General features: G+C 40.5%; 2 protein-coding genes across 5 annotated transcripts; one reads left to right on the plus strand and one right to left on the minus strand.

The window, feature by feature from the left end:
* Nucleotides 1-800: 800 nt before the first annotated feature.
* xirp2a (xin actin binding repeat containing 2a) lies at nt 801-56,224 on the minus strand. 2 transcript variants are annotated; one of them, XM_058612334.1, is made up of 12 exons: nt 56,094-56,224; nt 51,002-51,074; nt 50,134-50,549; nt 33,385-33,496; nt 21,043-21,194; nt 15,708-15,845; nt 13,964-14,050; nt 12,714-12,780; nt 12,247-12,350; nt 2,480-11,714; nt 1,020-1,153; nt 801-940 (listed from the first exon to the last, which is right to left on the minus strand). In XM_058612334.1, the coding sequence occupies exons 3-11, from the start codon at nt 50,344-50,346 to the stop codon at nt 1,059-1,061; spliced, it is 10,203 nt and encodes a 3,400-aa protein (XP_058468317.1). In that variant the 5' UTR covers nt 50,347-50,549; nt 51,002-51,074; nt 56,094-56,224; the 3' UTR covers nt 801-940; nt 1,020-1,058. The 2 variants fall into 2 exon arrangements, with proteins under 2 accessions (XP_058468317.1, XP_058468318.1); XM_058612335.1 differs by lacking the exons at nt 33,385-33,496; nt 50,134-50,549; nt 51,002-51,074; nt 56,094-56,224 and adding an exon at nt 26,300-26,525.
* A 5,580-nt stretch (nt 56,225-61,804) lies between these two features.
* Nucleotides 61,805-68,384, plus strand: LOC131449032 (cysteine/serine-rich nuclear protein 3-like). Of its 3 annotated transcripts, XR_009234249.1 has the most exons (6): nt 61,806-62,220; nt 63,628-63,797; nt 64,764-65,020; nt 65,381-65,692; nt 66,425-67,574; nt 67,615-68,384. XR_009234249.1 is itself a non-coding variant. In XM_058621986.1 (5 exons), exons 2-5 carry the CDS (start codon nt 63,650-63,652, stop codon nt 67,478-67,480), a joined length of 1,758 nt encoding a protein of 585 aa, XP_058477969.1. In that variant the 5' UTR covers nt 61,805-62,220; nt 63,628-63,649; the 3' UTR covers nt 67,481-68,384. The 3 variants fall into 3 exon arrangements, 2 of the variants coding, with proteins under 2 accessions (XP_058477969.1, XP_058477957.1); XM_058621986.1 differs by having other exon boundaries at nt 61,805-62,220; nt 65,381-65,677; nt 66,425-68,384; XM_058621974.1 differs by having other exon boundaries at nt 66,425-68,384.
* Nucleotides 68,385-71,364: the final 2,980 nt, after the last annotated feature.

The following is a 71,364-nucleotide window of genomic DNA, read 5'->3' on the forward strand; positions in this document are numbered from 1 at the left end:
CTCTTGAAAAAGGACTTCCTCGTTAATCTGTGTCTGACGAATGTTATTATTATTATTGTTGTTGTTGTTGTTGCAGTTTGCGTTGTGTTCTGCCGTCACCTTCTCATCCATTAACGTCTCCTTTGCACCCTCCGCATTGTTCGCCCCTCTGTCCATCTCCTCCTGTTTTTCCCCCTCACCTGCCGCACTCTCCGTCTGCCCCGCGTTTCCATTTACTGCCTTTCCTATACTTTCCTCCAGCACTGCTCCACCATCACCTTGTTCTCGCTCTGCCTCTCCAGGCCGCACTTCAGAGTCCATTTCGGAAGCCACTTGTGCTGTGGCCTCAGGGCCGCTGTTTAATTCTTTAGTTTCTTGAGTGTGAGCAACACTCACCGGCTCCTCAGTGACTGCCACAAGGGAGACAGGGATCTCCTCAGACTTTCCCCCATTCTCTGTTAAATAGACACTCTCCTGCACCTTGTCATTTTCCTGGGGTCCATTTTGTACTTTAGCTCCAGGAATAGCAGTCTCTTTCAACGAAGCCTTTGCAGGATCATTTCCCTCAACCGAGCCCTCCTTAGGGGGCCACAACGGCTTCACCAACTTCAATTCATCCTCTATAGTGAATTCTTTCTTTGGCTGATCTGTTTGTGGAGGCCACACTACAGAAATCTTACTTGCGGGCTTTTTGTTTTCCTCCAGTGTTTTGCTTACATCGTAATCCTGAGTGACTAATGGGCTGTGAACGGCGGAATATCTGGAATCCATGACTTTCTTCTCAGGTGATGGCGATTTGACATTTGTCTTGTTGTTGGAGTTCTGCTGGTTCTTATCACTCCAGAGTTCTTTGTGTGGTTTCTGTCCAAATCCTTCGTCGTAATTTCCTTTGGACTTGAACAGTTGTTTGTAATGTGGTTTGCAGTACATCCGTCCATGGAGAGAGGCATAGTTGCCAAGGCTATCAGGAAAAGAGACAAGAAGGTTAAAATAGTGTAAAATGAAACAACAACGCTGTGGGCTCTGTGAGATAGCCTCACCTCAGTTTGCCTCTGCAGTGTTCACAACGAAAGCAGCTTCTATGGAAGGTTTGTTTGTCTGCGATCAGGGACTCCATGGGGTAGACCCTCTTCCGACACACCCTGCACAGTTCGGACTCTGGAATTCGAGTTTTCTGCACAAGAAAGAGGAGGCAACAGTTTATTTAACAACAATTTTCTGTTTTCAAAAGGGAGTTTCGCCCAAAGCAACCAGGCAATTTTGGTGTAAATGAGTGCATAAAACAGATAAGAGAGATGAGGAATTGGTCTGTTTTACACTGAATTAGTTTCAGTTAATTGCTAATGTAAATCAGAGCAGTGGGTATCCGTGCTGTTTTTAATTTGTGTCCTTTTAACAACAAACACTGTCTTTCAGTGTTTATTTGCCATTATAAATGTGGACATAAGGACTTTTCATTTGCATATTTCTTTTAACATTAAAATGTTCTTTTGAGTTTGAATCAAAACCAGAAAATAACTAAGTACATTAATAACAAACATAGCCATATGGAAGTCATGTGACTAATTAGCTGTGGCAGCAAAATCATCACTGAGTGTTTTAGAGCTATGCTTTTTCAACTTCTCCCAGTTAAACATCTTTTTTTTTTGTCACTGCAAAATAAAACGTGTATTTTTTTTGCCACATGCAAATTAATGTAGATTAGTGCAAATGTTGATTACAGTTCCACATGCAGTAGGTTGATAAAGTTAGCAAAGTTTATAATGAATTATAATAAACTTGAGTTGAAATTTACATTTCCTATTTTCCCTGTAACTGCTATTATAGCATGAGGAATTTATAGTAAATAGCTATGATAATACTACTATTATTACTACTACTACTAATAATAATAATAATCAGTATTAAAGGGAAGTACAGCAATAAAAAAACTGAAATAAACCAAATAACATGTTGTGTATAGTGATTACTGTCAGAATTAGAAATTGACTTGAATGTTTAACTTGTCTTTACAACACATTTGTCAGACAACTGTGCAAATTTCTAAAAATGTTATTTATCTGCATGAACTTCATGTCAAACTCCAACCACCGAAACGAAACGCATCAAAACTCCTGTTTTCTTCTCACTGCAAGCAGCTCTGTGCTGTGTCACAGTCAAAACAGCATCCATCACACAGCAGGAGGAATATTAATTCAATATGTTCGCATCGCTGCCAGCCTCACACATCATAGGCAGGAGTAAACAGGACAAACAGTGTAACCTGTGAATATTAAAAGGTGTCAAACTGCTGCTGCCTTAACTGTGAGCTGCTTCGAGCATTAAGGGTGAGACATTGCAAACAAAACACATCAAAGGAAATCACGAGACATAAATAACAGTGTCAGAGCAACAGTGTTAATGCTTCTTTTCTTTCCACAAAATGCTTTTTTCAAACCGAGCATGTTAAACACACCGTCACGCTTGTTTAGCATCCCTCATGCCGCACAGCTCAGTTTACCCGACATGACGGTCTCCTGGTGGTGGGTCACGATCTGCGAGGTCCTTTGCTCCGTGACACTGAATCCCAGGTTCTGGAAAACTCCTTGGCCCTCAGCCCATGACTCCTGGAAGCTTCTGAGCAGCTCCTCGCTGGAGGCCTCGGGGAGCATGTCCACTGTTGGAACCTTGCCTCTCACCACGTCAGCGTAGGACGGAGGGTTGCCACGGGTCACGGAGCTCCCAGAATGCATCTCACTCCTTACCTCCCTCATTATATTTCCGGTGTCGTCAATGCTGCAGAATTGCTCGGTGACTGATGTGGTTTCGGACTGATCCACTGGCCTGCAATAAACCGACTCTGGTTCTCTTCTTTCTATTTGTTCTCTCAGCTCTCGTGCTGCCTGTGAGCTGTGCTCTCCTGTCTCAAACACATCCTTTATCGCTTTGACATTAAACGTAGGGATTTCGTCAGTTTTTGGAGTATGTGGTTCCGCCTCTGCGTCCTCTGTATCGCTCCCAAGCCTTTCTGAAATGACAATAGGTTCCTTCCTGGAAAACAATTTTGGTTTTGGAGACTCAAATCTGTTCACCAGTTTAGTTAGGTCAATTTTTGGAAGATCCTCCTTCATGAGATCTATAATCACAGCTTCGGCGCCCTCCTCAGCATCAGCTCCCAGACGTTCGGGAATATCAATGGGATCCTTCCGAATGTAACTCTTGATCACCTCAGCTTTTTGAGCATCTTCAAAGAAAGACTTCTTGTCCCTGACTGTTGTCATGGAGTCCACCATCTCGGCTACATCTGCCAACTCCTCATCTATGGGCGTTCCCCGGTCACTAAATGGGGATGATTGCTCTCTTTCTGCTGCAAAGTACTCTGGTAGTGCTGCAGGAGGTGGTGGGGTGACGCCGTGAGAGAGCTTTGAGGTCGTGTCCCGGAGTTTTATCAGCTTTTCTGAGCGGCTCAGGGTTGGAGAGGGTGTGGCCCTGCTGAAGGTAGAGGTGGGCGTGTATGACTTACGAGGAGGAGGCGGCGGCGTCCCGACAGATTTGTATGGCGGAGGGGAAGGTGTCACTCTGAGTGGTGAGTCCACCCTCCTGGATTCTATACTAATGAAAGTGGGTGATGGCGTGCGGATGGTTGCTAAAGGAGAGGCCACTCTGTGATCAGACTTCTCACTCAGGTCCTGATGGACTCTGCTCCCACGAAGTGACATTTTCTCTCCGACCACTTTCTGTTCAGTTTTAGACACACTAGCACTAGTCTTTGACAACTTTGCGGTGAATACACTCTTGTCTGGTTTTGGAAGCACAGGCTGTGGTGCTGGGGGTTGCTCCTCTTCCTGCTTTTCAACAGATTTCAAGTTGTCCTCCAAAAATCGGAACTTGGTTTGAACAATATTCTTCACATACACCAACATCTCCTTCAACTTTTTCTTACTTTGCTGTTTGGCAATTTCCCTTAGATTATTTTTCTCATCCAAGCCTATCACCCATTCAGCGAGTTCACTTATAATCATCGTGACAGTTTTGGTGTCTATTATGCTTGGTGCACCCTGGAGCTCCTCTATTTGAATGAGCAGCTTCTGCATAACATTACATTTCTCTGAATCTGTGATTTCTTTAGCACACGCTTCTTCTGTATGGGCCATTTTCCCTACGCCTTTCCCTGACACAAATTTAGGCTCGCCTTTTGAATTTCCAACCTTTATCTGGATTTTATTCGTCTCCGCTGCTTGTTGCTTCATCTGCCGTGTGTGCATCTGAACAGCCTCTTGCTTCTGCAGGCTCTGCTGTGCCCTGTTTTCCATCACGACCACCTCCTCGTGCCTTTGAACGTGCTCTGCCTTCATGCTCTGCTGACTGTGGGAGACAGATAATTGGCCTTGTCCTTGATGAGTTGCTGCAGACGTTATCTTTGTCACCTTAGGCATTAACACAGTAACAGATGGTGACAGCGTCACTTCAGTCTCATTTCTGTGCACCTGCTTTGCCTTTTTCGCATGAACCTCCACTCCGGCTTCCTTCACGGGCGAGGTCACCTGACTCTTCTTTTCCTTCACTTTCATTTCTGTTTCCATCTCAACTCTAGCTGACGTGTGATGCTTGCTTTCCTGGGTCACTTTTGTCTCACTCTTCTGTGATATGCAACATGTTTCTTGCTGTAAATGCACGTCACTTTTCATTGCATCCTTTTGTACCACAGTGTCACTTTTCTCTTCTTTCTTATCTGTCGGTATTTTAAAGGTTTTCACCTTGAAACCTGGAGTTACTTTTGGAATTTTAGTAGGTAGAGAGGGGCTCTTTTTTCCCTCCTGTGTCACGGGTACATTAATATTCTTTACATCTTTAGCTTTCACTGTGACAGAAGCCTGGCTTTGAAGATTTTCCTGGACAGCACTTGTGGCAGTGCTGAGCTCCTTTACTGAAGAAGTGACCACGTTTGAATGTGACTCTACTTCAGCCTTTGAGACCACGCGATGAGACTGAGAAAGAGAAACAGTCTGATGTTTGGATGCCGTTTGATTCTTTTTTACAGAATCAGCTGAGGCAAGTGTGTTTTCTGAGAGATGCTCTTTTGAAACCTGCTTTTTTTCCACGGACACGTTTGAAGATCCAGGGCCTGATTTCTTATTTACCACAGAGATCAAGGGCTTGCTCATGGGAATCTGGGAAGGGGTTTTCTTTGCAGGTGTGAGTTGTGCCAATGTTTCTTTTTTTGAAATTGTCTTAGCTTCCTCCATCTTTTCTGTTGTCTCTTGCATAACCATTGTTTTCTCAGTACTCTGTGCTGACATAGGCTCAGCACTGGCAGTAGAGGAGGGTATATTAGGGGGTGGAGAGGTGGGAGTTGTGACTATACTCCTCTCCAGGTCCTCTTTCTCCTTCTGTAGGCGATACTTTTCCTCTGCAAGCATGAGAGGGGTTTTAAATTTGCGGGCAAATGTTCGAGCCTTCGGAGCTGGAGCAGGCTCAGGAGGAGGAGGCAGTTTGATCGGTGGGACAAAGACTTTCTCTTTTTGCACTGGTTTTACAACTGGGATGTTTGTGATTTTTGTCGCTGACACTGCTGTTGATTCAGACTGAATTTGTTTGCTTGTTTCAATCCTTTGGATGGTTTCCTTTTTCACTTCTTGTGATTTTGCTTCTTCTTTACAGACGGCTGACACTGTTTTTTCTTGATCAGGAGGCAACTGAGTTGGTGGTGTTGGTGGTGGTGGTGGCGTTGGTTGGTTTTTCTGCCATTTGGGCCTTACTTTTATGGGTTGCTTCTGCGTTTCAGGTTGTGTGGGCACTTTGAATAAATGCTTGCTGATGGGTTTGCCCACTTTTACAGAGGGAGGCGGAGGCATCGCATAAAGCTCTTGCTGCGAGGGGGGCGGAGGGAGAATATCCTGGCCACCTACTGAGGGTGGGGGTGGAGGAGGAGGAGGAGGGAGGAAAAGTTCAGACTCTGACTTTATGCTCTCCATGGGAGGTGGAGGTGGTGGCGGTGGGAGATCACTGTCCTGCATGGTAAAAGGTCGGGACGAGGGTAATGTTGGATTCTCCGACACTGGCGATGGTGGTGGAGGGAGGGAAAACTCTGACTCTGACCGTGGAGGTGGGGAAGAAGGGGGAGGTGGGAAATGAATTTCTGGTCTTCCTTTTTTGATCATCCCCTTCCCTCTCACTTCAAGGTCAGACTGATCATCCTTCTTCTTTTTAATGTTTGTTTTTTCTGCGAGAGCCTTATTCTCCGTCTGCTTTTGAGATGTTGAGACTTGTTCTGACACCTTTACATTTTGCTTATGCGTAACGCTTTTCTCCGTCACTGTCGTCTGCACCTGCTTGATTGTCTTTGTTTCGCACATCTTCTTTGAAATCTTCGTCTGCGATGTGTTTTTCGTCTCCTTTATCATTTTCACATCAGCTGCTTGAGTCTCTGTTTGATCATTATCAGTCATTTGTTTAGTCTTTATCATAACAGGCTTAGGAGCTTGTATGTTCTGAGGGGGCAAAGCTTTTTGTTTCTGTTCTTTTATGTTCTTCTGCTGAGAGGCCCCTGTGGTATTATCTGTTTTGGCTACAGTAACTGAGTGGCTCTCTTGGGTTATTACCTGTGTTTTTACTGATTTGCTTTCGTTGTGCCTCTGCGCGTGCCTCTGTGACTCACTGCTCTGAGAGAGGTTTTTCACAGCGGGGGCTGGATTGACTCCTGCACTATCACACGTTGCTTCATGCACACATTCATGCTCCCCTTGCTTTGCAGTTAATGGATTTTTCACGGGCACTTTTGTTTTCTTGTGGGAATACATACGTTTTGGATTTGAATATTGTTTTCGTTGCATCAAACACTTTATTGCCCCTTGCACATCTCCTTTTACTACCTCCTCTTTTTCTACCTGCATTGTCTCCTGTCCTTCATAAAGAGACTTTATAGATGTTTTTACATCTCCCTCGATGCTTCCCCTGCGCTGCATTTTTGAAGACATTGTCGGCTCAAGCAAAAGCTGGATCGTGCCTTTGACATCACCTTGTTCGCTTACTTGATGCTGGTAAACCTTTTTATCATTTGAGGCTTCATGTAAACTTTGCATGGCAGTGTAGATGTCTCCTTTCACAATCTCCTCTTTCTCCAGTTCTTTTACAGCTTGCTGCGCTTCCTCCAGGGATCTCAGGGTCCCTTTGATGTCACCTGGCACTAAATCTTCAACTGTAACTGTTTTAGTGGTTGAAGATTTCTCAAGCGACTCGAGAGCACTTCTGATGTCTCCCCTGACGATTTCCGGCTTTTCCATGTCTTTGGCTTGATGCTGGGCCTCCTCCAGAGACCTTAGAGTTGTCGGTAAGTCTCCCTTCACCACCTCCTCTTTCTCTATAACCACCTTCTGATTGATAGCTTGGGACAGGGAATCTAAGGCTGCACTGAGGTCACCTTTAACGATATCTTTTTCCTCCAGGTTTTTGTAGGTGACAGTAGGCTCTGTCATGAAGACTTTAACAGTGCTGTTTACGTCTCCAGGAACTATGTCATCCTTAGCTACAGTGCGACCAACCTGCTGCTGTTTCTTCCGCAGCAGGATTTTAGTCTCTTCAATGTCACCTCCTATGATATGCTCCTTTTCCACTTGTTCCTGGGATTCATTATACTCACTCTGAAGCTGTGTCAGGTAATCCATAGCTCCCGACTCAATGCATGTGGTGTAAAAACTGACATTACCCCTTTCTGTGTCCCCCACCTTTATCCTTTTAGAGCCTTCTCCGCCTGAATTGGAGAGCAGACGATGAAGAGTTCTGCTGACATTTCCTTGAATAATATCCTCTTTCTCCATACTAGCCCTCTCACCTTTATTTAACAGGGAATAGATAGTCATCCTCACATCTCCTTTCTCATCCTCTTGAATCAGAATACCACGCTTGGAGGAGCCTTCATTCTTGAGCAGATTGTTTATGGCCTCTTGAATGTCACCATGGATAATTTCCTCTCTTTCGACATTGATTCCCCTTTCCTGGTTTAACAGCTGTTTCACTGTGGTGTTGATGTGCCCCCGCTCCTCCTCATCAATTGTTATCCCCCTTTCAGTGGTCTCCCTACAGTTCAGGAGGTTCATCATTATATTGCTTAGATCCCCTCTGATAATCTCTTCTTTTTGGATTTGTGGACAATCCTGATTCATGAGTTTATACTTTGCCATGCGGACATCACCAATCTCATCCGTCTCAATAAGGATGCCTATGGAGTCCACCATTTTCTGACAGTATAGCTCATGGAGTGTCTCTTTGATACTCTTACCTATTATTTCTGTTTTTTCAACACTGCTCTCATTGAATTCATGGAATGGAGTCGTCTCAAATAGCCATGTTGTTGTCTTCACGTCGGCCTGTGGGATTTCCTCCTTTGTCACTGTCAGCTCGGTGCCATCAGTCTCTTTGATACTATCAAGCGGCTGCTTTTCAAAGAGCCAAACAGACTGTTTGACATCCCCTTTCATTACTTCTTCCTTTGTCACTCTCTCCAAATCATCATATTCAACTCCTTCACCATGGATCTCATCCATTGTGCGTGTTTCAAACATCCATGTGGCAGATCTCACGTCGCCTTTTTGGATTTCACTCACACTAACAGTTCTGATGTACTTTTGAGACATTTCATCAGTCTCAAAACGCTCTGTGTTTGTCTTCACATCACCACCTTGAATATCAGCAACTGTTTTTGACCTGACTTTTATTTCCTCTGTAATTTCATCCAGAGGCTGTGTTTCAAATCTCCATCTGGCAGAGTTAACGCTTCCCGTGTTGATACCTTCCTCTGTCACAGCTTTAATCACATAGACCTCCTCGGAATCTCTAATTGAATCCAGTGGCTTTGTTTCAAACAGCCACCGGGCACCCACTACATCCCCTCTCATGATTTCCTCCTTGGTAACTGTAGTTACTTCATGATAATGGCCTTCCTTGTCACGGATGGCATACAGTGGCTGAGATTCAAACATCATAGTGTAATTTTTCACGTCTCCCTTTTCTATTTCATCTCTGAAGATACTTGTGATATTACTGTGTTTTGAGATGTCAGTCTCGCTGGATTTCTCTTTAATTTGATCCAGAGTGTATGTCTCAAAAATAAAGCGGCCTTTGTCAACATCACCTCCCTGAACATCGGTAACAGTACGAATCTCCCTAGCCTCTGTGACATCATCGTGGATGGCATCCATTGGCTGATTCTCAAACATCCAGGTGTTATTGACCACATTTCCCCTCTGGATGTCCTCGGCCTGCTGCGTCTTCAGCCTCTGCATTGTCTCCTTGGAGGTGGAGCTCATGATGTCTGAGGAGCGATTCTCAAAGATGTATTTCATCCTCGAGACGTCGCCTGAATGGACGTCAATTTCTGTGACCCTCCTGAAAGAACTGCTGTCCTCGCCTGTGATGTTTTCAAGATTCTCTGTTTCAAAGAGGAAGCGAGCAAGTCGCACATCTTTCCCTTGGATGTCGTCTTGTTTTACAGTGCATGTTTTCAGAACGGTCTCGGACTCAGAGTGATCACGTATGTTGTCAAGTGTCTGGGTCTCAAAGAGCCAAGTGCACGTTTTGACGTCACCTCTCTGCACTTCCTTTACATCTGACTCATTGTGTTCCACTTTTTCATACAGGACATCCATGGGCTGAGTCTCAAAGAGCCACCTACAAGTCTTCACGTCTCCCTTTTCTATCTCAATTTCCTCTTTAGTTTTGTGCTCTTCATCCTCAAAATTACTGAAACATTTTATGGAATCAAGTGGTTGAGTTTCAAACAACCACTGAGCCGTTTTAACGTCACCTGACTCAATCTCCTGCTTGGATATACCTTTAATGATCTGAAATTTATTGATGCTGTCATCAAATTGATCAATAGGATGTGTTTCAAACATCCATCTACAGCTGTGCACATCACCCTTCACAATCTCTTCACGCCTCACGGTCCTCACCTCATGGTAATGGCCAGAGCTGTCTTGCATTGCATACATAGGAGTAGATTCAAAAAGAACTTTGTTGGATTTGACAGAACCGCTTGTGACACCTTCAATTTGAATTTTCTGTGTTCCTTCACATTTGCTTAAATCCATACTTTCAAATCTTTCTTTATAGTTTGTCACGTCTCCTTTATCAAGCTCTTCAATGTTCACAGTCCTTGTAACTTCTTTCTTCTCCTCTCTTATATTCTCCAATGGCTGGCTTTCAAAGACCCACTTCTGATGCCTTACATCACCCTTTTCTTCTTCAGATGCAACCATTTTCTTAAGTTTTCCCACTTCCAGGAGTTCTTTCAAGTTTTCCATGGGGACTGTTTCAAACAGATGTTTTGCTGATTGAACATCACCTCCTATAATCTCCTCAGAGGGTATAGGTTGATCATTAGTGTTGTCCTTTAGAGTATCCATGGACTGGGTTTCAAAAACCTGGCAGTGTTTTCTTACATCAGCTCCAATTATTTCTTCTCTTTGATTTCTGGAAGTCTCCCATTCCTCATCCTTAATGGTGTCGAGAGTCCTAGTCTCAAAAAGCCATCTACCTTTATTCACACTTCCTTGAATGTCCTCCATAGAAATACCACATATCAGCTTTACATTTGCAGGGTCTTTGCTGATCATATCCAGAGGCTGGGTTTCAAACATCCACCGTGATGTCTTCACATCACCCTTCTCAGTCTCCTCCTTGCGTATTGTGGTGATCTCCAGCATCTCTCCAGAATCCCCCCTGATGACACACATGGGCTGTGTCTCAAACCTGCGAGTGGTCGTTTTTACATCCCCCTTAATCTCCTCTAGCTCAGACTTGAGGTTCAGAAAGTGGCTTTCCTCAATGGTTTCTGTTTTGCCAAGGGAATCTAGATGCTGGGTCTCAAAGAGATACCTGGCAGTTTTGACATCCCCTCCTGTGATGTCCTTGGTGACAACAGCATCTGCCTCCAGCTCATCTTCTTGGTAGATCTTATTCAGGTAATCGAGTGGCTGAGTCTCAAAAAGCCATGTAGCAGTGCGAACATCTCCTCTCGCAAGATCAGTCAATTTTCCTGACTGCTCAGTCGAATCAGTTGTCTCTGTCCCTAGAGCATCCATGTGCTTGGTTTCAAACATCCATGCTGTGTGTCTGACGTCTTTGCCAGCAATAATTTCCTGCTGAGCAATATTCCTCACCTCATCCTCATCTGGGGTTTCATCTTTGATGGTATCTAGTGGCTTGTTTTCAAACATCCAGCGCATGGACTGCACTTCTCCCTTGAGGATCTCTTCCCACTCCACTGACTCCCTGTCAGGACTCGAGCATCTACTTGAACTGTTTCCGTCGTTTTCAAAAATGTAGCGCGCCTGCTGGACGTCACCCACCATCTCTTCACTTTGCAAATCCTTTTGTTCGGCTTCAGTCAGCTGACTCAAGTAGTCCGCTTCGAGGTTCTTGCGGACCTCTGGGTGAATATGTTTATAGAGGCGCTTCACTTCGGCCATGCTCTTGTGTTTGAAGTGCTGTTCTTTACCAGTGCACTTCTGTTGGTAGACTTGTTCATGAGGTTGGGAAGAGATAGCATACTCTGAAACGCTCTGTGATTCCTGCAGCAGGTTTGAGGGTGGGGGAGGAAAATGGTCAGTCACCTCATGAGCCACTGATGTAGTAGATGCAACTGATGATGCAGTGGCGGTCTTTACAGTGGAGGAAGTTTCGTAGCTTGTCACTGCTGAAGCTTTAGAGGACTGGTGTATTGGCCCCCACTGAAACTGGTTGAAGTCGACATCAACCTTTGGTGTGTTTTTTTGTTAAGGAAAGAAGGACATTGTGTTGAAGTTAAAAATGAATGTCATTTTTCAGATGTGGGTCATAAAATGATCAGAAACGGAAGCCTTACAAAGTAATTCAGGAAATAATGTCCATCTTACCTTATCCTATCTTACATTTTTAATGTGAAATAATTATTATAATCAAGTTCAGAATAAAGCTGTAAAGGAAACTAATCTTTAAGCTCGTCAGATCTTGAGTCTGACGTAGACGTTTTGGTGATGCAATAATCTGCATCACAAGATCACTTTAACTGCAGATATTAATGTGTGACCATGATTTAGACTACATTTTCCCCTTGACGCTATGAAAAAACTGCAGAATTTGGCTGTGTAATGACATGCAGTCTTTTATCCTTTCCAATTTATTTCCCATCAACTCATAGTGTGCACAATTTCTTTTTGATGATTTCATGATGGGACCCCCATCATCATCCTGATACACCATCAAAAACCAAAACTACCCTCTATTTAGACAAACAGACAGCATCATTACCTTGATTTCCTTGGCTGGTGCTGCTTCCTCAATAGTTTTTTCATACTGTTGCTTCAAAGCCTGAGTGGAAACCTTTGGTAGGTCCTCTCCTCCAACAAGCATAACTGAATTAGACACAAGAAGAAGGCTGCCTCATTAAGTCATTCACAGTGAGGAAGCTCAGGGGGATTAGGAAAAGAAATAAATCATTTCATTAAAATCCTGAGTAGTTTTCATTTTCGGAAACCATGCAGCGGTGATTGCCCAATTTCCACTTTCCAATGTTTTACCTTTCTGACTCTGTCCTGATTAGATTTGCTACTATATGCAATGAATGGAAAATCATCTGTGCTTCAACTCATTTTCATAGCTCATCCCTTATTCACCAACAGAGGGAATGATCATTAATTTACAGGACCAAGGCAGTGCTCTGATAAGAAAAATGTGCAAATTACAAAAAAAAAAAAAAAAAGCAAAGGCAGAACAACCTGGTTCATTGTAATGATCCCCATAACTGCATGCCATGTTTTGCTGGAATCTTTGATCATGGATCACCTGTAGAAGAGATAGTAGCACATGATTAGTACTCTGTGAACACAACAGTCTATGCTTATAATTAAAAGTTTCAATCTGGATGCTATTATGCAATTTATTCTAATAATATTTAGAATAATAATATTTCTAAAACCTGTATCCAGTCAGTTTTAAGACAGTGATATTGCAGAGTTATATTTTTTTCAATTCCAACTGGTATACATCTAACCACTGAGAATAAGTGTTGTTGATAATGTGAAAGTAAAAATATTAAAACAAGTGAATGTGCACAGCTGGGACCTTCCTCAAATCTTTAAACTGTCTGACCGATTTCCTAATCTGCGTCCTCAAGTGGTGATGAGGTAATTTATGCTCTCTCTCATCTTTTGTACAATAATGCATGTCAATCACACTGATGTCCACTCATATGTGGGGTGCTTAATCTTCTAGTTTCCCACTAAATCAGGGGTGTCAAACTCATTTTTGTTCAGGGGCCACATACAGCACAATTTGATCTCAAGGGGGCCGGACCAGTAAAAATAGTAAAATAGCATAATAACCTATGAACAACAAGAACTCCTTTGTTTTTTCTCCTTTGTTTTACATTTAATGAAGGATAATTTTACAAAACATGACATTTCTTGAGAAATATAAGTGCAATTTCAACAATATCATGCCTAAATTTACTATTTACACAGCACAATGGATCTATAAAGGCACAAATATTTAGTCACGGGTATGTGGAGCATTTGACATTACGTTTAGCTCAGTGTGAAATTTTAACAAAATTCATCCTGTGGGCCGGATTGGACCCTCTGGCGGGCCGGTTCTGGCCCCCGGGCCGTATGTTTGACACCCCTGCACTAAATGGTGACATCATTTACAAAACTGATATAATGTTCTATTAAAGAAGAGCTGTAACTAACAATGAGACCATTGACGCTTCATGAAAGTGATGTTCAGTCAAGTGAGAAGTAGACTTTTTTTTCCCATAGACTTCCATTCAAATAGAGTTCCTTTCCACCAGGTGCAAACTATCCATCCATATTTCAAGTACGTTTTCATACACAGTCAATGATAGCCTCCTCTAAATAAGGTGGCACCTGAAGTGAGACACAGCTACTCTCTACATTTCCAACGTGCCAGTGTTGAGGTGGAGATGGTTGAAAGACGGTGACAAATGGTGTGTGTGGCAACCTCTCACCTCTTGCTGACTGTGAAGTATGGTTGTGGTGGGGACGACTTCTCTGGCACTGCTTCTCACTGTCACCTCTGAGGAGCTTGACATTTCCTGTCCAACACAGATAAATGAGGATGTAGAATCTCTGAAATCCTTATTCATGACTATACACACAGCATAATCTCTCTCACACACACACATACACACATTGTGTGATGGCCTTGTGCTTGTGAACTGGAAAAATCAGCAGGAGAGTAAGTAATTTTTACATTGTGATAAAAGATTAATAAAATCCCTGTGCAGCTAGTAACAAATGTTTTTCCATTACTGAGCTGCTTCCTGGGGAGGGGCAGACTTTAAATTCTCCAACAGGAGGATTCAGGGTTGGTGAGAAACAGCAATATATTGCAAAAATGACATCAATCCCACAGTAAGCCTTTCCTCCAGTGAGAAACACACAATATGATAAATGATGATATAATTGATAAAAGAGAAATATAATAAGGGGATTTTGTATCTTGTACTGTTAACATGAATGTTACATGGGTCTATAGGTCAGAAACCACTCAGTGTCAGTGTGATATCTTTCTCATGAACACCCGGTTTTAAAACTGAACACGGAAATGACACCTGTGAGGAGTGGAAAGTGGTTTCCCATTGCAGTGCAATCCATGTTTAATCCATTATTCAGCGAGATTCTTGTGCACTCAATGAATTAGCTCTGCTTCCTGTCTGAATGAGCATGGAGGGGCAGCATTGACCTGACTTCAGTGAGATCTGGATCCCAGACAACTGATGTGTTCTGGCATTTACCTCATGCACCACATGACGGTGGCACTTAGATGAGCAAAGTTTAAGTTGCCCTCTTCGATTTGACCTACAAGAAATTCTCAGAGTTGCAGCCATAGCCACGTTTCCCCGATAAACAGCAAGAGTGGAATGTAAATTATGCAGCCACATTCATGTGTTTCTCACTTCTCACAGAGCCGATGAAGAGAAAAGCCAGTGGAGAAAGAAAAATGTCCTTTTCATCTGTCATGCTCGCTTTCCTTAACAATTCATTGTCTACGGAAATGTCACATTCACTAGAGAAGCAACTTTTCAATGTCAGGCTTTGAGAAACTCACTTTATATACGGGCACAAAAAGAAAATGTGTGTTTTTTTCTTTAATTGTATAATCTATTACAGGAATTATGCTACATTAAAAGCTTGGCCTGTACAGTTACCTTAACGAGAAGAGGAAACAGCTGCCTAAATAAACTAAAATTGAATGAATGCTGGGGCTGCAAATAACAATACTTTTATCATCGATTAAAGCCATTTTTTTGTGAAGGATTCAATTAATTGTTTGGAAAATGCTGAGAAGTGTCTAAAACAAAAGATAATCTGACTGTTTGCTGGCATAAAGGAGCAAATCCAAGTTTTTTTTTTAATTAAAAAAGCGATTACAATATAGTTACAGATGGAATCGGTAACAAACTGATTCATTGTTGCAGCCAAACTAATATTTCTTCTACTTTGAAGGCGTGGTTTGCTGTTTCCACTTTCTTTGCAGACAAAATTTGCAAATGAGCATCACTGACAAAATGTTGAACCATTTCCTTTCCCCTTTTTTATGAGATGAACACATTGCAGTAGAAATATCGTTCCCGGCTACAGTCACGTAAAATAATGTAGGTCATCTCAAAGAGAAACATTCAGCGAAACATGATTCAGTGGCCATTTAAGAAATGTATAGGGAAAAAGAAAGTAGGTTTACATTCCCACCTGGACAGATTTCTGCTGGAAATGAATTTGGCTGACACTGGACTGTGAGGACGACGAGGCAAACTCCTGAGTCTCAAACTGTCTCTTCACACTGGCCAGGCCGCCAGGTATCGAAGACGCCTCTGACTCGTCCATCATCTATCAGCAGAGAACAGGTAATGCACATTACTCTACAGCACATATCACACATATAGGAAAACGTTGCATGGGACTTCATTTAGAGGATTTGATTTGACCTTGGTAGAGCTAAATCTCTGCTGTCTTGCCAACCTTGACCAATGATTGTTCTCTGACGGGAGACTGTGTTTAGCAGACTTGTGAATGTTCTGGTTTGTCTCGATCACATTTGTCAGTGTAACATTGTTATGCTGCCCTTATAGACCGGTTTCTTGTGCAAAAGTGATATAACTCCACACTCCCACACACGCTTCGAATGACAAGCTGCACATTTGCTCTAAAGGGCATCAGCCAATCAAATCCCATAATGCAAATATTCAAGCACAAATACCAAGACAATCGAATCACGTTTATTCATTTAGGCTCTGAGACTACACTGTCCAAACGGAGCTCTTGAATGGTGAAATAGATGGAAAATAATTTCAGATAATTCACGTTTTATACCATATATCAAGCTCTGGAAGGAATTATTCTATTAAACTGGAAAACATAAAAGCCTGGTTTCTTTGAGTCTAAATCTCATCTGTATGGAAAATGGAGTCCTCAGCAGAAAAAACCTACATTGACTCCTTTGTGCAGTTATCTCCTTCTTGTATTGTCTATTACTTTTCGACTTAAACATGTACAGTATAAGTGAGCTTCTGCATACAGTATACTTGCTAGAAAACAGCTCTATATGCATATATCGGAAATTTCAAAGCTTGCTACTCCTGGAACACATGCACGCGCACATGTTTTTTTATGCAAATGAGGAGGAACAATACAAGTCACTGCTGCAGAGCAGACCAGGGCAGTGGCATTTTGAAGGAATGTTATTAATATTCTAATCAACATACAACAGCTACATGGATATGACATGAAATCAACGTCTAACATTTAATATAACGGCCACATATAATGTCCACTTGAGCCCACACACACATTCATACACATGTCAGTACACAGTCTCATGGCCTTTTCCAGCTGATTGTTTTTGAATTATGTGAATAATTACAATCCCATTAGACACAAGCAATGAATTCAATCCCACAAAATCACCCACTGCTAATTTGGTTTCGTCGCTAACATTTAGAGATGAACCGTAAGGAGTGCCAGAAAATAATGAAGAACGAGGTTTGCATCCCGAGTCCTGCATTAGTGGCAGAAGCACTTTGGTTGAATAGTTTTTTAATTTTTTTGTGTGTGTGGGGGGGGGGGGGAAATCTGCTTATTTGCTTTCTTGACACACACTAAATTATAAAAAGTGAATTTCTTCATGATGAGTTTGAGGCTACAGTCAAGTTGTGACTTTTTAAAGTGTTACCTTCACTTTAATCATATTTGATTTACTTTACAGCTTTACAAGTTTGCTGTTTTGTTGTTTTTTAATATATAAGGTCAAACGGTCACTTATATATATCTATATATATATTAAAGGTGAAACGATGAATCGATTACTAAATTGATCGACAACTATTTTGACAATCGATTAATCGGTTTGAAGCTTTTTTCATGATTGAAACAAGATTTCCGATTGTTTAAGCTTCTTAAATGAGAATATTTTCTTCATTTCTTTGCTCTGGATAACAAAGAAATCATTAAAAGTCAATCATTTTGGTTTGTGGACAAAACAAGACATTTGAGAACATCATCATTTCCAGGTTTGACAAACACTGATCAACATTATTTTAGGTTTTCTGATATTTTATGGACCAAACGATTAATCAAGAAAATAATCGACAGATTAATCGATTATGAAAATAATCGTTAGTTGCAGCTCTAATATATATATATATAAAGTTCTCGTGGACATCAGCTCCTGATGAGGAGGACCATTCATGTGCATAACCTCCATAAAACCACACAGATAAAATGAGGCGTAGCGGTTTGGTTAATTAAGCTTTTTTTTTTTCCACTGTTTAAAAGCCACTAGCACCCACTAACATCTGGCTTTTGTCTGCAGGGAGAAAAGATGCAGTCTGTTCATTCATGACATCGTGCAGAGAAAAATAACAAAATTCCTTTTGCTGGCAGTAGGAACGGAGTCAAACATAGGTTCCTTCTGCATTTAAAGAAACTGTGCTTACCTGCTGATTGTGCTGGTCAGCAGAGTTTGTTTTACTGGACAGAGCTGGGCCGACTGCCTGTCTTCATGCTGACCTGACTGTCAAACGCTGCTTTCTTTTCAGACATTTTGCAGAACTTCTCTACCCTGTGCTTCATGTCCACAAAAGCCTCATTTCATAGAACTTCTCCTGGCAGCTCCCATATGTCTGTCAATAATATATATATATATATATATATCTTCATGAAATATAACTATCTTCAACTGCTGTAATGTTGGACAAACAAACCTTGATATATATATATATATATTACACGTTAAATGTTTTACACGAGATTGTTTTATATTTTATGTTCAACTATCATGACACAGATTTGACTGGTTTGGAAAGGAATTGCGAGGATATTTGTTGGCCATACCATCAGCTCCATGGTCAAAGATAATGTCTGAGTGAGCCAATGTGAGAAGGAAATGTTCAGGATGATTAACAGTGAGTGAGTGGACGAGTGTCCTGCTCCCTGCTTGACCCCTCTCCTGGATGTTTCACACATTCTCCTGCTGCTTCATCATATGTGAACAGAAATCTCTGAAAACATTTTTCTGTAAATGGCTTATCTTACCTTAGCCAAGTGGCTCCTTACTCCATACATAGATAGTGAGACTTTTGTGTTTGTTTGTTTATATCAGCATCCTCTCGAGAGGAACGCAGTTATCTATATTAACATTTAAGTGAGGGGAAGAATTGGCTTTGTGATTAAATGGCAATAAAATAAAAATTCCCCATCTTGTCAACACAACTTAAGCTGAGGCAAACAAACGACGAGGAATTGCAGGAATGGATTCACTGGGGAAAACACACGATGATTCTGGGCAGCATCATTTAATCCCTACTTCTTGTTGCAAAAAGGTAGCTTATATATATATATATATATATATATATATATATATATATATATATATATATATAATGTTTGACAGGCACGATCATTTGTAAGAAGTGGGGAAAGCTGCGTGACGGACTGGACAGACAGAGTGACACTATGTCACTCGTGTGGACATGCAGACGACAGCTGCAAGATGTAATGAGGGGAAAAAAACAAGACTCCCATGAAGATGAGCAAACAGCGTCAGCCCTGGATGGATAGATGGATAGATGGATAGATGGATGGATAGATAGATAGATAGATAGATAGATAGATAGATAGATAGAATAGAGCTGGCAGTCCCTGAAGTGAAGAGCGGGAGGATCATTGAAAGAAGTTGCTGATTTGGGGAAGTGACACTTCTCTATCAGTAAACCATCAGTAAAATCACGTGACTGGGGTTCCACTGAATTTGTCCAGCGCTTGGTTTTTTTCCCGATAATTACATGCAGAGCAACAAGCCGCTCGAGGCAGAGCTTGATTGTGATGTTAGCGCAGTGAGGAGAGTGCTCAGTGTTATGTTAACGACGGCTCTCGTGTGTTCTGAAATGGCTGTAAAGCTTCGACTCAAGGGGCTTGTTGCCATGCAGACCTGGGATCAACTAACAGCTAGGTTATGCTGCATTGTGGAGCACGAAATTCACTTTTTACTCATTAGAAATGCATTTTAATTTCAGTTTAACATTATGTAATGACGTTGTTATCCCACTGTACACTGTTATTCTTTTAGTAACTTTGAAGCACAGCCTTTGGTGTCTCATTACATTATGCCATGCTGTGTAAAAAGGCACCAGAAGGTGGCAGGTCATCACCTGTAAACAAGCCACAGTGTGACCTCATCAACAACATGCTCCACATGGATTATTTAAATAATAATAAGATGAAATTCACAATAAAGGGTTTCCAACAAAATGAGAGGCAAAAAAAAGTGACAGCCCTAGTTTACAAGGAGACAGCAGACATTTTGGCCTTGGCTGAATAACAGGTCATACATCTGAATTGTGTTTGGGTCATAGAGTGCGTGCAGGCTCTTCACAGCTGCAGCGGCTGTTTTGTTGTTGATAATGACTAATGATTCAGGGATATTTTAGACACGGGCGCCTGCTTCTGCGCTGCCTGTGTGGGTTCATCTGAATCTAATGTGAAATACACAGTTTCCAGAGACATTACTTTACACATAACTGACAAAGTGATTGATGGTTTTGTGCATTACCTCTGGACTACCTCTCTGTAAGGCACCGTTTCTCTACCCTGACTTGGTGAAAACTATCTTTGTTTACAATATAATGATAATGAATGTATAGATTCATTTTACACTTTGCATTCAAATCACATGGCTTACTTGAATTCAATATCAATTAATATGTATCGTATGTGCTACATTTTGTTTGTATTGATTACTTTCACACCAGGGCTGTAGTAAATACATGGATTTCTGACTACCAATATAACAATGTAAACAGCATACTTAATTATAACTTCAAAACTACTTTAAAATGACCCCTGTGATACCTAATTAGAAATGACATTATTAGATTGTTACTAATGATACTAATGATGAAGTGTGTGGATGGTTCAGTAGTAGACCCATCAAGGGAATTAAAGATAAATGTGAGGTGTTGGGAGATGATTAATGGGACGATAAATATGAACAATCTGTCATGTCATCAGGTCTGGACTCATTTTTCCTGTTTCTGATTAAAATAAGGATTTTTCTAAAAAACAAAAGACAGATGTCGTGTTTTAGATATGGCCGTTGCTCTGTAACAGTGAATCAGTGTATCAGAGAATCTGTTTACCAGTGAAAACCAAATGTATTGGTGACAGAATGTAAAAACTGTTTACACCGTTTGGTGAAATAAGTTAAAGATCTGTTTGTTAGTTTGTTCAATGCTATAATGTGCTATAAGTGCTATAAAAAGTGTCCCTTTCGTGAAAACGGCACAGGACTGTGATTACATGGATGATGTACTTAGTCTGTATGGGCTGTTGTAAAAAGATGATGGTCCAAAATGGCAGCATCCATAGAGTTGATTAAATATAAAAGGCTCATTCTGGGGTAAAGAAACACAATAATTCATACAATTAGGTGCAGACTTATAAAAGATTATAAGTATAATTATGATCTGTTATATGGCCACCTTGTTTCCCTTCCATCTCTGCTTACATCCCATTGGAGTTATCGTCTTACCGCAGCAGAGGTGCTCGTTTCTTTCTTGGACACGGCAGCCTGATACATCGCCAGCCGTTCTTTCACCGACACCGACTCAACCTCCTGGTCCTCAGTGCTCAGTGCCCTCTCCTTGGGATGTCCTGACCTGGCTCTGTCCGGAGTGCCTGCAGCTACAAACACAACCACAGAGGAGTTACATTTAAGACATGAATGCCCTTCATTTTTGCACGCACACAAACACACAAACTTTATCCAGCCCGTTAGTTTTATCTCCTCAAGAGATCTGCTGATATGTTCCATCTTCTTCTAATTTTCTGCCACATAAAAAAGACTCAGACAGTTGGCTTTTTTGTAATCAGACATAAGAGATGGTTACGTGTGTGAGAGTTTTCTTTCATTGAAGAGGTTGATGAGACACAAATTTATCAAATGATGACATAATTACAGTGTAGTTACTCCAACTACATGGGAAAAAAAGAAAGGTAAAGAATTGAAAGATAATCAGAGTATGTATTCTCGAGGCCAGCGCTTTAGTGTGGGCTGTGGCCTACTGGTGGGCTTAGGAGGTACTGCAGGTGGGTCTCAGTCATGGATTCAGGCTGCGCTAACGTTAGACAAATGTTTTTATATTGCATATTGAAGCATTCAAGTCTGGTCATTTTCTTTACTTTGCACGTCTTTGAGTAAAGAAAAAAAAAACAGTAACCATGGTAACAACTGCCTTTAAGGCAGGATAACTCTAGCAGAGCGCAGGTTGCGTTGACTACATCGGGCTCAAGTTGGGTTCGCACACAAAACTGGAATGTTTCCCGGGCTCTGGTCAGATTCAAACAGGCAAATGCAAACCGAGCTGCACTCTAGTCTAAAGCACATGAAGGTGGCATCTTTTGAGGCCTAAACGTTGTTTTTTTTTTTGCCTTTAAAAGCATCTCCCAAGGTTCTTATCTTTTAAGTGAGAATCATATGGCGACAAAGTCTCAAATGAAAGCATAATACTCATCAATCGCAAAGCACTACTTTATGATCCTTCACACTGCGCGGCCCATCCCTGCGGATAACCAATTTAAAAAAGCCATTGATTTTACATTTGACTTTTCTGCACTACAAAGCATCATTAGGCAACAGAGAGGCCTTTGTTAAAACTAAGCATACACCCACACTGGACCTTTTAGCACTTGCCATGTTCTCTCTCTCCAGGCAACAACACTGTGGGATGAAAGACAACCATAAATAGAAATGGTTCTCTCTCATTATGTGCTCACACTGTAACCCTTTGACATTTTGAAATTCTAATCCTAGATTTGTTTTCTGCAATAGGTGCTCACATATCTTTTTGTTGGTATCATTTTGTCTCAGAGAAGAGAGGCCAGGATACATTCTACCTCAGGTGCTTATTTGAGAAATCGTACGGCAGCTGCTTCTTCAGTCAGTGCATATACTGTAGATCTGATGAAGGTCCCCTTGGTGCTGTTGTAGTACGGAGATTAGTGTCAGATTCAGTGCTTACTGCATTAGTACATGCCATACATTCATGGTGGGTTGTGCAAGCTAACGCAGAATGCTTCTCTCCGCCCACTTAGAGTAACGTTATAGTAAACTGCATGTCCTGACCCTGACCTGATGCAGCCCACACTTTGATTCCATGTCAACAAAATGAAGAAATCCAACACCTAGAGATTTTCTGTTGAAGGCCAAGTGTCATTTTATAAGTTTTGAATTTGAATGGCATTCTGTATGGACATTCAGTAAATGATTATCAAAATAAATGTATGTTTTCAACCTGATTTTCTGTAGACAGTGACATTATTAAATTAATAAATATCAATTTAGAAAAATTATAAAGGGTTGTGGAGATGAAGAAGCCGAAGGAAGGGATAAAAAAACGCTTCTTTATTTTTGAAGGTTATATTGGAATTGGTTATTGAAACAGAGGGGTAAGATTAAGCATTCTTTATCTAAAATATAATTTATTTATATGATTTTTTTGTTTGAAATTTATTGGATTAAGTGTTATGGGTGAAGTGGATCCACAAAAATCTTTCATGTCGAGTTGAAGTTTAACACTTTAATTCAAACCTGAGGCTACTTGATTTGCAAAACAGGAGGGGGCAAAGTCCTCTTGGAAGTTTCCTCCTTCATCTGCATCCTGATTTCCAGTTTGAGTTTACTACCTACTTATCTGGGGACCGATAAGTAGGTAGGAAACTCTTTGCTCCTGTTTATTATATGTTCTTAAAGTCTGTACAGGATAGAAAAAAAAGTTTCACTTTTCTGCTCCAACTGCTCAGAATCAATGCAAAAAAAAACCTGAATCTTTGAGAGTGAGTCTCACTGAATGCTGTCGAGATGATTCAGAACATTGATTGATTCTGAACTGCCCTGTTTGGTCACTGCATGCTGATCATTTATTTGAATATTTCATGAATTTTGGACTGACGTTTAATGAATATTTTATAGTATATCTGATGATAATTTTTTATATATATATATACACATTTTGCTCCAATGTTTAATCTCAATTCCTGTTTAAATTTAGAACCATGTATATCCTGAGGAGTTCTGCTGTGCCACTGACCAGCATCAGGTTAAAGTGTGAATTCACAGACGTCCCCTTAAAGCAGGCGCCTATTGGACAGTACCAGCCGTCAATCACACTGGCGTCCAATCATATGAGCTGTCATTGATTGATTGTCTATTTTTTTGTAAATTAGAACATAATTTATGAATTTGACATCATGTTCTACCGAAGATGAACTGACACTAGTGATTGAGACCTTTAACTTCACTTTTCAAATTGGAACACACATCCATTTCTTCAACAGTCTACTTCAACCAAGCTTTATTATGGATGCCATGAGACAAAACCAGGTTCTTCATTTTTAGCTTTCTGCTAGTGATGCATGTTAGTGCAACCAATAACCCATGAGGCAGAGAGAGAGAGAGAGGAAAAGGGATAGGCTGACCGAGACAGTGGCATCTGAAAATAAACAGGGTTTTGTAAAGTAGCCGCCACCACATCCTATAAATATGGGTCAGAAATCCTATACCTGAGGCTGCAATGTGACCTAATACCAGCCCGATGACAGAAGCACAAGGATAATGCCCTCCTTTATCACCAGAGATCAGAGTTCAGGTCATGGTCTGAAACTGTCACAGAGGCAGAGACAGACAGGAGGGGTTTTGACGCCTGTGAGCTGTGAGAGAAGTGCTTTAGATATCTGTGACAAATTGTTGCAAAGGGACGCAATTGTGCCATAGCACAGAGATGAGGTAACCGGCTCCGGGGGGGGGGGGGGCTGACTGGAAGAACAAAATAAAACCATCAGCCTTTTTATAAACTAGCTCTGTCTGCAGCGTCATGTTCCCCTGAAACATGGAGACGTGTGGAGAGGAAGTGTGCATGTGTGTGTGAGTCACACTCAGTCATTTCTAATGACAGTATTTTACATCAAATTAATTAATATAATGCTACTTATTGTGACAATTTTTTAGTAAAGTTATTAAGTTTTGGGAAAATGATGGCCAAAATGTATTTAACTCTTTGTGTTTTTGAAGTTACATGAAGGAATGGAAGGGGTGGGGCTGCCAAAGGTAAAGTTAGTACTATTCAAGTAGACCACAGAGAGCTGTGAAACAATTAAATATGACATTAAAAAAAAAAATACTGTTGTTATATTTTTATTTAATGTGCTATAAGGCAAGTGGGAAGATTCCATAAGTAGAATGTATTTAAAAACAATTGTCAATTTGACTTAAAATCCCGTTCTTGAAATTAAAGCAATCTGTAAGTGTACACTTGCTTGGCAGTGTATATCAAGTTTAAACTCAAAAGTTTAAACTCAAGCAAGTCCAGTCACTATACAGCTAACTACAGACGGTGACTCTGGCCCTGGTTATCATCAATTAAACAATGTAACACATCTGTGTTGAAAGAGTATGTATCCTCAAGCTGTGTTAACTAAACCACCACATTGAAATGTGTGGTTAGGTGCACTCATTAGTGCTGGTGCCAACAGATGTTTAATTAGGGTTATCAGTCACTCCAATAAGGACCAGATCCCTGTTTACAGTGCAGTATTGATGTGGAAAAAAGTAACTTGTGTCATTCCCAATCCTGAACTGTTCAAAGTCACATTAAGCCCTTTACACTGGATACTATTTTCTTCCTCTCAGAGTATTAGCTTCTTATCTCTTTAATTCCCCAGCAGAGGCACAAGTGTTGGCACCAGGTGGGGGTGTAATGGAGGTGGGGGGAGGGCTGGGAAAAGCCAACAGGGGAGGTTATGCTAGTGCTGCCGGTATGCACGACTCACTGGCTATATTGAGCCTAGACATGGACCATTGACCTCCCTGTCACTGCCTCCTCGCTGCTGCCTGTGCTACAGCATTGAGAGGTGAGGCACCGCAGCGCCTGCTCGTTAGAAGTGAGGAGGTGAACAGTGGCACAGGGTGTTATGGGGAGAGACAAGTGAGGAGCATGTATCCAAGAAAGAGAGAGATAATTTAAGGCTACAAGGGAGCTGCAGTAAGGCTTTCTAGCACACAGCTAAATCAAAGCCAGTAGATCTGAGTCAAGCAGGCGCCGGCTCCTAATCCCAGAGGTGTCACCCCCATTCTCTGCCCACAAGACTTTAAGCAACCCAATTTTCTGTTCAGTACCTTCTGACCAAAGAAGTTGATGGCCAAGGTTTGAAAGGAGAGCCAAAACAAGCTATACTAATTGAAATGTCAGCCACAGAGGGTGATTTCTACCGCACAGATGGAAGCAAAACAGGCACTATAATTGAGCTGTCAAATCTATCACAATAACTTTTGTACATGGTGAGCAGATTGCCCCGGAGTTCTTCCTTAAGCTTGGCTAAGTATTTTGTCTCCAATTTGCAAAGCTTTCAATGTATTCCACATCACAATGCCGCTGGTTCCGACTCTCGGAAGGAAAAAGATCGAGCCCATGCATGACAATGCACATATGCACATAGTGCATTCACATTAACACAGTGCACGAGCACACCTTGTTTCTATGGCGCTTCTTCTCAATACAGCTCCTCCCCTTCATCTTATCTCTGATTTGACATCAAAGACATCTCATGTCAGCAGCCTGGCACATCAAACAGACTTATTATGAGGTAAAATGTCATCCACCACATACAATCTGTCTCCTTCCATCTCTGCTTAAGCCTTTCAAAGAGCTGCGCCTGAGTGGGGCTCATGTTGATACAAGAGTCAGACTTGAAATGCTGATAAAAAAAAAAAGAAGCTCATATACGTCTCTTACCTTCTGTTACTGTGTAGGTTGTTCTTCACACCAAAACAAAATACTAATAAATAAATGAAATAAAAATAGATTCCAACAGAGCAGAAAAGAACCTTGGAACCCCAGGGGAAAAAAAATGGGACTGATTGACAAGCTTCAACCCAACACAGCAAGCAAATCCAGGGCAGAGACGGACAGTGTGGCTTGGAGACCAGCTCCAGCAAGTGCACTCTACAGCTCAGTGAGGCCCAGGGATCCAGTGACAGCTGATTTTATTTTAGAAGTCCCCCTTCGTAAAAAATAGGATGGACATCGGGGAGCGGGTAGGTATATGTGGATTGGCTTTTTTTAGCATCATGTATCAAGGTAGCCAACATGCCTTTAAACCTATGTCACCAGTGGTCTTATGGACTAAGACGTCTGACACTGGGAGCTGGAAAACAGCCAGTGCATCCGTCATTCATGCAGCGGAAGAGACGTGTGGCATTTGGAATTATTGCTTGTGTAAGAATGGTAAATATCTTGACATTGACATTGTATGGAAGACACAGACGCACATACATACAAACAATGTGAAAGTGATAGGACTTGTACCATTCGATGTCACGTTACCACAACAAATAATATATCATGCCCAGATTGTTGGAACACACATTTTGGAACACACACAGGACTTATTAGCTTTCTTGTCCGTAGTTGGATGAGAAGAGCATTATTACTGGCATGCCTGTGCACTGTTGATATGTAGCTGCGGGCATTGTAAAAACTCACAATTATTCAAATAAAAGCACAAAAGCACCTTGGAAAGCTCACAAATGAAAACATATGTTGTTGATTTAATTCCTTACAAAGATGTAAAAATTAATAGAGGTGTTTTTTTTTTGCAATTACCATGGTGAATCTGTTTCTTGCCAAGCGCAGGCAGACCCAGCTGCTGTTTGCTGAGAGGCCCTTTACCCCAGGACAAGTAACAAGCTTCCCACTTGTCTTACACAGGAGTAGTAGTAGTTAAAATACAATTCATGTTGTTTTATCTCTTTAGTTAGTCTATTTACATCCGTTTTTTCTAGTAGTTTGTTACTTTTTGATTATCTTCTGCCTGTTTGCTGTTGTTTTGATCCTTCATCACAAGGTTCCTGACCTCTCGGCTTCCTCGGCCCGTGCCTGCTTGACCCTCTTCAGTCCCTCCATGTGCTGACAGACATAGTGTTCATCATCCATCTAGTTTTTAAGCTATGCTAAGGTCACCAATTGTTTGTTCTATCATCTATAACTATATTTTGTCCTACATAGATCTTCTTGTCTTAAAACAAATAAGTATTATTTCCCAATATATCTCAATATTAATGTAAAAGAGATAGATTTAAATAAAACTGACTTCCAGGATTCCCATATAACATGTCTTTGACTCTCTGTGTGCAATATTGATTGCTGATTCAAGGAATGATAATAATAATACCACTTCCTGTAAATGAAAGCTTATTCTCAGACACTTTTATAGACTAGCTCTTGGTATGTTAAACATGCGCTCATGTTTCCTCTGGAGTCAAATATGCCCACAGAAGCTGCTCAACATTTGTAAGTGATTGCATGCAAAACGAGAACAATTCAAGCCAGAAACCTTCAACGATTAAGAAAAACTCAAGTGATCGAAGTAGAAATGCACGGTGAAAGATCAGTCATATTGATATCTCTTCTTTCCTTTCCCTTTCTTTCTGTTTGTGTTTATTTCTGTCCTCCCTCTTTGTCTTTCTTGGACATATGTTGCCCTAAAGCAATGGCAAAGGTCCTCTTTTAAACCAGTGACCTTCTGTTTATGTCTGATCAGCCCGAGGCCTTTCATTCACTCTTTTTCCACCTACAACCTATTTGACATCACAAGACAGCATTGTAGCTCACATCTGTGTGTGTGTGTGTGTGTGTGTTTGTCTATTCTCTCCACATTATTAGCTGCGATCATGACTGTTTACTGAACTCATACATGAAACACAAGGTGTTCTAGGGGGGCCCACCCCCTAAGATGCCGTTGGCAGCACATCGACTGAAGAAAAGCTTGGTTATCAGGCTTGTTGAGAAGCTGCACTCTGCTGATAATCCCACTGAAATTGCACATGGATTTCCTGTTTCTAAGTGGGAAATAAACAAACTCCTGTAGAATACCTAACAAAGGGGCCTGAGAATATCCTCAGTCTGAGTCAGTTCGTCCCCCAAACGAGTTCAAAATTTAAATATTGTTCAGAAAATTAAGAGCTAAATGCGATAAGTAAGTCGTCAGTAATGCAACACCATTAATGTTTTGGTTTCAGGCAGGCTTCCGCCACAGAAATTAGTACCAGTCATTGTATATTTAATACACTTTGTTAATGTTACTGTCATTTTGTTGAGTGCTGTTATAAACCGTGTTTCCTGTTGTCCTCTACTGTTTGTGCCATCAATTAGAGGAGCAGAATATTTAAAACATAATATACAAGATGAATGATTCAATTAATTTGAGTGACATTGTTATTATTGTATAGCATAGTCTTTACATCACTGCTGCCTGGGGTGACCGGGGTGAAACAGCTTGTTGTGGCCACACATTGTTACCAAACACACACACAAACAGTTCCTATAATAACTGTATGTGGCGTAAACTTGTCTTTTCATGACAGACAGCGAGGGCTCTATTTTCCACTAACACAAGCAACATTTCCCAACACAAATGTGATGCGCCACTTTTTGTTTTTTTTAATTTCTGTGGCTGTGAATGTTGGCACAAACCAGGTGCAAACAGGTGCGGGTTACACAGCTCAGAGCAAAGTGGAAGGAGGCATGATTACACTGTTAGTGAGAGGAATACAAAATCGGCAGGTGGAGTTTAGTTTCGGTAATGTCACCCAGAGAAACAAAGTGCTAGATATTAGTGTGTCGGATGCACATGGAGCAGGTGAATCTAAGTTATGTAAAAAATCCACTTATGCTATTGTTTAGGTGGGGTAAAAGAGTTGCAGTGCCAGCTGCATGGTTTTTATATAGCCTTTAATTAATCATAGCTGTGTTTTCTTAAGTCCTCCCTTTAAAAACCAGATAGTTATGGTAAAAAAAAACACTTTTTCCAATAAAGAGCATCTGTGCGCACACTTACAGTAGGTGCATTAGTAGGTTTGTAAAATGTGTCCCCTAAATCAAAGTGAAATACAGTGTTTACATCAGTTTTGTTGGTTAGTTGCACATTTTCTTTTCACTAACTGAGTTTCCTTATTCACCTCCTGAACACTAGAGGGGGGAACTGACAATGGTGTGGATGCAGGTGTTAGTTATATTAACAGGCAGATACTGTATATTTCCAGACATCTGATTGTTTCATGTTTCTGAATTGGAACAGGAGCAATTCTTAATTTCCCAACATCAGTCATGCCTTAAGATCCAATGTGCAAGCCATAATACAAAATAGCAGCTAAGGATAAATAAATAAAATAAATAAAATGTAAAACTGACAAGAAGAGAAAACTATGTTGTTTTTCTTGAGAATACAATTATAAAGATATCATCATTTGGCATGCAATTCTAAGAGGAGAATAACTAAACAAAAACTGGCAAATCCACCTCCAACTGGCAGCACTTTTCCACTTTGAGAAATTATCTTGGGCTTAGTTTAATCAGCCACAGAGTCATAAACAGTAAAAATACACAGCATATCTACAGCGCTGTGCAAAAGTCTCCGTGCACCACCTGCTTTGTTGTTTTAATATCTGTCAAGTTCTGTGGTCATTGGCATTGGAATGACGTTGCTGAAAGTTGAGTTTAACTCATACAACGTGTATGTGTACGTGTATGTAATGCTAAAGCATTTCATGAATAAAACTGGCATAATCAACCCTTTTCAGAGCACAGAAAACTAGGATTTTTTAGAGATGTGTTTTTTAAAGTTGAATATTTGTTTCCCATATTTCCTGGATGTGTTTCACTGAAAGTGATTGAGAAATAATTACATTTTATGGTCATTATAGCATTGCTAAAACAACACATTTTGTGGTGGCCTAAGATTATAAACAGATTGAAAAACACTGCTTTTTTTTAATATGAACTTATTTTGTGTGCCACGAGGCAATGGGGATTTTTCTCACGTAAACAAGGCTGCCTATTTGGAGAGAGCAGTGTGGAGATTTAGGAGCGAGCTTTGCATGTGTTTACAGTGCTGTTACACACTGCTCTATTTAAACATTACGGCTTTGCAGGGAACAAGCTCCTGAAGCCCTCCTGCCACCACAGTCAGTCATGTGGTCTTACAAATCATGCAGTGTTGTCACTGTCAACTTGTCAGCGGAGACAAACGCCGTCGCTCAGTCGGGGGAAAACAGGAACGCTGAGGATCATCAATAAGCCCGTTGTCGTAGTCCTCAGCTGAACACCGGCCTTGTCAGGACCAGTCGTCCTCATGGAGACCAAAACCTGGTCATAATGAGGCATACCCGACATTTCTGAGGAACTGGTTAAGTTTAGGGTTTAAGATTTGAATTGTGGTTAGGTTAATTAAAGGGTTCACTGCTCATGGTTAAGGTTTGTGATAATGCTTAGTTTAGGCAGTCAAAATGCATGGAGTGTCCTAAGAAGAATAGCGGCACATACCTGCATGTGTGTGTGTATGAATATGTTGACTGTGAGCATGCATGGCCAAATTTATGAGCGAGCGTGTGTGTGTGCATTTGTGTTTCACACCTTGATACCACTTTTAGGCCTGTCAACACCTTTCTCACTTTCTACAGTGAGAATAGAACAGAATGACTTAATGACACAAAATAGAATGAGGTAATAGAGCACTACCCTGTACTACACCCAAGCACTCAGACATCAATAGACAATAGGTACAACCAAAATAAAGGGTAGTTGCTACCTTAATAAATAGATCGATAAATGAATGTAGAACAGTATTATAGATTTGAGTAATTATCTCAATGGTTGAAAAAGGTTTTACTGCACTATGTGAACACGTTTCTTTTTATTGTTTCAGGTACATAATAATGTGGCACCTTTGTGCCACACAACAGATTTACAGGACATGCGAAAAAAAAAAAAATACTAATTCCTTCCCACAAACAACCCAATTTGATCGCAAGTGGGCCGGACCAGTAAAATAATAGCATGATGACCCATAAAGAGATTTTAGAGTTAATGAGGTATGTTTTTACGAAACAAATAATAAACAAACCTCAAATTTCCTGAGAAAAATAAGTACAATTTCAACAATAATATGCCTGAGTTTACCCATTACCAGTCTTGTATAAAGTAGCTTAAAGGGATAATTGAGTATCTTACCAGAAAATTACTTTGGTAGAAGTTCAAGTCAGTAAAATATGACATTTAATGTACTTAAGTATCAAAAGTAATTTTCCGATAGTAGCTCAGTGGTATGGCGAGTTGTCTTTCAATTGGAAGGTTGAATGGTTGAGTTCAATTCCTGCCTCTGCTAGTCTATATGTGTCCTTGAGCAAGACACTTATCCCCATGTTGCAGTGTGTGAATGGGTGAAAACTGTAGTGTAAAGCAGCTCATCAAGACTAGAAAAGCTCTATATAAGACAGGCAATCATAAACTCTACTTCTAATGAGTAATAAAAAGTAAAAGTTGCTAGAAATATAAATAACAAAGTAAAGTACAGATACGTGAATTTTGTAGTAATGAAGTACAGTAAAGAAGTATTTGTACTTTACAAAGTAAGTAAAGTACAAATACTTCATTAAATAAGTACTGTTACATTACAACACTGTCTTTTACACATAATGACAACCTACAGATCACAGGGGATCTACAAAAGTCACACTACAATCACACTATCTATGTACCCTCATGTGGAGGATAAAGTGGTAGTAGATGGATGATGGACATTTTACATTTTGTGGGGAACAAATTAGTATTTTGTGGCCAAGAATCACATTTTTTTTTGTTCTAATGTGAGGTTAGTTACAGGTTCCTTCCTGACTTCACGTTATGCTCTGGATCCCTGTTTCGTGTCATTCCAAATCTCTCTCTATCCTTTCATTTCCTGTCATTTGCTCTTTGTCACTGTCCAATAAAGGTACAAATCAAATAAAACACCTCTTTCTGTTTCCACTTCATGGTTGATTACATTGCATTTTGCTTTTGATTTTGCTTCCATTAACCTTGTTTTCTGATGTTCTGCCAGTTCATTTCCGTTTGCAGTAATTATTACCGCTCTCTTGTTAGCAACAGTCTTCCTGTTTATGGCCCTCAAATGCTTACACACACACACACACACACACACACACACACACACACACGTTCGTGCAAATGTGAGGACACTCGTAGTCATGATGCATCCCCTAGCCCCTTATCCTAAACAGCCATTTTAATGTGTGACAGAACGTGAGGACCAGCCCAAATTGTCCACACTTTCACAAAAAGCCCTTGCTTCCTTTGGTTTGTACATTTTAGTACACACATACGCACACAAACACACATGGTGGTGGTGCTAAGGGTCAAGCACAGCTCCATGTGCCAGTATCTCATACAACCACACTTCAGCAATCACTTTAACATGCTGATTACAAATGTTTGTATACAGTCAATAGTGTATACACTGTTACGTCTTTTTGCAACCCATGCACTACATACTACTCGTATTTCTTGTTAATGCAAGGTCTTTCTGACTCCATGATCAACACACTGAGACTGACCCTTTTTTTTGCACCTTGCACTGTGTAAGCTCCATCTTGTATGCACATTGCTATCAGCGTCAGCGGAAAAGAAACTGAATGTAGCCACCACAGAGTTGCTATCACAGTAATGGAAGCGCAGTATCTAGCAAACGTCTAGCTTCCCATTAAAAATCTGCCGGAGGGGAGGCAACCTTATCTAGCAAAGTACAATCTAGTTTTTAAAAGCTGTTTTCTGCCAAATGGTTATCTCATAAAACAAATGGAACCAAAAAAAAGTGCAGTAACCACTCTGCAGCTGTGGTCATCAGCTTGACAGCGTGCTGTAAGCATGATACAATCGCAGACGAGCCGGCAGTAGAAAATGTTGCAACACATCTGATGTTGCATCCAAAAGTCACTTCTGAAACGTTGCTTTTCACGGAACAATTCCCAAAACAAGAAGGTACTCACACAGACTGTTGTCCTGAGGTGAGGCCATGGTCTGATCTGAGGACAGGTCGGCCTCTATTTGACTACTGGACATCACTCTTTTGGATGGGGAGGTGTCAATGGCTGTTACATTCTGGTAAGAGAGAGAGAGAGAGAGAGAGAGAGAGAGAGGGGAGGGGGGGGAGTTATCAGAGGAAACACCTGTGCTCCTTAACAGGAAAATGGAGAGGTTGCACATGAAGAACTGGCCCAAATCACCTAAACACACACACAGATTAGCACAATCGTTAAGTCACATGTTTGAGTATAAAGAGCAATGGCCTTGAACACAATGTGAACAGTGGACATCGACTGGAAAGTTAGTGCAAACAGCATTTGGTTGAATTTTAATAGAGTTTGTGTTTCTGCAATGTGATAAGAAGGTAGAACTGCATGGCTTTGGTGAATTCAGGCTTTTAACAGTCAGAAAATGATCTTTATTTTCTTTATTTTCAACATCAGGTGATAATTTTACAACTTTACTAACTTTATCAATCACTAGTTTTGAGTCTAATTCCATTGAGCATGACATTACTGTACATTTACTCCCATTTAGAGGAAAATAGACAATAAAGCACAGCGAACAGGAGCCTGGTTGCTGCAAATTCCCGGTTTTAGAACTGACATGCAAATCTCGAGGCTTCACAACCAGCTTTCATTTTGCAACCAGAGGACAACGTCCACTTTTTATGTACAGTTTATGGTCAGAACGTCAACATGTGTTGTAGGTTTAAACCCCATCACAGGATGATTACTAGCTTAGACGTCAGCTGTTCAGTTGCAAATCATCACTGCGGGGGAACAAACACACCTGTCTGTGTGTGTCCATGTGGAGGTGTGTGTGTAGTTGCAAATGTGCAGGTGTGTTCCTCATCATTTGCAAATCAAATTTATTCCCCATGGCGGGGTTGTTTTTTTTTTTCCATCCCTTTTTCCGACAGCTTCTGGTTGAGCATAGACGCAACGTGACAACAAACATGCAGCGACTCCATGCACACGCACACAGCATAAACCTGTCTGTCAGCCCCCCCCCCCTCCCCAACATAATTTCAGAAAAGCAACAAAGGACAAAACATTGGACTCAGAAATCCAATTTAGCAAATCCCCATACCCTCCTACACAGTATTACACACACACACACACACACACACACTGGGATAAAATGAGGATGTAAACATAACCTCTCCCTTTCTACCACAGTTATCCTCACTCTCTTGCTGAAGCACCACTCACACCAAATGAAACTCAGTAAACTGCGAGGAGTAGAAACACACGGTGCTCACCAGCTGCTAACCACAGCTCCCCAGTGCTCCGTGTTTGACTTCTGACGTTAAACACAGCATTTTGTCTTCATCAGGGCGTTACTTTGCTTGGGGAATGATTAAGGGAACAAGTGTGAGGATGTTCTACAGGCCAGTGTGTGAAAAGTGTGTGTGTGTGAGTTTGTGGTGGTTGAATATCAGTGAAGCAAGTTACGGAAGTGAATGCCTCTGAATGAAAGTCATTATAGGGGATTGAGACATTAAACTCCCTTTGGTTTTCTGCTGGGCTTGTTTCCACTTCAATTCTGACCTATTTTGAAGGACATTTTCTATTTTCTAGTTCACTTTCTATTTTACAGTTGCATCACAGCAGATATAAAACACAGAATTACCCCAGGACTAAAAAAAAAGGGCTATACGGTAGTTGAGATCATGTCTGAACTCACTCAGAGACACAAAGTCATTAAGGTTGAATGTGTTCTGGAGGTTATTAAATGACCAGGGAGTAGCAGTGTCTTCAATTGGAGCGTCATCGCGTCATTAGTTCAAGTCAATTTGGACTGCACTACGGCGGCAATCTAGTTATTTCCATTGTAGTCAAACTGATGGTAATTATTGAAATAATTGGACACATTGTTTGTCTTCGTGTGTCATTTCATCTGAACATAAAGATATCGTTTCCCATTTAAATACATTGATTTGCTCTAATTATTTTTGCTCACATTTGAGATGGGTTAAACAGAATGTGCACACATTACATTTCTATAGAGCATTTGAATTTTAATTGCATTTTTTTATTTAAACAATCCTGATAAACCATATGACCTTATTTTGAAAACTATACAAAAAAAAGAACGTTTTATTACTATTATTATCAAAATCAAAAAAAAGATTTTTATCATGTTCTAATACAACATGTTTTTTGGAACGAAGCCAACACAATGGGATGTAGCAGAGAAATAACAGAAGTTGGTAATGACACCAGTAGACGTTGAAAATACAAAATGAATCATGTTACTGGTAAAAACAAGTTGTTTTGTAGCCCCAGGCAATCATTCTGCAAAGAAAAACTGACAATGTGAAGTTATCCTGCAGCCAAAACTCAATTCATCTCTTTACAAAGCTCGTCAAGGACAAGAGCTTGGCACACCAGGATACTGTTTTCATTTAAAGATTATTGAGCATTAAAAACACAACCAGAGGTATATGACATGAGACACTCTGTGTCATCTCTAGACAGAACATTTCTGTTGATGTATTTATCTAAAGTATGAAGATATTCCATCACTGGTGTGTGTGTGAGTTGAGTCCATTTAAGTGGCGCTGCCCTTTAAACGACCACATTTTTATCTTACCACATATTTCCACCGATTAAAAGTGAGTATGACGGTATAATAATTTTTATGAGATACAATAAGCAGATGAACAGCAGCAGTGGTTGAGCACAACGTGTCATGCAAACCAAGTGCTATCTCACTTTGAGTCCCTGCCATATGTTGTCTTTGGCGCAGGATGCCACAGAGGAAGAAGGGTGGTGGTGGTGGTGGTGGTGGTGGTGGTGGTGTGTGAGTGTGCGTGTGAGCTACAGACTGACAGAGTTAATAAGGGACAGTGGTTGGTGAAATCTGTCTAAATGCATTGGCATGTCATGAGAGATAATCCCACAGAGAGAGAACAAAAAAAAATCACCTCTTAAAAGTAGCTCAGCTAATGAAATCAGTGCAGGCCATCTGGGACCACTTCATGTGTGACAGACGCCCACAAAGAGGCCAGTCGGACCCACGATGATGGTGAAACCATGGCAACTGAAAGCACTGACATCCCCCACCTTTCACATCGGTGCCTGTTAGACGGTGACATCACCGGGGCATATAGAGTGATCCGGGACTTTTGCAATTTACGCTGATTGTCTTGTATCAGCTATTGACATTTTCGTCCTCTGACAAGCAGCGTCTACAAGTAGGACTTTAATGGCATGCTGTGGTGCATGGCGGGTCTCTACAGAGATCTGTCCGCCTCTCTCTCCTCAAATGTTCTCTATCTGTCCTCCCCCTCTCCCCTCCCCTGTGTCGCCCTCAGTTTCCAAAATGTCAGTCTCAGAAGTCAGTTCGTCAAGAATTGATTCGTAAAGGTTTTTTTTTTTTCTCCACCCACGGACGGAAATGTGTCATTTGGGTGAGAGAATGTGCAAAAAGATAACTTGTATGGTGTGTGTTGAGTTTTGTTATCTCATGACACAGAGTCTGAAAATGTATCATCATTCCTCAACCAACGAAATGTAACTAGGCGTAATCTTCTTTCTGGCTTTAGGATTCTGTATAATTTACTTATATTTTTGACTCTATAAAACGTCTAAATCCATAATGGAACAATTCACAAAAACAAATATCTAAAGCTTCATGACAAAAGTCAAATTTAAAAAACTTTCTTTCTCTGTGTTCTCCTCTAGCCCACTCACAGTACCTCCACAACCCACCAGGGGTCCTGAGACTACAGCGGTGATCACTGTTGTCAGCAAAATGACTAAAGTGAGTTTGACTACAATATAGCATTGAGCTTCCATCCAACTACTTTGGTCTCAAATAGGTCGGAAATTGCTCACGTTGCTTTTGCAGGAGTTTGAGGAGCAGTCAAAATCAATAAGGTCCATGGGTTCAATACTGGATGTGACATTTTGGAGGAGAAAGGTTGTCTATCTCAGCGAAATGTACTTCTTAAACACACTTACAACCTTATTTTGGGACTATCCTCTGACAACTTTTACTTACTTTTTTCCTGAATTATACCTCACTGCTTACATCTAGAGTGTGCTGTGTCTGTGCCATGATGTAAAAATCACTGATTTTGGTTTACAAACTTTATTTTTAAGCCAGAAAAGACTCTTAAGTGTAAAAAAATATTAAGTGAGCCTTTTGTTAAGTGGCTAATATCCATTTTCCCTCTGTCCCTGACCACAGCCATGTTATCAGCGAGAGCCCTCACTGAATTCAATGTAGATACCACAGAAAATTCCAATCGTTTGACACATATGTGAATCGTGTGGACACAGATTGAGTGTATTCACACATGCGGTTAGTCGGGCCACACCCAAGCACCCTCTAATTGCTCTTGGAACAAGTGAATCTGACGGTGAATGCTGCCTTACGTGTTAGTTGGCATAAGTGGCTGCTCTCAGACGTTGCCCATGCGCTTCATCAACTGTAAACCAATCACTGGGACTTAGTGATTTCAAACTACTATGCACAAGTAAACTTTAACTAAGATACCATAGCAACAAACATAGCAACTTGTATGTGAGCATGTGAACAACTAAGAGTCACTCTTGGGGATCATGAGTTTTAAATATAACTCATACATATTGGTATTGTTGCAAAACTAAACATGCAGAGAAATAAAAACATTTGATTGGAAATAAACTGAATGGATCAACAGACACAGAAACCATATTTGGGTATTTTTCTCCTCTGCTTGCTCTTCTATTCTTCTACTTTCCATTATCACTAATTACTAGTCCTAATTCACTGAATGTAGAATCGGAGTAGTTCAAATTTTTAGTTGCTACATTCTTGTAGTGGACAAGGTTTATAAGACAACGTTGAACAAGAGGAAACCACATTCTGATTAAAATCCGTCTGACCAAACAGTGTTTACAACATTTACTAATCTGAGACTCGCAATCTTCATTTCACTGAGGCTGAAAAGCTTAAGTAATCACAACGTCACCCCCTGTAATTGTGACCCACCATAATAAAACCCCATTATTCTGTGTAATTGTGAAATCCTTTTGGTAATTAAAGACTCTGGCATTGAAGAGGCACTTCACTGATTTCACACATTACAGCTCCTGGTCATGGGCTGAAACACCAGAACTAAAATGTCCTTTGTGGCTCTGGAGAAGCTTTGGCAAGCCAGAGAAAATCACTCCAATCATGTAATTATGGTTGTTTTATCCATAGCAACATTTATATTTTGAACTAATTGGATATGAAGTAAAACATATTAACTATGCTGTGTGTTAAATGTATGAATGTCAAAATAATATCACACATCAATGCTTGACATAATTTTCTTTGGTTCCCTTAATGGACTGATATACAAAAGCTCTATTTATAGTTACTTGTGTATTTGCTAAATGAAGATAATGCATCTTGCTGCATATAACTTGTATGATTATATCATTTCCAAGTTGTGTTTGGCTATAATACAAGATGCCTTGGAGGGGAATTAGGGGATTTTTCAGCCTGGGGTCCATGATCATAAATGTGCGTGTAAAAGTAAATTGTACTTACAATAAACTTTTAGAATAAGTCCAGTAGATTGGTTCAGTGAGCCACAACATAACAGCAATGGCTCCAGAGTAATTCTACAACATTCAACATTCACTCTGTGTTATGTCTCATTTTCGCCTATAAGTGCCTCAAATGATCATTTTAAGAGACATTATTAAAGCACTCGTGTCACTAAACTCTCAAACTTGAGTCTTCAGACTTGTTTTCTGGTAAGTCATTAAAAAACGTGACTTGACTGCATGAAGCAACAACATGGCTGATTTTATTTTTATTTATTTTTTTTTTAATGAATGCATATTTTTTTTACTTTCAGCCATTTACAGGGAGTGAATGTTAATTGGATTTGGTAAGTCTTGCTCTTTGGTCCATTAACCAAGTGATAAGAACTGTCAAGGTCCACTGTACACTACAGTGAATAGACCCTAGTGTTACCATCTGTTTCCACTAATAAAGGATGCAAAGCAGCGTCCAGCAGTGTCCAGATCACAGGGATGATTTGCAGAGACAAACGGCAAACACTATTTTAGAAAAGAAGTCACATTTTATACATTTACTTGCCGGTCACATGACACCAGAAAAGCTTTTTGAGGTTAGAACATAGACAAAAAGCAGCACAGACAAAAAGGTAAAACAAAAACAAAAAAAAACACCAGAGCTGCTATTTGTTTGTCTTCTTTCACCCTCTGGTCACCTGTACTAAGCAACTACGAGCACTCTTCATTTGAAGGTCATTACATTCACTTCCACAGCCTCCATCTCGCTCTCTCTCTGTCTGTCTGTCTACTCTTTGCATTCCACCATGAGTGTTTGCCTCTCCAATCCAGTACAACTTGTCTCTTGTAGTGCATTCTGCGTTGGACGTCTTTAATATGACTAAAGAAAAACAGGTCAAGGGACGCCCACATTAGTATTTCAAGCGGTCATGGACAAATATGAGCACAAAAGACATGCGGGCCTGAAAGAGCAAGGACACATGGTAGACAGAGTACACTCTACTGTAGAATGGTGTTGTCTAAATCATAAAAAGAAACCCTGATGAACCACAGAAAGAAACGGCTGAGATGTCCAGAAGACAACTGTGCAAGGAGGTGATAAGGACGCTGTGAGGTTTTCTATCAGACCGAGGAGGACGACGGTGACCAATACCCAGACAGTCACGCCACAGTTTGTCAACTGCAAAATAATAAGACGGCCAGAGAAAGTGGACAAACAAATGAGAAAACAAACAACTTCAGAATGAATAGAAATTCAAAGTGAAAGCCAAAAGGCTACATGATTCACATTTATGATGATAGACAAACAAGTGATTTGGATACTGGAGCTCTGTCATGATAAACACACTCATGGCAGGTATCTGTGCTGCTCTGGTCAGAGCTTACACTTCATTTAGCTCGCTGGCTATTTTTTGGACACATAAAATGTTGTGTTTTTTGTGTGTTTTTATCTCATCTTGAGCAAGCGAGAGAGGCTGTGTGGAGCTGTCTTTTTTTTCTGTCTCTCCTTTTTAGATGTAATGATGCAACAGTTAGTCAGAGTTTTCCCTCAGTGGCATTTGTGGTGCTGTCCTGTCAAAATGTACCATTCCATTTCTGACTAATGAACACTGCTGTGGTTTCTGCTTCATTTTATCTCGCTTACAGCGTTAACTTCTATAATAAAAAGAAGAAAAAAAAAACAGACTGTGTGGTATGTTCTGTAAATGATAAAGATGCTTCAGGAAGGAAGGAAAGTTAGACTCCATATTGATCCCATATACTTTATTGTTACGGTAGCAGTTGACATTAAATTCCATTCCTACTAAGTCATAACAAGTTCTTCCATTATGGACTATCTATCCTCTGTCCTCTTAAAGGTCAATTCTGTCAAGATGTCAGCGTTTCTGCAAAAAAATAGATTTTCCAGGCCTTCAGTCACAGACATTTGACATCCAAATACTTTTTTCTTGGCTCCATGTTCCCAAAAACTGGCAACTGAGAGCCAAATCTGACAGACTCAAACTGACCGACTGCTCTTGACAGTTCACCTTCACATATTCCACGACTTTGATCCTCGCACATTACACGAGGGATCTTCTCGGTGCAAGTGTAGCTGTCTGCTGCTGACCACTGAGCAGCTTCACCGCCGCAGTGGTTGGAGGTCATTACTGACCCTGCTGCTATTTTTAGACTAACTAACGCTTCTCATGGGGCAGCTTTGCTGCAGGAAGGACAGATAGGTATTATTTCCTATTCTTAATTAAATAGACGGTTTAAATCAAAGACAATGAGAGTATACATGTGCGTGATGGAGCTGAGCATAATTTTTTAGCAGAAAGGATGGAGCCCTAATAGAATCAGTGTAATACTGCTGGGAAAACAAAGATAACATAAAGTAGGACCGTTCAAAATGAAAGGAGCACTTTCACACCTCAAAGTCACAGATTCTCTAAAGGCAAATACTATTGAAGAGATTCACTCCGGTTTGCCTAAAAATAAAATACGGCATTTGCGATTCTGTGCAAATCCTCCACCATTTCTAGGGTTAAGTGCCTTTTTAAAAAAACACTCTCAACTGTGTGCTGCTGAAGCAGAGGAGAGTGACAGTCTGGCCATTTGAGTCAATTTGCAAATGTCAAATCTGACCTAAATCTAGTGAGCAGCAGGAAAATTAAACTTTGACAGACATCCAGTGATTGAGTCTCGAAGCTTGGCTACAGAAAGTCCCTGCGTGTATGCACTGATGAAAACTAACAGGGACATTAGCAGATGATTAATCTAGGCCGGTGGGTTGTATATGAAGCACAGTGTAAAGGTCCAGTCTGTAACATTTAGGAGGGTTTATTGGCAGAAATTTAATACACTTTCCAAAAGTAATTGCTTTAAAATAAAAAATAATACAGTTTTTATGTTTAGAATAAGCGTTGAATGTGCACTTTTTGAGCCATCATGTTTCAGCCTGAATGGACAGCCCAGTCAGAGTTTTAAAACAACAACCTTTATGGCACACATAGGCCACCGTAGTTCCCTGAAGTGCTCAGAAAAAGGGAGAGGATTCCTCCATTTGTTACAATCTGTCTTAACATTCAATGTCACAAGATACAGGCCATAACATAAAACAGCTTGAATATCCAAATATTAATTGTTATGTATTTTGTCTAAGTATACTGTGTTGAATATAACTCTCAATTCACAATATCCTGAGACTTTCCACGCAATATAGTGTTTTACGACTCTTTTTACGGACATTTCTGTAAAGGGTTACCCAGACATTTCTGTGTCATACATTGATTTGATTTGATTTTATGCATGTTATTGAAGACATGAACATAAACTTAACACAAATGGGTGGAAAAAAATCTCCTGCAGAACCCAACCCAGTCTCTGAGAACGACTGCTGTACAGTACATTCAGTGTCGAGCTGTTCATTCTGTATTGTGGTCATTATTCTCCTGATTATTAGATCTTAACTGGGGCTGAGAATCACAGGCAGTAGAGAACTGTCAGTGTGAGTGATGGTGCAGGAGCCTGAAGACACTTATCATTACTGAAACATTAATATAACTTGTTAATCAGACTCTGACCTGCTTCACCTGCATGAATATGAACCCGTTCTTCATTTTGATTCTCACTTATAGATTTCTCCCCACCCTCGACCCTGCGGATCCACTCTGAATCTCGATCACCTTCCTCGCCTTCCTGCCACAGCTCCTATTCACTCCCATTCCTTGCTTTCACCCTATAGCCTTGTGCTCAATGAATGTAAATCACATTTCATTCTCTTTCATCAGGCTGCGTGCTATAATGTTCGGTAAGCAATGCCAACATCATCCGCCACCACTATTTATACATGACGACTCCAACTCGGCTTGTGCTCCGACTCTGTTTTCAGCCTCTCCAAATATACACTGAATCATGGCTCTGACATCGGCTGACATGCTGCATGCCTCGTAGATATTCTGGGGATTTAAGTCTATAATTATATTAGTGTGTAATACAAGCTCATGCAGGTAGATAAACTTCATGTCACTTAGAATACTGGAGTTTATATAAAACCAACTGTGACCATGGGCTTTTGCTGGTCCATCGTGTTGGTCAACAACACCAAAATATCTCAATGACTTTTGGTTTAAAACATTTATGTTTCCCGTGGGAATGTTCAGCATGACGTTAATGAGCGCCTGCTTTTCACTTCAGCATCTCCATGAGGTTTGAAATAAAATATCCAAGCAACTGCATGATGGATTGTTGTGAAAGCTGGGGGCAATGTTACATTTTACAGCTCCATTACTTCCTAATATTTCCCCGAGGTGTTTCCTGAAAAGAATTAGCTTATGATGCACAATCATCACACTGAATTAATTCAATACCCTTTGGAGCAGTCATTCCCAAAGTGTGGGTGAGAGGTCATAACGACATATAAAAAGAGAGTTTGGAGTTTGTAATGAAGCCTTAAATAACTGTTATTATTTAAATGATTCATTTTAATATGTTGCGTTGGAAATTGTAACATTGCAACAGGATTTATTTTTACTGTAGACGTGCAGGGGCCTGATTCAAAAGATATGTTTATGAAATCAATAATATATGGAAAAATCTGTCTTTGTTCTGATTCAAGGTTTGGGCATTTTTTATTATTTAAATATACAGTGAGGCAGCTAATCTGTGAAATCACACACATACTGTACAGCATGAGGGATATAATAATACATTAATAATGGATACTTACTTTGGTATCTAAAATAGCCACAGTCCCAAAATTCATTATATTTAAACTGTGATATTTTCCTATTAGTACAAAATACTGTATCTTGGCTCTTTCCAAGACACATCCTATTTATTATTTAGCTTTTAATTAAAGCAATACATTTCTTTGGGACAAAATACCGGCAAAAACAATGTCAAACCAAATTATCTCGTCTGTATAAGGGAGCATGGTGCTCGTTTGATAACACAATAAACTTACATGGTGGAAAAAAATAATTGAATCAGGATGTTATTATCGTGGGTAATGGGACATTATAGCCTCAGTGGTATACATTGATTTTCTTTTCAATAGTCCCATAACAAATGAGAACTGACTACTGAAAATGTCACTATGTCATTATAATATGTAGGTCAAAGGTGGCCTACCTAGTTTCTCTGTTAATCGTTGTATTTTTAGAATATGGTCTGTATGTTTAGTAACAATTTATGAAAATATTTGTAATAATAAATAATAATATTGCAATTCCTTGAATGAGGTCATTTTTGTTAACCCTTTTACAAATATGAAGTATTAGATTTTATTTCGGTGTTGTTTTGTGTGCCAACTTGTATACTCCAGTGTTGTAAATACAATAAATTATTAAAACAGTGAGCCTTCAAGGTCTTTGGCTAATTGTTGAACACATATGTTGTTGTAGGGCTGTGGGTGTCAAGCTGTGTTAGAGAAAAGACAGTCTGAGCCCCACTACAATGTGAATGGGGAAAGCATAGCTGGGAGATATGAGATATTCATTATCCAGCTCAGAAAATAAATGATTATCATACATTACAGTAAATATGCACAGGCTTCCAAAAAGCCCTGACAGCACTGCGGCGCACATTCTAATATATGTTCCAATTTGCAGTATCCTTAAACAAAACAAACAACTGGTGGACAAATGACTTGTCTGAATGAGCCAAGTGAAGCAGGGGATTTCCAAGCTGCGTTTGACAAACCACGTAATAGTGCAACTATTCTCAGCGCCAAGGCAGCAACAAGTCATCATCACGCAGCAGAGGAGCAATGCGTCACTCACGGCTCTGCTGCCAGCTCCATTAAAAGATTTGAATCTGTAGAAGTGAGATGAAAAGAGAGATGCCGAGTGGAAGTTAATGGAATTTTTACAAGCTCAGTGGACTTGATGAGGACCTCGCCGTCTTCATCAGCTCCGGATCATTTTCTCACAGCGCACGTTGTGGCTTTTAGTTTATTCAACATTCAGTTTAGTGCATTTAGGAACAATGGTGACTATTGATTGATCGTTCTTTTTGGAAAATATCCCAAAGTGAGCCAAAAAGGACCAGTGAGTAAGACTTGGTGAAATGAATCATTTGGCAGTGATGGAATATAAAGTAATAATAATAATGTGGTTTTCATTACCACAGAATGAGCCTTTTATACTGTAGTTAGATCAAGAGCCGAGTGTAAACAATAACAGAAGGCCACTTTTTTATGTCCCAATAGATGATGCTGAATCCTAAATGCTGTACCTTTAAGGCAGCTTTCTCTTGCTTCTTTGAGCGTGTAAACGTTGTCAGTCTGCCAGGATAAAGACGCACACTGTGAAATGACAGCCTGAACGATGAGAAGGCATTGAATATGTACGCGTTGCTCTACTTGGTGTCTTTTTCAATGAAGGCTGCCTTTTTTGAAAACAGGCCATTTGTTGAGATCATATAATGAAAGCTTTATAGAGAAAATATTGTCACAGGAGGAAAGTGATGAGGATCATTTGCAGGCCATTCAGCCGCGTACATTAAAAAAACATGAGGGTGACTTGGAGTCAGTGACAGTTATGAAAATAAAGCACTGGGATATTCCAGAGATATAGTGCCACTTTATGAATTTATGCACCACATTTGGTCAGAGGCCAGAGAACACATGAGCCAACCACATAAAAACACTGTCCTGTTTACTATCTCTAAGTTCTTTCATCCCCTATAATGAAATCCTTTTAAATTCTTTATCACTTTATCAATCAATCAGCCTGTATTTATGGCAGATAAAACAAAAGAAACAAAGACTGAACACCATCAGAAGTAAGAAGAGGGAGACTAATAGTACTAGTGATAGAACATAAATCAGGAGGAATAAAAGGAGAGAAAACAAATAATATAAAAAGAGTAAATAAATAAAGCTTATGAGAGAACAGACCAGTGAAGTTTGAGAGTGAAAACGAAGTAAGTTTGCTTACGAAAATATTGATATTCTCTGCTTTAATTGAACTAAACGCGTCACAATCGGATCGTTTTCCAGCTCCACAAATCCCGATAATCCGACAGCCTAACCCACCAATTAACATCGGGCTACTGTGATAAACTGAGGAAGAGCACATGTTTTTTTTTTCCTCCTCCTCATAAACGTTGGTGGACACCACAGATGCTACACTGCCACCTACTGCCCTGCAGCAGCCATAGCAACAGGAACGACAGGCAAGTCAAGCAGGTCATGAGTGCTAGAAACATTAAAGTTATGTAACCGCTAATTTATGCACAGTCCATTTAATGAGCCAAATCATAATCATGAAAAGTTTTCTAGAGTGCCTGATTTTGTGCATATTTCTCATAAATGAATTATCAGTGTTTGCATGTGAGCTTCTGGGATTTTTTTTTTTTTCTTTTTAATTCTCCATATGGTCACATGTGACATTGCAGAACAGGGCCGTCCTAATGTATCTCACATGTCTATTCTTTTGACCAGAAGGTCAGACAGATGCTGTGAACACAAGCCAGTGTCCCGGGAGAATCCTGCGGCTACACAAGTGGAAAAACACGCTCTTTGCACTCAGGATAAATCATTGAATCACTACACGTGTGCAATAGCTGAAGATGCAGCACTGTCCTGTCCTGCTGCGGATTTTGGCCACAGCTGAGCGGTCATTTGGGAATCCATCACTCATTGTTATGACTGGCCGTCCAATGAAATTGCAGCGTTTAAATAAATGAAATGGGGCAAAGAAAGAAAAATATGGTGCATCATCAAATATTAAAGTCAGCCTCACGGATGAGTTGAAGACAAGGTCATGTTTTATAACCAGTCGGCTGCAGAGCTTTAGTCCTCTTTTCTCTCTGGGAATCTGGGAACATTGCCCATATGCTCCATTAACACTGACAACAGCGAAAGGAAAAGAACAGACTGTAAGCACTCGCAATACAATTCCAAGACGGAGCATGTGTTGCAATGGCAGCTTGTGACAGGCATTCTGACCAGCTGTACAGTTTGTCGTTTGGAAAAGATTATGAATAAATGAGTCTCTCTTCCAAAGGGATTGAAAAATGAGGATTTAGTATATTAAAGAGAAGACAACAAATGTGAAATGTGAAAGTGAGGAACAATAGTTAAGAGGCATAAATCTGGATGATGCCGCGAGTAGACGCGAGAGATTAAACCAGTGTAACAAAAACAAGATAACCGGCAGCAACAAACACCCTGTACTGCCACATGTTTACATTCACATTCAAAGCCCTCAGTAGCAATTATAGGAATTATAACACTTGTCTTTCATCATAACCATTATTGGAACCATTTGCCAACAATAACAACACTGTCAAATCAGAAAGCTGATGTTTTGACAGTATATACATGTAATACTTAAGCCTACATAACAACAACAGCAACAGCAACTAAAGAAAATAGGCACAGCGTTCTAACGTCCACCAAGGCTGCTCAGTTTCCATCAGTGTCATGCACTTTCCCATCTTGTCCAAGGTTAACAATTGTTTTAAAATAAATCCTCTATCACCACTAGAATAATGAGTTCTTCCTTTGGCCATAAACTACATCCTGGTACAAATGAGTCCTTTACTATGTATGCTGCTCACAAACAACACTGAAATAATTAATAGATTCATCGCTTATGAACTGATAATTGATCTATTGGTTAACCTTTGTCTTGACTTTTCATTGCAAATGCACAAGCAGTGTGCAAATATAGACATTTTAAGACAAATAAAACAAACCTACCAGTAGCGAGCAAAGGAAAGAGTAAAATAATCATAACCATAAAAATAAATCATACAAAAATAATAAGATGCCCATTCTTGACAGTTAAATTTATCACAAAACAATATTCCATTCCTTGAACCAACATAGATAAAGAGTATATAGGGGGAAGTTTACTGGCATAAACCATTCCCTTTCCATTCCTTTGCAATCATTTCCAGATAAGGAGCCCATACTTCAAGAAGAGATCAAAATTTTAATTAATTGTTCAAAAGAAGAACTATCTTTGATGGTTCATCTCTCCGTCCCTTTTTTTTTTTAACTTCCAGAATGCTTTTTATGTGAAAAAAAACAAAACAAAAAAACATATCCAATAGATTTTACCGCTTTTTCAGTTTTTAAATACATACATTTCATGTCGCGAGATCATCAGCGGTGTGAAGTTGAAAGCAATTGGCAAACAGCTGCTTACATCCAACAGATAATAAGAAACATTAGCATTCATTTGGAGTTGTGTGTCTGGCCTCATAAAAATGTAAGTCTAGTATTCAAAGTTTCTAACTTCACCAACCCCCCGCGAGCAGAATCTGGCTCTGTGGATCTTAAATGTTCCACTACAGTCCTTTTACCTGCTAACTTTATTACTGTGTGGTGTTTGCAGCTGCACGGTTAGTGAAAAATGTATTGTTCACAAAGCTGGCAAAGGCAGGAAACAGCTGCCTATTGCTGCTGTAAATGACTCTCTGTGGGTTTGTCACATGACACACAGTCCTCTTTTTACCCACTGGGACTATAACAATATTTACTTTAGCTGCTTTAATGCCTTTATCACAGTCTGCAACATGCAGTCACACACCTCAGTGACCCCTGCCTGTGAAATGTGTGAGAAAATGACGGTAATGGAAAAGTGGCAGAAAGCTAATGGTCAGTGAGACGCTGTGGGAAGTAAAGGAGTCACAATAAAGCCAAAGCAGGGCTCTTATCTTCAGAGAGTGCAGTGGCTGATAGCACAGAGGCCCAAACATGTGTGATGACAAAAATAAGGATAATATTAGAGAGAGAGCACAAGAAAACCTCCAAAGATGCTATCTCGTGCTTTGGTGATGTGGCTCATTAAAGCGCAGTAATCTGCGAAAAGCTTTCATCTCAGGAACCAGATGTGATTTGATTCTACTTGTTCTGCGTCACTCTCTACTTTGGCCAGACAGAGAAGTTTGGTGCTGCTTCCAGCATTGGCAGCAGCAGCTGACATACCAATTACAGGGTTATTTTTATAATCCTGCTTAGCCATAAACCCAATATAGGCCTTAAATAACAGGGTATCAAATTTCAGCAGCCCAGTGGCACTGCACACATGCAGCTGGTGAGTGTCTGCAACAGCTGATAACTACATGACCCATAATGCATTGGCTCAAGTGGCCTCTGCAGGGTTATATTTTTATAGGTTTGAAAAGTGAGATGTTTTCAGACACCATCGTTGACCTCATTGGCCTCAGAACGGTGTGACGCATCGATATGATATTGCGGGGGGATAAAAGTAGGTCATCTTTCTGACTCATCAACTCATCAGGGATTTGGTGAAGGAGGTTTTCTCATAATTATCCACTTTACTTCCAGCAGACTGAGATTTTTCCTCTCAGAGAAGCCAGACGAGATGGAAAAGCAAAGCAGCAGGAGAGGAGGCCAGGCTCCTCCTGTGTTTTTCACCAGAGTCAAGGAAATGACAGAAAACCACACATTTTTAACAAATGAATCATACCAAAGCAACAGTGAGTGAGAGAGAGAGAGAGAGGGAGGGAGAGAGAGAGAGAGAGAGAGAGGGAGGGGGGTTGTTTTGTCCTGAATCTTTTGCATTGTGCAGAAATATACAATATTGATCTAAAAATGAAATGCTATAGGTTTATTACCTTCAAACCAAATGTCTCAAATTACTCCTTTAAGTGGTGGATATTATGACCTTATTTTTTATTAAATGTGTCAAATATCCGCACTAAATTGCTTGAAGAATCTTACAGCGCTGCTCTCGCATGCAATGTTTTAAACCAACGTTGAATAACTGGAGATGTTTGAACAATGAATTGTTTCACCACTGAATGCTGTAAATGTCATGGGGTATCTTTTGAAGCTTTATCGTTCTATATTTAATTTTTCTTTAGGATGGATATTTTATGATTAGAATATCGCATGCCTCTATAAATGTCATGGATATTAGATATTTAGTCTGTCTGTAACCCTGCTGAATGTGCTGCTGCCTGTTTCATTGCAAAAAAAAAAAACCCTTTTGAGGCTTTTCTGGTTAAATAAACGCTGTATTAAGAATAAGAATTGTAGTATTATTATTATTATGATTAGTTACAAGAATCATAATAATAACAATACTAACACAAGTAAGCCAATCCTACAGAGTACAAAGCCTGGGGCAGCTGTGTACCTGGAGGAAAGTGGAAAGTCACTGGACAGGAAAGTACAGTTGACATCAAAATAGAAAAGTAAAAATCCACAGTGGCAGTACTCACGGTGTCTGCTGCAGCCGGCTTCTCAAACATCCTCTTCAGACTATCAAGTGGGATGTCAAACCTTTCAATCCTCTTAGCAGCCTGCAGGTCCTCTCTTAACACTGGATCGTCTGATGTCTCTACCTGCGGCCCAGAGGGACGACAGGAAACGAAGCCTGAGGTCGCCGACACTGTGCTCGCCACCTCCTCTCCATTTCCAGATTGAGTTTCCATTGTTGTTCAGAAACTGTATCTCACCCTCCCTTCTTCCCTTCAGGCCCGTGCTTGGAGGGGAAGTTGTAAGACGTGAATCTCGAGAGGTGAGAAGGTGACGGAGAATAAGAGGGAGTTGTGAAAGGCTGAGTAATGGAGGTGGAGGTCTGGCTGAAAGTTCTTTGTCTGTCAGGCTCTCTGGGCTGTGCAGGCACAACGAAGGGCTGGAGGAAAGAGGAGGAGAAAAGAAAAAAGTTCACAGGGAAAGCGATTTTTTTTTTTCCCACTCTACCCCTGTCCTGTAATTACTCATACACCAAGTGGCCTATGTAAACTTGAATAGGAGCTCAAAGAATTGAGATATAAGTTGTACGAGCTGGATAAATGCTATTGATTATAAGTTTTTATTATCATTACAATAAATGTCACTTGTTTTGTATGTTTTTTTTTGTGACATATGGATTGTGGGACCCCTAAAACTGAAAGAATAAAGAACAACTCAAATAGATGAATCTTTACTTTTGAACCGGTCAAAAGTGAACCTCTGTGGGTTTTCAGGAAACAGATTAACAGCTTTTTGCCTCACACATCCTCTGTTTAACACCAGTTCTGTGTGGACAGGAAAGCTCATTCCTGATCAAATCAAGGGCGAACCATAACAATGAACCCCATTCACCTGCCACGCAGCCATGATGACAAATATCCAGCCACACCAGCACTTCCTAGGGAGTGTTTTCCTGAACTTCATCCTGGCAAGAAAAGGGAAATGAACACATTAACTTCTCTTTGTGAAAATGTGACTGTTGCTTCATTGTGCTACATTTTTAGTCTTGGGGACTTGGGTTTTGTTATTTAGGGACAAAAATTCAAAGTTCACCCTATTATAACGCATATGAGCCGGGAAAGACAAGCAAGGGTCAAATGATGGAGGAGAGAGTCGATGCAGACAGAGGAAGCTGAAAAAGAATGACAGCTTAATTACAGGATCAGGTTGAGACGACGACAGCGGAGACACAAGCCTGAAATACTCATTCACATCCACAATAGATACATCAGTGAAGTGGGAGGGAGAAATTGAGAGGCAATCCAGATAATCCAATCTTAATGAATGAATAGTCATGATATATGCATCTGATAGTACTTTGGAGGACACAGTATCACTCCATTTATACCAGTGGCAGATACATTATTCAGAGAGGGCCACAGGTATACCTGTGTCACTTTCTGCTGGATCCTGTGTCCTCTTACGCCACTCAATTTACAGCAGTTACTCATAAAAAAACACAATGGTCTTTCTAGCTCATTATGCCATTTTCAATTTCTATCACCTTCGCATTTGCGGGACTTCGTTTCGGCAGCAGAAAAGTCAATTTTGAGAGAATACAAGGCCACTAAGGGGCATGTTCTGCAAAGAGTAATGGAGCGTAACAGATTTTCTATGATGTGCATCTTGATTCGTTGCATAGCAAAAACAGCTACGCACACAAACGCACGCACCGTCTACACAGTGTGTAGGGCTATAAATTCAATGCAACAGCAAGCATCACGTCCCGAAACACAAGCGCCGGAGCAGCTTTCCTTTAATACAACAAGACACTATTTCAGGCCTAGTGGGGCTTCAGAGAGACTTCCTGCTCAGAATCCACCAGGGTAAAACACTGCCTGCTCCTACTGAATAAAAGATGTGGCAGACCCTCTGTGTTTGCTCCCATGTTGAAATTCCTGTCCAAGGACTCCAGATTACTTTTATTTAGAGGACAGACTGAAATTATGATCCCTGCGATAAGATAAGCGGATGGGAATAACCATTTACTTTGTCTACGGTGCCAGACTGTATACACACACACACACACAAATCACACTTTACAAGTAAGGATGAAAATATTTCACTAATTAGTTTTACTTAACAAAAAGATTCACTCTGGTTTTGTGAGATGATGAATATTGTGCTGTACATACAGTAACGTGTTGTTTTTGGTTTGTTGATGTTGTTAATTGCTATTCAGAGAAAAAGGATGATTTTAACATTGTTTTCAGCAGTTATAATAAAACCATGTAGTTATTAAGTCACATTCCAAAGCCATGTATAATGGACTGAGGGTAATTGGAGGCTCTGTATTTTTCTGGTCTCTGATTGTTTGTCCTTATTGACAATTTACTGAAAAAAGCACCTATAAATCAGACAGATGATCACATCATTAAGTGAGAAAAAAGCAAAGAGAAAGATAAATAAATAAAATAAATCAGCAGATAAAGCATGTAGTACGAGCAAAAGTAATATTATGTAACACAGCATGCTATAAATAATGGACGTGGACTCATTACCAGAAAATATAAATGGAACAAGAATAGATCCATGTGGCACCTCATTATCAGTGGAAAGTGCTGAATCAAGTCTTACTGTCATGTAATAAGAGTAGTGGAGTGGTTATGTACGTACCTCCAGACAGACTCCTGGAATTTCCCACTCATTGTGCTTCCCATACACACACACACACACACACACACATACAGAGTGATACTTCCTGCTCACTTTCTAGGCACTCATACAGAGACAGCAGTCAGTCCAGATCAAATTACAGCTACTGCTCCAGTTACTGAGGCTTTACTTCACCTTCATTATAACACATACAGGTCATCTGATGGAGTCAGAGGACAGGGATGTAAAGTGGTATCACTGTACTGCGCACACACACACGAGTGGGTCTTTTAAGGTGAAGATGTTGAATATGGAGAGAAATGAGAAGTTTCATGTCACAGAAACCGTATCTCTTTATTTTGCCTTTTGAATTATGATTTGAGGTGATTATTGAGTAGCACTGGTACATATTAATTGTGTCCCTCGTCCGTCTCCTGTGTGCAGAGCTTTACTCTCCTTGTATTTCAGCACTTATTGACTTCCTGTGTGTTATTCAAACACCTTACAACACTGGATGCAGTCCTGGAGGAGACGGATTCTCTTTGTGTTGGATGAAGGATTCTGTTTTCTTGTCTGGGCTACTTTGAAAGCTGCTGGAACTAAAATACCTGCTATATGTAAAAAAAAAAAAAATAATAATAAATATTTTTAAATGAAAGCAAAGGGAATTTCAACCTGTACTTTGGAAACACCACTTGTGCTTTTTCTGAAAGAATGTGAATAAATCAAAGACCAAACTTCCAGAGCAAACAAATGGAGCATTTAAACAAATGAAATGACAAAAATAAATTCATAGAAGAAAGCACATAAATACATAAATAAGGAAGCTGCAGCACAAAACATAAAAGGGCCTCCCACATAAAACGGACTGAAATAAAAGTTTCACATGCCCGTTGGGTAAAACAATGGACAGCAAAACAGAGTTTGTGTTATTTTATTTAAAATACGTCAAAATAAATAATACAATAAAAAGTTAGCGCAACTTTAGAATTGTGATGGTTACAGTAAAGTTACTGTTGAGGAACTGCAGCATTGGCAGTTCATCCTATGGTTGATGGAACCTTGATGATTAAAAGCTACTGAAAAGACACAAAATCTGACCATCATATGTCTCCGTTAGAGGCATTACAGGCAGTTTGTTATGATTTTTAGCTCCTCCACTGCCAAACTGTATGAATGATACAAGACATTTGCAGCAGTTGCACTGAGTGAATGGGTGATTGTGAAAAACACACTTTTGAGTTGTTGTGAAAAAGCACTGTATTCATAAATAGTCCAGTGTACAGTACCAGTTAAGATGTTTAATTTAAAGGTTTATTTTGTATTTATTATGGTATTACTCTTAATAAGCAAAGGCTAACGTGGCTATGTTCGTATACTGAGTAATAACCATTATGGTCCATTTTGTGGGACTCTAAGTATCTCTTTTACAACTCTATTAATTACAGACTAGTACGTTTGGGTGGATTAAACTCTTTATTGTGGAGAAGAGAGGCTTACGAGTGGAAGCTCTGAGATCATCCAGGGCCATGTAGTTGGCTTGTTTGACTTGGGGATTTGCCTGCGGTGTTCTTTTTAACAGACCAGACAGACGGAGAGACCATCTGCTCTCCTGACTGCTTCTTAGCCAAAGCAATCTCCTCCAAAGACACTGCACTCACCGTCTTCTCCAGTTTCACACCTGTCACAGCTGGCCGCAGCATTGAGTCGTGGTTTATGAGGAACAACATACTAAAATAAAAGCTTGAAGTGAAGAATCGCCGAAAACCACGCTGCGAAAGGTTCCTCTGCTTAGAAACTGCAGAGCCGAACGACTGACATGCTTTAAATGGGCAATATATAAGTTTAATTATTGCTATACAACCAACATTTGTCAGCATTAAATGTGACTTACTAACCATTCTATCTATATATCTCTATCTATCTATCTATCTATCTATCTATCTATCTTAATTCAATCTCGTTACCTGCAGTTTTGCAGAGCCCTGCTAAGTGCTTATGGTTGTCTTAATATAAATAATAAATAAACCCAATGTTATATTAATAATTGCTTAAGTAAAGTCACTCTGAAATTATATTTAAGATGATGTCATATGAGGGTGTCCATGCTGAATCCTCAGCTCATAACTGTCACCTCTTCTCTTGACAAAGTCTGCCATCTGCTGTTCAATACCAACAAACACATGATAGTTTTTTCTTTTTTTCAAATACAGATGATGTCATCATTTCAGAAAAAAAGCTTTTGTTAAAGGTGTTAAAGCTTTACAGTGTATGTCAACAGCATGTGTGTGTATTATAAGAAATATAGGCTAGTAAATAAATACTGTGTGTGACAGTAAAGCCAAACCATCATACACATGCAAGTTCAGTTGGATGGATTAGACTTCATGTGTGTTTTTCTTTTGTTTATGAAGGTGCGGAGTCATAAAGTCACTTCTGAGCAGCAGCAGCAGCAGCAGTGACAATATTTGTTTGCAATATCAAGAGCAGGTTAATTAAATGCTGGATTAGGATATTTAATCCAGCCTCAGTCCAAGGTTCAGTTAAAGCCGTTATTAAAGGCCTCAGGTTGGTGACTACAGTGGCTGTAATAGGGTGTTGTAAACTATAACCAGTAGTATAGTACCATCCATCTCTGTACCGGCATAATATCAACATATTTACAGTATTTATGCACTTATATTTCTCTCAGTGACATGAGTAAATATGACATTTTTGTGTACAAACTTATATGGCTCAAAGACCTAAAATGATGTCTCTTTTGTCTTTTCTAAAAGCAACTACAGACAGAAATATTATAATGTGTCATTTATTCTCTCTCTCTCTCTTCCTCCAACTCTAAAGCTGTTGGGTGTTGCAAACCAGTCCACTGCACTGCTCAAGTCAGACAATGCCACAAAACAAATATTATAATATATATTATATTAATATATATACATAATATTATAATATATAATAAAAATAAATATTTTTGTGATTTTACATAGGCTACTAGTTGATTTGATATTGAAAACAACACATATGTATGTATATATATATATGTATGTATGTGTATATATATATATATGTATGTATGTATGTATGTGTATATATATATGTATTTATATATATATATATATTTATAGCTTATAATACAACATAAGTTTTCGATGTGCATATCATTTGCATTTTAAAACAACACTACTGAGCTAGCTAATAACAATAACAATAACAATAACAATGTAGCCACACAACATTATAAAACGCACAGTGGATTATTAAAAGACAGTGTCCAAGCATAAAAAAGCATTTTTCAGATCCCTGTAAGTGACTTTGAAAGAACACTAACATAAGGTAGATGAAAACTTACCCCAGAAGAAACTGAAAGGTATTCCTGCAGACTCCATTGCCTCCGGTCAGACAAGAGGTTCAGGGTGCTTTGGGTTTCTTGGTGGATGTCGTCACCTCAGAAGTAACCACTTATTCTCATGACCTGTCACTTTCTTTCGGCCAATCCGTCCGTTTGTTGTTGAAAGGCTCTGAAGAAATTGCTTAAATTAAGTTAAATGAACATGTTAGCTTAAATGCTAGCATGTTAGCTTTAATGCTAGCATGTTAGCGATGACGTCGCTAGCTTAACTGCTAAGTACAGCCACGATTTAGTTATTCTGCAGCGCTTCTTAGCTTGTCCATCTTCATTCAACGGTGAAGACACACGCAGCTTCTGGAGCAGCATCGACAGTAATGAGCCTCTGCAGCAGCTGCACATTAACATTGGCTGCCAGCCATTTTCAGAGCAGTGGCCAAATTGACGTCTATAGCCGTGGATGGCAGCCATGTGTTTCCTCTGTGATTGGCAGAAAAAACAACATAAGCACTGGGATGTAATATCACCACATCCTAACTAGGAATCATTCACAGCGAACCCTAAATCAAATACAAAGTTTATGGTTTTAAGACCCACAATCTACTGTGATTTGAAGCATGTAGTGGCTTCTTCAGTACTTATTGTATTACTAATAATCATTTTGAAAAACAACGAAAAAACCCTCATTTGCTAATTTTTTTTTAAATATTTTCTTAGAAGGCCCAACATTAATTCTAGACCAAAAAATATGAGTATTAAATAATATATGTACATCTATATACATATATATATGTTTAAAAATCTATGTTATTAAACTTAATACAATACATTTAATACATTTTCTCTCATCTATGTTCTAAAGTTAAGTTTATTGTCAAGTTCCCATCAGCAACACAAAGACAAACATTCTTGTACAGCATTCTTGGGGAAGACACAATGCCTTCCTTAACCTTCACAACTAAATGTTTACTCTAACTCTAATCTTAATCTAAACCCAATTCTAACTCTAATATCCACTTTTAACCCACAAAAGGCCTTTTATTGATATATTGATAATTGTAATCTCACAGCCTCTTGTACACACACACACACAAAGAGAGAGAGAGGTTTGCAGGTTGCAGTGCAACTCGACAGCTGAGCCATTCGTCTAAGTCCCATGGGAAACAATTACACCTGACCAGGCAGCAGAGCCAGACTGGGGCTGGGAATTAACGATGGGCTCTTGACTGGTTCCCATTTGCTCATGACTCAGACATGGAGCGAAAACCACACAGTGAAAGGATGCTGTCACTGTACAGCGACCCCCTCTGCTGGAAGCTGACACCACGGCGCAGACAGTGGATGATTTAATCTCAGCTCATCGAACTCTAATGACGTCTTCAGTCAAGTTCATCTGAGCTGTCTATAAATCATGACTTTCTGGATGATTTCTTTTAATAAAATAAACAGTTTAAATCTAAGTGCTTTGTCTAAGATTTACTCATTTTCTATCTTGAAAGTTTCAATATGTTGAATTGTAGTGGCATCTAATGGTGAAGCTGCAGATTGCAACAAACTGACCGCCCTATGAGAATCTAATGTGGCCTTCAGATATAAAACCACAATCCCCCCCCTTTAGAGCCAGAGATACAACGTGGCAGTGTCTGCAGTAAATTTAAAAAAAGGCACCATTCTGACATGTGTATGAACTGTACCGTGAAGACAGCCTTGTAACAAATCACTGTGGTAAGAACCTAAGAACAGCAGTTGGTTTATGTGATTTTGCACAGAAAATAGACAATAGACAGATTAATTTTCCCCAAAACAAATAAAATGCTGTATGTTCTAATGAATGTGGCAAATGGAAATGGAGGAAAATAATTTTTAGAGCAAAATCTGCAATATCCTCAAGGCCCACCAGTGGGCTTATTTTCATACTGTTGATTTGAAATGCATGTACATTCAGGGGACCCAAAGGCTCAGCTGCATGCAGACCCCCAGTCGATGTCCCGTGGCCCTATGAAAACTGTGGCCCTATTAATTACTAATTTATCTAATTCTATTGTCTGTTTTTGTGATTTACAGATTCATTTTGAATCATACATAGTGTATGTATTCTTTTGTGTGAACTATATATCAACACAAACAGGTGGGGTGCAATATCATCCTAAATATCTTTCATCGCAACATCATGATGGATTATCAAGATATATTTTTTTTATTTCTAATCACTAAATATTTAATTTTTCTCCTCCTGACCAGAAGTCCTGGCTTTGAGGTCCCTGCTATATATTTATATAATAATTAAATGTTGAATTCAATAATATGATAAATATAACCTTATCCATACATCCATCTTCTATTGCTTTATCCTCCACATGAGGGTTGCAGGGGAAGCTGTGCCAATCTCAGCTCGCATCAGGTGAAAGGTGGGGTACACCATGGATCTTGGACTGGGGCAGGAAACGTAAGAGATTGTTGAAATTCATGAATATATAAAATAAAATAACAGGCATTGTATGTTGACATGGAGCCAGGTATCATTCTGTGTTTTTGTGTTCATTATCAGGCTACTGTGTGTACAGATGGTGGCAGTGTCCTCTCCTGACCTTATGAGACACATCAGCTCAGACTGAGGGAGGAGCTGCACAGGACCGAATCCCCATTAGAGTTTAATTTACACCTCACATAATTCACTTCATCATAACGATGACGTTTGATGGATACTGCAATAAACAGAAACCTGACAGACTCGAGCCATAATTATGTGTGTCCTGTTTGTTATTCGGATGTCTGCTGTTCCCCAATCAAACCTTTTGTTCTGATTTACAAGCACAATAAACACACAGGTCTGCGCGGCTATTCTTTTTAGGTCTCTCCGTTCGTTTCCATTTATTTGGACTGCCTAAACAGAGCTGTATCCTGTAACCATCACCTGATAATGACCCTAGCTATAACCCAATCACAATTTTAAATCTTTAAACTGAAGCAGTTCCTCACAAATGAGGATCTGCCTCATTAGGACCAGGTTTTCATCTCCATGAGAGGACTACTGGTCAGTATGTGTAGAGGTACACAGACACACACAGTGTTCTTTCTGTTATTGTGAAAAAGCAGACCTCTTCCAGCCTCTCCCGTCACGCTTTAGCATCAGGAGCTGCCTCAGCCCAGCTCCCCCCTCCTCCTCCTCCTCTTCCTCTTTCTAAATGAGTACCCCACACCCCACCTCCCTCTCCTCTCCCCTCCCCTCCCCTCCCCTCCCCTCCCCTCCCCTCCCCTCCTCTCCTCTCCTCTTGTGGCCTGTTGCCATGGAAGCTGATTGGAAGGATCGCTCCATCTCTCCTGCACATTGCACACTCCATCCTTGCCAGGAGAAAACAAAGCCTTTGGAAGCACAGCTGAACTGAAATTTACAAAAAAACAAAAAAAAGTCCCCCTGAAACAGCCAGTATAAGAACTTACATAAAAAAAATAATCATACTGTGTTCATTTCTCTGGCGCTCCGTTCTCAGGTGCAACACCTGAACACATATTTTCATACCAAGCACTTGTGATTTATGTCCCGATGGGTTTTTTGCCCTTTTTGTGTCACAGTCAAGGACATTCAACACACACACACACACAGATAGTTCCATTTCAGCAAACACCTCCCTGACAGAACACAAGCTCCAGCACTTTTTAATTCCCCTCTAAACTGACACTGAGGCTGGTGCTCACTGCAGAAAGAGGGAGGATTTATCCACTGCAGAAATCACTGCGCTCACCTTCCACCTGTCAAATAAGTTCATCTATTCATCTAAAATATGTATATTACAGCATAATCCAACATAAAAACTTCCACAATTACTGACACTGTTCCCTAGTTCCTCTGTGCTGCACAAAACTGACAAATAAAGACTAAAATATAATATAGTCTTCACACACACACACACACACACGCACTCAAGGCTAAGGCTCTTCATAGATTTATTTTTGTTACTTTTCGACCAAGCACTACTATAATGGGAAGACTGAACATTCAGGGTCCAGCATTGCTATAGCAACAGTGTTAATAGGTATTTGTGGGCAGGGGTTTGGTGGTTTTATTACATATTTTGAGACAGAAATGGTTGTGTATGTTTCTGTCCACCTCATTTTTTATAGTTACTGCATGTGTGGCAAAACTGCGGTCCCTTTACAACAGCATGCACTTGTTTTTTAATGCACATTATTAACACCAGAAATGTGATAAAAGCCACAAAACACTATGTATTAAAAACTAAAAAAAAGAAGCTCGACTGAGGAGGAAAAGTTGCCAAATTGACTTCTGCAGCCAACACAAACCAATTAACCTATTAAAATGTTATTATGATTTTACTGTGTCAGTCTTTTTTTATCCTGACTTTGTACCACACCAACTTGAAAAGCAGTTGATAAAATGCATTTTCAATTTAAAATTTCACTGATATGACGAACACAAGTCCATTTATTTTTCTACATCGGGCCTTTGGAGAGGACAAGTGTAAACAGTTATGAACGTCACTGCTTGGAAAATCACGATGACTCAGAAGCTTTTTTTTTTGCCTCAACACACAATCGAGTACACTGAAGTACACACACACAGGACAAGATTCCTGGAAACTGCTCCAACGCAGCTCTCAGTTTACACAGATATTACAGCTGTGTATTATGACAGTTTTGAAGATGACGAACTCAGCTGTTGCACGTCCCTCTGCCTGCTTCTGTCCCTCCCAGTGCTCAACACCGCACACATTCAACTTTTTTAATAAGCACAAAATGAGCACTTGCGCGGCAGCCATTTTGACAGGTCGCAGTATAGGGAAATCTCAGGTGTAAATAATTAAATACGTGCCATTTAGCGCGCTCACTTTCAGGCTGCATGCTGGTTCCACATACGTGAAAACTGGTTAAATGTAATCACTAACACCTGTGCCTTTCCTGCTTAAACCTATTAAAATGGCTGCTGTGAAGAAGGCACGTTAACCGGCCCCCTCATTATTTAGGAAAACGATATCCTACGGTATTATTAGTATACTTTATTTTAGTGTGGGTTTCTGCTTGTTCAAGGATAAGAATTCACTTTCAATTTGCCACCCTACACTATTTAATTCAGTTTTATATTTATCTCAGACTTTTCCCAACACTGTGAATATTCTGTTCACTTAATTAAATCCAAAATCCAAACACAGAAACTCTAAATGTGATTTTGTCCTATAGAAAAGTGTTTTGCTGTACAAAACCCCCACAAAACTTCACAAACCAACATTGTCTGAAAATGACATCTGCTCTCACATCTATGCTCTTTTTTTTGCCTCATATTTCTGTGCAAAGGCAGAGTGAAAATGATTTTTTTTTTTTCCATCATACACTCTCTTTTTTTCCCTGTGATCTGTTTTTGCTCCGCTCTCAATTTAAATTTCAAATTAGCTGTATACATGTATATAAAAAAAGGGAGCTTCATAAAAGCAAGGGGCCATGTTACACTGTCCCTCATATATGAGTGTGAGGAATAAGATAATATTGGTGGGAAACACACAGTTTTAACAACAAAATGTCCATAATTCTCCTAAAGATTGTGGAAAATCTACACCACCCCCACCAACCTCATCACATCCACCCCCTCATGTACACCCCATCCTCTCCCTCTCTCTCTCTCTCTCTTCTCTCTCTGATCTCAAAGGGCTTGCTTCACCTCAGTCAAGCTCCAGCGCTCCAGCCGGCAGCAGCATCCAGTTAAAAAGTCTTTGTGAGGAGAGAGAGAGAGAGAGAGAGAGAGAGAGAGAGAAAATAGGGAGGGCGAGAGAAAGAGAAAGGGGGGGGTGCAGAGGAGCAGGAGATGAGCAGACAGTGAGAGAGCTGACAGCATGAGCAAGAGGATGAGGGTGCAAAGGGAGAATGCATAAGATAGACAGAGGCAGGAGAGGCTCAGTGCTGCACAATAGTGCCTGAGGCTGCTGGAGAGAGAGCGAGAGAGAGAGGGAGAGAGAGAGAGAGAGAGAGAGAGAGAGAGAGAGAGAGAGCAGGCATCATGGCAGTGCTCACTGCATCATCACGACACATGGGGATGTTTGGCCGCTGCTGGTGAACACCGTGTGATGCAGAGGAAAGAGTGGAGGACTTCCTGGAAACCAAAGACGAGCTAAGGAAACAGGTCAGTGTCTGTCACAGGAGAGCAGAGAGAGAGCAGGTCGAGAGACATTTAATCACATTCACAGTCTGTCAATGAGACTTCCCTCATCAGTGTTTGGGAGGCTGTGCATGCATGCATGCAGACATGTGAGCATGTGTGTGTGTGTGTGTGTCTATACATGCAGGTTTGGTCCGTCCATGAGAGTTCAAGCAGTTAATGTGTATGACATCAAACCCATTGGGTGTTCAGTGTTTCTTCTACTATGAATCTCCCACCTTTTTTATTCCTAAAGAGATGACATAACATGAGGTGAAGTGAAGGACTAAATACTGTACCTGCAAAGCTGCAGATGCAGAAATAATGACCAGTGCTGCGAGAAATGCAGGTAAGAAATGAGCGGTCGGACGGGAAGATAATGCAGCAAAGGATGGAGCTGTGCACGGCAGGATATGTGTAGTTAAAAGAAGGAGAAAGGAGACAAAGCCAGTCAAGAGAGGGAAAAAAGCTTGGCCCAGCATTCAGCTCTGCTGCATATGATGTAATCCTCCACCAGTGCGAGCAGTCAGCTCAACAGTTTTCGAAACAAAACTGGACATTTTAAGTCAGGACAAAAGTGAAGTGAAGCTGCAGGGGTCACGCCACATTTTCTGACCGTGAGCAGAACTTCATCAACTCACACGAGTCACCTGTCTCTAAGTGTCTCCGCGTAATCAATAAATCTATTCAATTCAACTTTTAAAGTGGGAAGAACCTCATGACTCATCCGCCTTTCAAATTTGGCAGCATGTCAGCGTGGGCTGCTACTTTTAAAAAATCTCCAAAAAATGTGATTGTAGAGTTTATTACACGGCGCTGCTTGAATTTCGGTGTGACCTTCCCAAGATTCAGCTGTTGTTGTTGTTGTTGTTCCACAGGCACTTCCTTTGTTTATATTAAATCCTGCATAATTGAGTGCTACTTCAGTTGGTGGTCAGCTCGTGTAATGTAGGAAATTGGCTTTCCAGAACATCTCTCCTCCAGTCTCATCAGTATGGGACCAGGCCTCAAGATGACTGTCTGTGTTTAGTTTTCCAAATATTCACTCATTCATATTACATTTGTATGTATATTAACCTCTATGTTTGAATTTGAAATCCATTTTGTGACACAACTTTTCTTTTTTCTCAGTACAGTACAGTAATACAGTTTTGTGGCTGCAGAGTGAGAAAAAAAATGAAATCAGACTGTGCTGCATGTGTATGTTTTATACTGTGGCACAGCAAACTAACCATAATCTAATTTCTATGACAATTGTGGACAAAACCCTCCAGATGAAAGTGGAAAAACATGTAAATATTTGAATTCCTTAAAGGTTTTCAAAAAAAAGCCCATGTCCAAGTATCGCGCCATTCGTCATATGCGGCCTCTTTTGTGTTTACTTTTGTGAAGGTGAGACACGTGGTCCCACACGATGAGCGGGATTCTGAAGAGGAAGCTCGAGGAGGGCACGGCCCCTTACCTCTCGCTGCAGGAGTGCGACGACGACGAGGTTTCCTGCAGCGACAGCGGCAACAGCAGCGACAGTCTCAACCATCCCATTCCCTCTGGACTGCTAAACTGTAAGGTCACAATGATCATGTCAGCACATATACTGTACCTAATGCACTATTTAATGTCTTTATAATAAGTGTGTATAATTCTGGTTGTATAATACTTGAAGGAGCACCTAAATAGGCACAAAATGATCCTTTAGGATAATATGCACAGACATTTTTGCTGTTTGTTGTATGATGAGTCAATGAAGTTACCCAGGTGTGTTTGCAAAATCACAAATGTGATGCAAAGTGTTTGCCTGGTTACTACACATTGGTTTTTTAAAGGCTCACACTGCACAGTAAATAAACTGAGAATTAGCAGGTGATCCGAGGAGAACAATGGTTAGATGTTAGATGTTAGATGAGCTGCAGGCAGGGAACAAATCTGTCCAAACACACCATGACAGATCTGAGGCACTTTGTGCTCCAGCGACAGTCACTTCCTCACAACTGCTTCAGGTGGAAGGCAGAGAAACGAGATGAGTGGGGGGTGGAGATCCAAAGCCACACCCAGGCAGCAGCACACACTCTCCAGCGGACAATATTTAAAACTCTATATTCCCAACCGACTTGTGAAATTTAATCTAATTTAATCTTCAATTGAATTAGTCTTAATTGTTGAGCATTAGATCATATGCACAATTAAAAAAGGTTTTGTAGCAAACACTGACATTCTTACTTTGATATTACCACAATTAACTTTTTTTTTTTTTTCAAAAAACAACTTTATTTTTTTATTGATTAGTATTTTTGGTATTTTTTAGTGTAAACCAACAATCACAAAATGAGTGTTTTTATAGCTGTCTATTGGTGCATGTCTGTGCTGCCAGTTTCAGTTCAAGTGAAGTGAACTGATTGAAGAACAGTGGCCGTAAATAAAACATCATATAAATGTGTTCAATATAAATGTGTTTAATGATACTTCAACAGTGTTTTGCAATATTAGCATTTCACCTTAAGCTAAACCCAACTCTTTGTCTCATTTTTCAGCTTCTCTCCAGCAGCAGTCGAAGCGACTGCGGGGTCGCAACGTGCACTTTGAGAGCGTAACAGTCTACTACTTCAGTCGCCGGCAAGGCTTCACCAGCGTGCCCACACAGGGTGGCAGCACTCTGGGGATGTCACCACGTCACAGCGGCGTGAGGCGGTTCACCCTCAGGGAGTTTGCCATGGAGCAGAAAAGGAGCCACCGTAACATGTTGAGGGATCACCTGAAGGAGGAGAAGCTCAACGCCATCAAACTCAGAGTCTGTGGGCCAACTGAGGCCTCGTTATTCTCAAGTGTAGTTTTGGAGTTTATTCGCCATCAAGTGTGAACATTATCGTTGCTGATAGCTGTGTTTTTAAAGCTCCAGTGTGTGAGATCTAAACAAGGAACTATGGTGGCCTTCATAGACCAGAAAGGACAATATAGCCACTATACACTTAAAGATATTTATGGGTAGTACATTCAATTTCTACCAATAAATGATACACGCTGGACCTTTAAATATGCCAGGACCACACACTCTGCATGTAATTGTCCTATTAAAGGTATCTTCAGGTGCAGGTCTACATTTATTGTCCGGCATTCATTTCTATTTGTTTCATTTCCTCTCGTCTTCCAGTTGACAAAGAACGGCACCGTGTCATCCGCGGAGGCAGACACCCTCACACTCGACGATATCTCAGAAGACGACCTGGACGTGGACAACACCGAGGTGGACGAGTACTTCTTCCTCCAGCCTCTGACCACGAGGAGACGCCGCAGCCTTCTCCGTGCCTCGGGGGTGCGGCGCATTGACGTGGAGGAGAAGCATGATCTGCGCGCCCTGCGCATGTCCAGAGAGGAGTGTGGGTGCCGGTGCCGCGGGATATGTGACCCGGAAACCTGTGCTTGCAGCCTGGCCGGCATTAAGTGCCAGGTAAATGGAACTGTGGTGAGGCCCATCAATAATACTACAGTGTTGTTCATGTCTGTCTGTACAATAAAAACATTCACTTAAAATAATACTTCCTTATGTTTTCCCTGTGAGGAAAACCAAAAGGCCTCTGGATTCCAATGATAATTGAATGGTAATTGCCTGTAGCAGCCGCAATCTTACAACTAAAAACTGTTGAAACCACTTGTATGATGAATATGTTATATTTCTTGGGTCAGTTTTTAACAAAGAGTCCCATCGACCATCTTCCAAGGGGAAAACAACTCATCTCACAGTGATCAGTTATGATTTTAACTGACAAGGCAGCATGTTTTAGGGGCCTTGGTCCCGGAGAAACTGCGGCAAAAGCAGCAAACAAAAGATATCGTATCATGCAGAGGTTTCATGATTATATTTTTTAGTAAGGGCAAGCATTCATCTCAGGCTCCTGGTTCCAGCAAAGTCAGTGCTGATTGTGTGTCAGCACCTCATACAGCCCCACTGAACTATCCCTTTAATGTCTTATTGAATTCATCCTCAAGGCCTGGGAGGATTTAAAATCAAACATGAATTCTTCTTTTAATCATACGACACTTGCTATGTCAATAACATTTTCAGATCTACTGCACGAAGGTGTTTCAAAAATTGGTTTCTCTTCAGGCATGACCAGCTCTGGTTGGCAGCGGTGTTGACCTTCCACTTTGACTGCTGTCCCACACCCGTGTGCTGAGTGCCTGTGTTTGTCTGCAGGTTGACCGCATGTCCTTCCCATGTGGCTGCACAAAAGACGGCTGCAGCAACACCACGGGACGCCTGGAGTTCAACCCCGTCCGGGTGCGGACCCACTTCCTGCACACCATCATGAAGCTGGAGCTGGAGAAGAGCCGCGACGAGCAGCAGCAGCAGCAGCAGCCCGAGCAGCAGCAGCAGCTGCATGTAACCAATGGCAACGGTTACCATGGAGACTCCTCCTTGGTCCAACAGCAGCAACAGCAGCCGAACCTGCAGTTTCCACTGATGAGTGGCACGCCGTCGCACATTCCCATCATGCACCTCCAGAACACAGGTGACACAGATTCACATTTAGATGAAGAAGAAGAAGAAGAAGAAGAAGAAGAGGAGGAGGAGGAGGAGGAAGAGGAGGAGGAAGACGAGGATGAGGAAGAGGATGACGAAGCCTACGAGGAAGATGAGGATGGCAGTAGCATGTGCAGCGGGCTGTCAGACTGCAGCACGCACAGCTTAGAAACAATTGACCCTGAGGAGGGAGAGGAGGAAGAGGACGAGGAGGATGAGGAGGACGAGGAGGAGGACGAGGAAGAGGAGGAAGACTGGGATTGCTCGTTACACGGAACGAGTCCTCCCCCCTACTCTGTTCCACTTCCTTCGGTGCTGAGTTACTCTAACAACGCGCTCATGCGCCTCAGTAACCCCTTCCACAACACTGCCACCATGCAGCATTATCAAATGGACGGCTCTGTGAAGGACACTGCTGCTTTCCTTAGTGAAGGTGTCTCCGTCACCCCCACGCTCCCCACAGTAGAGACGGCATTAGAATCGGAAATTAACACAGAACTCCACTGCCGAACGTTCCCTGGCCCCACACCCGAGTCCCTCACGCCCCATACTCCCTCACACGTAGACACACGTGAAACAAGCACCACACCGGCCGGTGCGGCCGACCAACGGTCACTCAACTGCACAGACTTCCAGAACAATCCAGGCGACCGTGAGTCACAGTCTGAGGCTGTGGCTGCGTCTGTGGAGCAGACAGTGGAGGAGGACGTCAGAGTGCAGGCGCAGTGATCCCAGCCTGGGGTAAAGACAGACAACCACTGTGCAGAGTGCATCTGATTGATGATTCATCCAGTTGTTGTTTGGAAATCTTTATTCAAGAATTGTGACCATCAACCGTCAGAGTTTGATTTGTTCTTGAAAAGTGCACTTCCAAAGAGAGAGTTTGAACACAGAGGGGGGATCTCATTTTAGCTCCGTTTGTTTCAGTATCGTTGGTTTGGACAACAAAAAGCATTGTCAGTGTTAGAGCTCAAGAAAACAGTGTTTCTGTAGCTGGTCTGTAACGACACAACCTTCCTTTTTTGCCTTGTTATGACGTCTTTGATTATTACTGCATGTTTCCTGGTTGTGATGGCGTCCATGACAGATCTGTGAGGTTCTGAGGTGCCTGTATTGTTACACTGGTGTCTTAATTCTCATGCCGCCAGTCGTCGTGAAATGCCTGTCTGTATTGCATGTCTTAATTTTAACCTGAGATGTTTCAACTCTTGCACAACGTGTAAAATGATAAACAATGTCACTGGCAATACAGTTGCATTCATAAAGTTTACACAAATTGTGGTTTTCTTCTTTTTTTTTGTGCTTTTAAAGTTGCTATAAATAATTATTTTTATATTAACAAAGGATGACATAGCGTATGGGTAAGGATCTGTAGTTCTATCAAGTTGTTTTTAAAATCCTCCTTTAATTATGATTATTATTGTTATTGTTGTTGAAAATGAAAGTGGTCCCACAATAGATCCTTGGGGAATAACTGTGTGCATTATGTTTCTATGGCGACTATGCTTTTATTGCTCTATTTCTTTTTCACTGCTTCAGTAATGGACGCCAATAATCTGATTCAGACAAATGTTATAATGAGACTAAGAAGTCGACAATGAGATCAGAATAATAAAGCAATCAGAAAATGCTATTTACACGATTGAGTCTTATTGAGACCATTGTTTTAATGTAGTTCATTTTAGAATATTGATATTATATATTAGATATTAATCACAGGATGCAGGTGTTTTTGAGCCAAAAAGACTTTGATAAACACTCTACACTTGGACTAAATGCAGCTCTGAAGCCAGATTCATCCCTCAGTAGTTGGTAGCGACCAAACACGGAGCTAAAAATGGAAACTTTTATTATTAACGACGTGTAATTTAGTTGTAATATAAAATATTTTAAATAAAACAAAATCACTTTCATGATTTCAGGTAGTCCATTAAAATCTGAGCCACGTCAATGACACTAAACTCTATGCGTTAATGTGCAACTAATCGCTAACTAATGTGCATAATGTATATTCGCCTGTGACTTTCAAATTCTCGTCACAATGAGCCCATAAATAAAAGCACTTTTCAAAACCTCTCTCTTCGTAATTGTGCTGCTCGTGGTCACAAAGTGAAAACTTAATGTTCATAAAAGGCAGATAAGTCAAGAGTGTTTCCTGCGTCCACCAGCAGATGGCATCACTTACTTAACTTGATTTCATCTTTCTTGCCTTTGTCATCTTTGATCCAGAGGGGGTTAAATATTTTTTTTTATGTTCTTGACATCAGGAAATTTGTCGATGGGATGTTTTTCAGCCTCAGGACAATCTGTGACATCTGTTTTTCTCCGAACATCTGTCCTCTGTCAACAAACATCATCTAAAGAGGGTTTTTTTAATCATCTTCCCTCACACGTCAAACCTGTGGGGGTCCTTTTATATTCCACCTGTACTGTTCTGCTGTGTCATTCCCTCTCTCTCTCATTTAAACTGCACTTTGCCTTGATTTCACCATGCGGCCTCCAGAGAGCAGTGCTGAGTAAACCAGCCGCAGTGTTTGCATGAGGCTCAGATCAGACAGGAGTGACTGATTGGTCGGCACTGTTCATGTATAGAAACATTTTCCTGGCTCACTGCATAATCACACAACAAGCACGCTGTGCAGCTGGTGCTGAGCGCGACACGCACACGCACACTCAATGTAAACACATTTGTCCTTCGCCCCGGACAACGAGGGCTGAAATGTACATTATTAGAAGTTTACATGGATAGTATTTCACTGGGACTGACCGCTGCCTTTTCTTATACAATCAAACCATTTAAGTGTGTGAGGGGGCTGGAGAAGGGAATGCCTGTTTTTTTTTAGTTTTTTTTTTTTATTGCCAGCAAGGTATTGTGGGTAGAGATGCTGCTGATCAATCACAGACAAGAGAGCTGTGATGTGAGGTTGCCAGGCAACAGGAAGGGAGAAGCAGGCACAGAAGCAGTAAAGCAGTTGGAGAGGGCTGCTGGGTGGGGGTAGTCTCTCTCTCTCTCTCTCTCTCTCTCTATCTCTATCTCTCTCTTAGCTTCCAGGCCTGTGAGGAAGGAAACCAGAGTGGACAGAAAACAGGACTGATCTAATAATGCATGTGTATGATCAGTTTTATGTATGCAATAATCCATCCATCCATCTTCTACCACTTTATCCTCCACATGAGGGTTCCAGGAGGGGGTAGTAAGTAATAACATATCACATGTACAGTGTGTAACAAGCACTGACATCTGATGGCGACAGGGGGAATTGCAACAGAGGACTCCTTCGTTTCACTCCCGCTTCTTTTCCAGGAAACTATGGTGGTCTCCATGGACCAGAAAGCTCATTTTGCCATTTGCTCCCTTTTCTCGATTAGATTACAGACGGGGGATCTGTTGAGCCCCAGACATGACATGGAAAAAAATGACTCTGATTCATGCCCACGAAAATACTAAGAGAAATAGGTACAATGTCCATCCATCCATCTTCTACCTGACACTCTCACATTCACACCTACGGTAAAAAATTTTTTTGCATCCACCTCGCTGGATGCATACGTGCTCCTGCCTGCAGCAGGGGATACAAATCCTTTCGGGGATAACTACCTTGGCACGACATGCAACACTAGGCTTCTGAGAATATCTTTGTAACTCATTCCCAACCTAAAATGAGAATGTTTTTCATATGATTCATTCCGTCCGCACGTTTTACCCATTTCGTAGGAAATGTCATGTCTGGGGCTCCGTACTTCCTCCTTAAAATATGAAAGGCCTTTGTCCGTTCCAGCTGCTGCAGAAACATGGCAGCGCGCATAAAACGAGGCCCTCGAATCATATGCGGAATAAAAAGCTTATTTTAAGATCTTAATTAGATGCAATTACACACTTATATTAACTTATATAGACACATTTAGCAAATAAACCCTCCTAAATGTCACACACAGGGATCTTTAATGATGTCAATACACCTGTTAAAGCAGTTGTAAATCGAGGAAAGTACAGATGTTGTTTTCAATTATAAAAATGACAAAATTATTATTATTAAAAGACGTGAGCGTATATCTAATGCACATCTCAGTGAATATACCGAGCAATCACCTCACACTCAGAAACCATATGTTAACAGTGGACTCCACTGGTTGTGAAAATGGGGAAATGATCCCACTTCTTACTTGATTTATACCAACAGTTAAACATCTTCCTGAGGAGTTAACGGTCTCGATTGCTAGTTTGAGGTCTTCCTCAATAGAACAGGATGTCATTGATCCCATTTAGAGAGGAAACAGATGATAGATAAATAAATGCATCCTGCATACCCTTCCCAAAATCGGTTTTATTTTGGAAATCTGGATTTTCTGTTTTCTTGCCACATCTTTGGTTATAACAAAAGAAGAAGAAGAAAAAAAAAAAGACTCACTTGTCACATTTTGCAAATTGATACACAGTTAGATGGAACATGTACTTTGGAAACCACATGAAGGATTTTGATTGGCCAGGTTCACGCAATCACACATCAGGTTCAGGTGACAGAGAAACGAGCGGAGGTGATTGTGGTCATTCAACAAATCGGCAAACTAAAAACAAACCAAACAAACTTGTAAACAAGCATTTACAAAAAATA

This window comes from Solea solea, chromosome 2 (genome assembly GCF_958295425.1).
Source record: "Solea solea chromosome 2, fSolSol10.1, whole genome shotgun sequence".
Taxonomy (NCBI): domain Eukaryota; kingdom Metazoa; phylum Chordata; class Actinopteri; order Pleuronectiformes; family Soleidae; genus Solea; species Solea solea.

Bases quoted from the DNA above. Each gene is read 5' to 3' on its own strand.
- xirp2a (XM_058612334.1), bottom strand. From the start codon at position 50,346: ATGGAAACTCAATCTGGAAATGGAGAGGAGGTGGCGAGCACAGTGTCG. The intron at 14,051-15,707 runs GTGGGAATGTAA...TGTGTTGGACAG, and splicing joins TCCAGCAGAAATCTGTCCAG to GAAATGTCAAGCTCCTCAGA. The intron at 12,781-13,963 runs GTGAGAGGTTGC...TCTCTTCTACAG, and splicing joins TACTTCACAGTCAGCAAGAG to GTGATCCATGATCAAAGATT.
- LOC131449032 (XM_058621974.1), top strand. From the start codon at position 63,650: ATGAGCGGGATTCTGAAGAGGAAGCTCGAGGAGGGCACGGCCCCTTAC. The intron at 63,798-64,763 runs GTAAGGTCACAA...CTCATTTTTCAG, and splicing joins TCCCTCTGGACTGCTAAACT to CTTCTCTCCAGCAGCAGTCG. The intron at 65,021-65,380 runs GTCTGTGGGCCA...CTCGTCTTCCAG, and splicing joins TCAACGCCATCAAACTCAGA to TTGACAAAGAACGGCACCGT.